The 72089-nt window shown below is 43.5% G+C and overlaps 1 protein-coding gene across 3 annotated transcripts; it reads right to left on the bottom strand.

The window, feature by feature from the left end:
* Nucleotides 1–51624: 51624 nt before the first annotated feature.
* LOC100275248 (uncharacterized) lies at nucleotides 51625–70123 on the bottom strand. 3 transcript variants are annotated; one of them, NM_001353870.1, is made up of 13 exons: nucleotides 69780–70123; nucleotides 69531–69620; nucleotides 57288–57496; nucleotides 56881–56944; nucleotides 55981–56679; nucleotides 55721–55825; nucleotides 55455–55586; nucleotides 55158–55334; nucleotides 54909–54962; nucleotides 54762–54824; nucleotides 53967–54668; nucleotides 53732–53859; nucleotides 51629–52396 (listed from the first exon to the last, which is right to left on the bottom strand). In NM_001353870.1, exons 1-13 carry the CDS (start codon nucleotides 70008–70010, stop codon nucleotides 52117–52119), a joined length of 2934 nt encoding a protein of 977 aa, NP_001340799.1. In that variant the 5' UTR covers nucleotides 70011–70123; the 3' UTR covers nucleotides 51629–52116. The 3 variants fall into 3 exon arrangements, with proteins under 3 accessions (XP_020399063.1, NP_001340799.1, XP_023156741.1); XM_023300973.2 differs by lacking the exon at nucleotides 51629–52396 and adding an exon at nucleotides 52414–53640 and having other exon boundaries at nucleotides 69780–70106; XM_020543474.3 differs by lacking the exon at nucleotides 69780–70123 and having other exon boundaries at nucleotides 51625–52396; nucleotides 69512–69620.
* Between the last annotated feature and the right edge of the window lie 1966 nt (nucleotides 70124–72089).

Genomic DNA, 72089 nt, shown 5'->3' with positions numbered 1-72089 from the left:
ATTTCAAATTAGGCAACTCAAGGACAACACGTTCCTAGGTCAAACCAAGTACACACAAGACATATTGAAGTTTGGGACGAAGGACACCAAACCCATCAAGATGCTCATGGGAAACAATAGGCACCTCAACCATGACATAGGAGGTAAATTTGTTGATCAAAAAGTATATTAGGCTATGATTGGTTCATTAATTCATTTATGTGCTTCTAGATCGGATATATGCATTAGAGCCATTAAGAGAATATTGAGGTATTTAGTACAGACCCTAGATTTGGGGCTTTGGTATTCTAAAGGTTCAAAGTTTGATCTCATTAGATATTCTTATGTCAACTATGCCCGATGTTAGGTAGATAGGAAGAGCACATCGAGGACTTGCAAATTTTTGTTAAGATTCCTTGTGTCTTGGGCTTCAAAGGAACAAAATTATGTTGCCCTATCCACTGCTGAGACCGAGTATATTGTTGTAGGGCATTGTTGTGCACAATTACTCTAGATGAGGCAAACCATCAAGGACTTTGGCTACAATATTAGCAAAGTCCCCCTCTAAAAGGGAAATGGCCTCAACCATTTCCTATAATCGATTTTGGTGTTTGACGACCATCACAAACCTTATGGACATAAAGTTCACATACACATATAAGGAAAATGACCCTTGGGCCAATTCTATAAGTATTGGGCAATTCAGGATTGCACCAGACAGAGGTGCACCGGACTATCCGATGTGCACCGAACAGTGTCCGGTGCCCAGGCTGGAGCGCCTAGCGAATTGGCCGCTCTCGGGAAAACTCAAAGCTCCGCGGCTAAAATTCACCGAACTGTCTGGTGAGCCCACGGCCAACGATCATCTTCATAACGGTTGACTGCTACTGGACTGCCACAGGGTCAGAAACCGCTAGAAGGTCAGAATCTGTCAGGGCACTGGACTGTCTGGTGTGCATCGGACAGTCTGGGTAGCATCAGATCCAACGGTCGACAGCTACAAACCGCAATGGACAGCTGACATGGCATGCAACGGACAACGAACAATGCAGTGTCTGGTGCGCACTAGACTGTCCGGTGTGTTCGTCGACAAAAAGCATAGCCAACGGCTAGAATTGTGGTTGGGGCTATAAATACCCCCAACCACCTCCATTGAATGCATCCAAGCCTTCCACTCTCTACATTCAATACAAGAGCAAAGGATCAATTCCAAGACACATTCAAAGCCTCCAAATCCTCTCCAAGTGCCACAATTAAGTCAAGTGATCAAAAGTGATTAGTGACTTGAGACAGGGTGATTTGTGTTTCATTTGTTGCTCTTGTTGCTTGGTGTGCTTTCTTCATCTCTCTCTAAACTTTCTAAGTGATTTGTAAAGCTAGCAAGAGACACCTAAGTGTGTGGTGATCCTTGCGGGGTCTTTGTGACCCTTGAGATTAAGAAGAAGCACTCAACCGGTCTAGGTGACCGATTGAGAGAGGGAAAGGGTTGAAATAGACTCGGCCTTTGTGGCCTCCTCAATGGGGAATAGGTTCATTGGAACCGAACCTTAGGAAACAAATCATCGTGTTCATTTGTGTTGATCATCACCATTCGATTTGTTTCTTCCCTCTCCCCTCTCTCTAAAAGTTCTCTTGCTCACAATCTTTTGAGTTAGCTCCCAAAGTTATCCGCATTGATTGAGCAACTCATAGCAAGAAGAACTATCTTCCGCACTCCGTATTCACTATTATTTGTTTCTAATCCTAACCCCGAGTGAAGTGCGTGTTCAAAGTTTATAATTTACAGGTTTCGCCTATTCACCCCCCTCTAGGCGACTTTCCATTGATATCGGAGCCTGGTACTTCATTAGAGTCTAACAACTCGAAGTGATGTTGGGAGAACACGCCAAAAGTGAGATGATCACCGAGGAAAAGCTTGGATCTTCGGGAAATAAGAATGAAGAAAAGACTGTCAAAGGAGGTCGGCCACAAGCACAAGGAGGAAAAAGATGAATCCGCTAGATCCATCAAGTCACACAAGAGGGGCGACAAGAAGAAAAAGAAGATGAAAAAGGCGGTCTACTATGATACCGATTCTTCGTCGCCCTCAACCTCTAGCGCCGAGTCAACATCTTCGAAGCACCAAGAGCGTAGGAAGTATAGTAAGATCCCTCTTCACTATCCTCGCATTTCTAAACGCGCTTCTTTACTTTCCATTCTCCTAGGCAAACCACATACTTTGATGGTGAATATTATTATATGTGGAGTGATAAAATGAGGCACCATATAACCTCACTCCATGAAATTATTTGGTATATTGTTGAATTTGGAGCACAGGCACCTCAAGAGGGCGATGAGGACTATGACTCCAATGAAGCCGCCCAAGTGAGGCACTTCAACTCCCAAGCCACTTCCAAACTCCTTGCTTCCTTGTGAAGAGAGGAGTACAACAAGGTGCAAGGGTGGAAGAATGCCAAAGAAATTTGGGATGTCCTCAAGACGGCGCATGAAGGGGATGAAGTGAAAAAGATCATCAAGCGGGAAACGATTGAGGGAGAACTCATTCGATTCATCCTCAACAAAGGAGAAGAGCCACAAGCAATGTACAATCGGCTCAAGACGATGGTGAACCAAGTACGCAACCTCGAGAGCACCAAGTGGGATGACCATGAAATGGTCAATGTTATCCTAAGATCTCTTGTTTTTCGTAACCCCACTCATGTACAATTAATTCGTGGAGATCCTAGGTATAAGAAAATGTCTCCTGAGGAGGTGATTGGCAAGTTTGTTAGCTTTAAACTTATGATCAAAGACTACAAACACATTGTTAACTTGGAGCAAGGCGCCACCTCTACAACCAAGGTGCAACTCGTTGCATTCAAGGCAACGGAAGAAAAGAAGGAAGAGCCTACACCAACAAATAGGCTCCCAATTGACGCCTCCAAGTTTGACAACGAGGAGATGGCTCTTATTATTAAGAGCTTTTGGCAAATCCTCAAGCAATGAAAGGGGAAGGACTACAAATCCCGCTCCAAGAGGGTTTGCTACCGGTGTGGTAAGTCCGGTCATTATATTGCTAAATGTCCATATACAAGTGATAGTGACAGGGATGATGACAAAAAAGGGAAGAAGAAGATGGAGAAGAAGAAATATTACAATAAGAAGAAAGGTGGTGAGGTGCACATAGGACAGGAATGGGACTCCGACGAGAGCTCCACCGACTCCTCCTCCGACGAGGACGCCGCCAACATCGCCATCAACAAAGGTCTTCTCTTCCCCAACGTCGGCCACAAATGTCTCATGGCCAAGGATAACAAAAAGAAGAAGGTACATTCTAGAGATACCCCCAAATATACTACTTCTGATGATGAGGGTGGCTCTAGTGAAAAAGATGATGATTTTTCCTCTCTTTTTGCCAACCTTACCATGGAAAAAAAGAAGAAAATTAATGAATTGATAAAACCATTAACGAGAAGGATGAAATCTTGGAATGCCAAGAAGACTTGTTCGTTAAGGAAACCAAAAAATTTGTTAAGCTAAAATATGTTTTTGCTCTTGAAGTTGAAAAATGCAAAAACTTGACCAAAGAGCTAAATGCATGCAATGATTCATTTTCTTGTCTTAGAACTGAAAATGTTAGTTTAATTGCTAAGATTAAGGAATTAAATGCTTGTAATTTTTCTACATCTACCATTGAGCATGTTACTATTTGCACTAGATGTAGAGATATTAATGTTGATGCTGTGAATGATCACCTGGCTATAATTAAAGAACAAAATGATCACATAGCTAAATTGAATGCTAAAATTGCCGAGCATGAGCTTGAAACTGAAAAATTAAATTTGCTCGTAATATGCTTTATAATGGGAGACGCCCTAAAATTAAGGATGGCATTGGCTACCAACCTTGGAGACAAAGCAACATCAAACTTAATGCCCTAGAAACAAGATTTCTAACTTTGTTAAGGGCAATGGAACGGAGTTCAAGAAGATTAGAAGCGACAATGGAACGGAGTTCAAGAACTCTCAAATTGAAGGATTTCTTGAGGAGGAGGGCATCAAGCATGAGTTCTCTTCTCCCTACACACCTCAACAAAATGGTGTTGTGGAGAGAAAGAATAGAACTCTTTTGGATATGGCAAGGACCATGCTTGATGAATACAAGACATCGGATCTGTTTTGGGGCGAGGCGGTTAACACCGCTTGCTACTCCATCAACCGACTCTACCTTCACTGAATTCTCAAGAAAACATCATATGAACTCCTCACTGATAAAAAGCCCAATGTTTCTTATTTTAGAGTTTTTGGGAGAAAGTGATTTATTCTTATTAAAAATAGGTAGAAATTCAAAATTTGCTTCTAAAGCAGTAGAAGGCTTTTTACTTGGTTATGACTCAAACACAAGGGCATATAGAGTCTTCAACAAGTCCACTGGATTAGTTGAAGTTTCTTGCGACATTGTGTTTGATGAAACTAATGTCTCTCAAGTAGAGCAAGTTGATCTTGATGAATTAGATGATGAAGAGGCTCAGCGCATCGCGCTAAGGAACATGCCCATTGGCGATGTGTGCCCACAAGAACCCAAAGAGCCTTCACAAGCACAAGATCAACCATCATCTTCCATACAAGCATCTCCACCTACTCAAGATGAGGAACTAGCCCAATAAGAAGAGGATCAAGATCAAGATGATGAGCCACCTCAAGAGGAAGACATTGATCAAGGGGGAGATGAAGTTGATCAAGAAAAGGAAGATGAACAAGAGATTCAAGATCAAAGACCACCACACCCAAGAGTCCACCAAGCAATTCAAAGAGATCACCCCGTCAATTCCATACTTTGTGACATTCAAAAGGGGGTAACCACTCGATCTCGAGTTGCTCATTTTTTTGAACATTACACTTTTGTGTCTTCTATTGAGCCATACAGGATAGAGGATGCACTAAGAGATCCAGACTGGGTGGTGGCAATGCAAGAGGAGCTCAACAACTTCACGAGGAATGAGGTATGACATTTAGTTCCACGACCTAACCAAAATGTTGTAGGTACCAAGTGGGTATTCCGCAACAAACAAGATGAGCATGGAGTGGTGACTAGGAACAAAGCTCGACTTGTTGCAAAAGGATATTCACAAGTCGAAGGTTTGGATTTTGATGAAACCAATGCACCCATAGCTAGGCTTGAGTCAATTCGAATATTACTTCCCTATGCTACTTACCATGGCTTTAAGTTATATCAAATGGACGTGAAAAGTGCCTTCCTCAATGGCCCTATCAAGGATGAGGTGTATGTTGAACAACCTCTCGGCTTTGAAGATAGTGAGTATCCTTCGCATGTTTATATGCTCTCAAAGACGCTTTATGGGCTCAAACAAGCTCCAAGAGCATGGTATGAATGCCTAAGAGACTTTCTTATCACTAATGGTTTTAAAGTTGAAAAAGCTAACCCTACTCTCTTCACTAAAACAATTGACAAAGACTTGTTTATATCCCAAATTTATGTTGATGATATTATCTTTGGGTCTACTAACAAGTCATCTTGTGAAGAGTTTAGTAGAATTATGATACAAAAATTTGAGATGTCCATGATGGGGGAGTTGAAGTATTTTCTTGGATTCCAAATCAAGCAACTCCAAGAGGGTACCTTCATTTTCCAAACAAAGTACATCCAAGATATTCTCAAGAAGTTTGGAATGAAGAATGCCAAACCCATAAAGACTCCCATGGGAACAAATGGGCATCTCGACCTTGACACAGGAGGTAAGTATGTAGATCAAAAGGTATATCGGTCGATGATAGGATCTGTACTCTATTTATGTGCTTCACGACCAGATATTATGCTTTCTGTATGCATTTGTGCAAGGTTCCAGGCCAATCCTAAGGAAATTCACCTTAGGGCTATGAAAAGAATCATGAGATATTTAGTTTACACTCGGCTATGGTACCCCAAGGGATCTACCTTTGATCTAATCGGGTATTCGGATGCCGATTATGCCGAATGTAAGATTGATAGAAAGAGTACACCAGGGACTTATTAGTTTCTAGGGAGATCCCTGGTGTCTTGGGCTTCAAAGAAACAAAATTCAGTAGCTCTATCTACTGTCGAAGCCGAGTATGTTGTTGTAGGACACTTTTGTGCACAATTACTCTGGATGAGGCAAACCCTTAGGGACTATGGCTACAAGTTGAGCAAAGTCCCTCTCCTATGTGACAATGAGAGTGCAATCCGCATGGTGGATAATCCTGTTGAACACGGCCACACAAAGCACATAGACATCCGGTATCACTTTCTGAGAGATCACCAACAAAAGGGGGATATCGAAATTGCTTATATTAGCACCCACAACCAGTTAGCCGATATCTTCACCAAACCCCTAGATGAAAAGACTTTTAACAAGCTTAGGAATAAACTAAACATCTTAGATTCTCGGAACTTTGATTGAAATCTTGCACATATTGCTCATTTTATACCTTTGATCATGTCATATCTCTTTCATTTTGTACAAATGCATATTTCGTATTCTTCTAGTGCCAAAGCTAAGACTAATGTGCTTCCAGGAGTACTTATGTACTTAGTCTTAGATTGAAAGGGAAATGGAGTAATCGGCAAAGGCAAGGCTTCTGCTCCATATCTGTCAGTATCCTTTGCCCTACTCATGTATTTACATTCATATCTTGTAAAAGGCCTCTTGATTTCTCTATTTTTGGCGCTTAAAGCCTAAGGGGGAATTAAAAGGCCAAAGCAAAAGGACAACACCATCACCCTGTTTTTTGAAAACTTTTTACATAAATTGCATTTGCAAAAACCCTCTTGACAGCTAAGGGGAGAACTTTTTCAGGGGGAGCTTTTATTTAGCCAAAGGAAAAGCATTCGAAAAAGGGGGAGAGTCTTTCAAAACTTGAAAATGCTTTTAGAAATCATATTCTTGTACCATTGGCTAATTGCAAAAGAATTTGAAAAGACTTTTTCAAAAAGATTTGCAAAAACAAGCTAAGTGGTGCAAATGTGGTCCAAAATGTTAACTATATCAAAACATTCATATGTACTTAGAACTGCTTTCATTTCAAAGTAACTTATGCACATCTGACAAAATGCAAACTAGCTACATTTCTATACTTTGTATTTGCTTTGGTTTGTGTTGGCATCAATCACCAAAATGCTCATGGGAACCAATAGGCACTTCGACCTTGACATAGGAGGTAAATTTGTTGATCAAAAGATATATCGGGCTATGATTGGTTCATTAATTCATTTATGTGCATCTAGATCGAATATATGCATTAGAGCCATTAAGAGAATATTGAGGTATTTAGGACAGACTCCTAATTTTGGGCTTTGGTATCCTAAGGGTCCAAAATTTGATCTCATTAGATATTCTGATGTCGATTATGCCCGATGTTAGGTAGATAGGAAGAGCACATCAGGGACTTGCAAATTTTTGTTAAGATTCCTTGTGTCTTGGGCTTCAAAGGAACAAAATTATGTTGCCCTATCCACTCCTGAGACCGAGTATATTGTTGTAGGGCATTGTTGTGCACAATTACTCTTGATGAGGCAAACCATCAAGGACTTTGGTTATAATCTGAGCAAAGTCCCCCTCTGAAAGGAAATGGCCACAACCATGTCCTATAATCAATTTTGGTCTTTGACGACCATCACAAACCTTATGGACTAACTATGTTTTCCTAGTTGATATTTTCTCAGGTGCATAAAGTTCACATACACATATAAGGAAAATGACCCTTGCCAATTCTATAAGTATGGGGCAATTTAGGATTGCACCAGCCTGAGGTGCACTGGACTCTCCGGTGTGCACCGGACAGTGTCCGGTGCCCAGGCTAGCGCCTAGCAAATTGGACGCTCTTGGGAAAACTCAGAGCTCCACGACTAAAATTCACCGGATTGTCCGGTGTGCACCGGACTGTACGGTGAGCCAATGGTCATCTTCGCAACGGTCGAATCCTACTGGACTGCCACATGGTCAGAAACCGCCAGAAGGTCAGAATCTGTCAGGGCACAAGACTGTCCAGTGTGTACCGGACTTTCTAGGTAGCGTCAGATCCAACGGTTGACTGCTACAAACACCAACGGACAGCTGACGTGGCATGCATCGAACAATGAACAGTGCAGTGTCTAGTGCGCACCGGACTGTCTGGTGTGCCCGTCGACAGAAAGCACAGCCAACAACTAGAATTGTGGTTGGGGCTATACATAGCCCCCAACCACCTCCATTGAATGCATCCAAGCCTTCCACTCTCTACATTCAATATAAGAGCAAAGGATCAATTCCAAGACACATTCAAAGCCTCCAAATCCTCTCCAAGTGCCACAATTAAGTCAAGTGATCAAAAGTGATTAGTGACTTGAGACAAGGTGATTTGTGTTTCATTTGTTGCTCTTGTTGCTTGGTGTGATTTCTTCATCTCTCTCTAAACTTTCTAAGTGATTTGTAAAGCTAGCAAGAGACATTTAAGTGTGTGGTGATCCTTGCGGGGTCTTTGTGACCCTTGAGATTAAGAAGAAGCACTCAACTGGTCTAGGTGACCGATTGAGAGAGGGAAAGGGTTGAAATAGACTCGGCCTTTGCGACCTCCTCAACGGGTAGTAGGTTCATTGGAACCAAACCTCGGGAAACAAATCATCGTGTTCATTTGTGTTGATCATCACCATTCGATTTGTTTCTTCCCTCTCCCCTCTCTCTAAAAGTTATGTTGCTCACAATCTTTTGAGTTAGCTCCCAAAGTTATCCGTATTGATTGAGCAACTCATAGCAAGAAGAACTATCTTCCGCACTCCGTATTCACTATTATTTGTTTCTAATCCTAACCTCGAGTGAAGTGCATGTTCAAAGTTTATAATTTCATGTTTCGCCTATTCCACCCCCCACTCTAGGCGACTTTCACCCTCCTATGTGACAATGAGACTGTTATTCGAATGGCTGATAATCCTATTGATCATGGATGCACTAAGTACATAGACATCTGGTATCACTTTTTGAGAGATCACTCACAAAGGGGAGATATATTTATAGATCATGTGAGCACCCGTAAACAAGTAGCTGATATCTTCACCAAGCCTTTAGATGAAAATCATTTTTTAGCTTAGAGTGAACTAGATATTCTTCATTCTTGCAACGTGGATTGAATTACTGCACACATTGCTTACTTTTTATACCTTTGACCAACAATTACTCTTTCAATTGGTACAATTCCATTTATTCATATCTTGCTTGTACCAAGGTTTAAATTGTAGAAAATCATTCTTGGACCTTACAAGTCCAAGTGCATAAGTTAGACAAGTATTCGACACTTGTATGCACACATTTAGGAGGAGTATAGTCTACAATTTGAACTTTTGAGACTAATCATGTTTTCAAGATTATTATGTGTGTAGTCTCTATTTGAAAGGGAAATGGAGATTTCAAGCAAGGGAAAGCGCTTCCACTGTATTTTTGGTATCAAAGACCCTTTGTCTCGATTCTTATTTCATTAATCATATTTAATCTTGAGCTACCTTATGAGTAATGACAAAGGCCATTTTTTCCATTTTTAGTGTTTCATGCCAAAGGGGGGAAATAAGAGGCCAAAGCAAATGGACCAATCCACCACTTATGTTTTAAAAAGTTTTTTAGTTTCTGTAATTCTATCAATTAGTATGTGAACTATCAATTGGTTTGTGAAAACTCTCTTGATAGCAAAGAGGAGACTTAATTTTCAAAATAAAAAAGACAAGTGATGGCTCATATGGTCCAAATATGCTAAAAATTGCTAAGACTTACACCTAATTTTATTCTACATTTTAATTTATATGCTATGAACCTATCTTAAGTAGCAATCAAGTCTTTAAGTTAGTCATATTATATTTGCTTTGGTTGTGTTGGCATCAATCACCAAAAAGGGGATATTGAAAAGCAAATGTGGCTTGAGCCATTTCTATAAACGTTTTGGTGATTAATGACCAACACAACACTACGGACTAACATGTTTATTAAGTGTGTGTATGCAAGAATCAAATAATTAAAGTTACATAACTTAGACTGGTTGGAAAGTCACTAGAAATATTTGTCTACGTAATTGGAACACTCTTGGAGAGAGTCAATTTTATTTGGAGAATAAAAGCAAGAAACAAGACCAAGAACAGTTGTCTGAGGTGCACTAGACCTAAATTCTAGAGAGGCCTGCAGAGGCATTGTTGGAGCAAAGGTCGTACACCCCTCGATCAGCTTTCTTTAACACCAATTGAATAGGTTTTATAGTAGATATAGGAAGCGGAGGGTACCTCGATCGGTATCGGAATCGAGGTCTTCATCTAGAACTAGCGAAGACATCGAAGCGAAGGGCTACACCGTTTAAAAGGGGGGCTCCTTGTAGCTTCGTGAAGGCGACCCCGCCGGCTCGGACAGTTCCGAACAATGACAGCCTTGGCAAGGTCGAAGACCTGGCATCATAGGGCGAAGGTTGCCATGCGTGGGCGAGGGCCACGCCGCCCAACGGCAGGGCCTAGGCCACGTTCTGCTGTCATTCGGGCCCATTTGTTAGCCCCTCCTTGGGGTAGAGTTTGTAGTGTATTTGATCAGGATGTACTTAACATCGCTGTAATGACCACGTAAGGGGGAATATTCTGGAGTTGTAGCAGGTAATCGAGGGCATAACTGTACTTAGGAGGGCACACCCACCTACCTGGTTACCTATAAATACTCCCGCACTGTACATTGATGAGACACACTTATCAAGACACTACAATTCCATGTTTACTATTTTGTTGAGCACCAGAGTTCTCTCTTTCCCGAGTGTTTGGGCCCACATGACCACGTGTTAGTTGGTGCCAATAGGCACTTCGGTGGCTTGGCACACCGGGTCAAAGTTCCAGAGAGCTCTACAGACGCGATTTCCGTTGCCTAGCACACTGGCCTAGTCTGATGATGCACCCGACTATCAAGTCCAATGGCTACATCGGCCTTAATGGACATCTCAATGGCTAGCTGACACATGGTAGGTCTGATGCTGCAACGGACAGGTCTGGTGCCCCATGGAAAGGCAAGTCAGAAGTTGTCACACCCGGATTTAGGGGTCCAAACCCGGGCGTGACTCACATCTGTGCTAGGATCAAGTCTCACACATATGATGACTCATGGTACAAAAACGAATCTCACATCTTTACTATATAATAGAAGTTCTATACAAAATAGATAAATAATTACATCATACGAAGACAAAAATCTAGCAACCATAGTTGACTGGGAGACGACGGCCTAGACCACTCACGAACTCATCATAGCATCCTCCATACGACTCATCCTGTGGTACCTGTTCTTGACCTAGGGAGATGTGAGTACAACAAGGGTGAGCTCACATACGTTCATCACTCAACAAGTTGTGGGGAATAATGTGCATGAGCTCACTTACAGTGGGGCTCATGTGAAGTGTAAGGCTTACCAAAGGAGATGGTTAAAGCTGAGCATTGCTTTTAGAGTTGGTCAAAAAATTATTAGCAGTTACTAAGTATAAGTAGATACCAAACCAAATAAATAAGAGATCAAAATTAATAATAACACCCGCGATGCAATGCATATGACATATTAAGTTTAGTTCCATAATTTAATCTTGCGAGAGCCCTATGTTGCTCTTAACCGTGAGCACGGCTGATATACCGGTTTTACACTCAACGGAGGATGCGCCCTTTACCCACAAGACGTGTATCCCGTCTAGCCAGGGTTTGCAAGGCCCTTAGACACTTCCGAGGTGAATGGATAGGGGTCCACTATGAGGCCTTTACAAAGTTCCACTAGCTTCAGAAAACCCGCTACGATTTATGAGAAGGGCAATATAGGAATCCCTTGTCCAAAAAGCCATCGCAGCATGATCGACCTGAGAACCTTCCTATACGCAGCTCCTCTACCGCCCATGCCCCTTTCGGGTAAGGTAGTCATCCACTAGCTTTCCTAATTAGTCAGCCAAGGGCGTCCCATTCAATCCTTGTGCTAGCACGGATATCTCAAGTTAAGCTCCATGTTCCAATTAACACAATGATCTTTTCATGAACAATAATTAAAACAATAGCATAACTGGAACATGATCAAAATGTAACATTAATTTCCCAAAACCAGGTAGAGCAATAGCAAAACTACCCAAAAGTTCAGTGGTAAACAAGGTGTAGGATAAACAAATCTAGGGAAATCTATTAAGTCCCATCAAATTAACCTGAGCATGTCACAGTGATTAACTGGAACATTATTGGGTAAAGGGAAAAGTGATCAAGGGCACAACTTGCCTTAGACTCGAGATTCTCAGGTACCAAGTTGGTCTTCAGATTCTCGTGACCTCACTGCTACTCGTAGAAAAACATACAAATAGACAAGGAGTACATAAAATAACAATACACCAAACAGGAGAAGAAACAACGTAAGAATATGTTATGCGCTGCTACGAGATTGTAGGTTCGAGGACCACTGAATTCGGAGTTACGGTTAAAGAGTTATGATTTTCTAAAGAATTAAGTGTTAGATATAAGACAAATTAAATGCATAATTTTAACCTATGTTTCATAACAAAATAAAGTTACCAGATGATAAAAGATAATATTATGTTTAATGCAATTGGAATGGACTAATTTGGAGTTAAAACGAGAGAGATATGGACTTGTTAGGGACTTGTTCTGAAATGCTTCGAATTAAGAACAAGGTAACATAAAATGTTAAGTATTAATGCCCTTCGTCCGCTGAAGCATTATCTCCCCAATGATTTAATGAGCTTCGGACGAAGGCCATGAGCAAAATATCATGAAGGTCACACCTTCGTGATCAGACTCGTAAAACAATATGAAATAAAATGTAAAACATGAAACATTATAGAAAGATATATTAAAAATAGATAACATTACTCACATATTTTGTTATATGAATTCAAATATTAAAACATAATATTTAGGTACATTTATACCTTCGTCCTGGCAGAAAGCAATAACTCCAGCGTAATGTGTCAGCAGCTACAAGATTGCGTGAACAGTACAGGGGTACTGTTCATCTATTTATAGGCACAGGGCACAGCCTGTGTAAAATTACATTTATGCCCCTTACAATCGACTACAATAATGACACAAAACATCGCGGGTCTTTTAAGTCATTTCATCTTTAAGTCGGTTCACCCCTTCGTCTTGAGATCTGTCACTGTGTCAAAGCTTTATAGGTGATAGCTTCGGCGTTGCTTCCGATAGGATCTGCCGAAGGTGTTCCCTTTCTTTAGGATCTTCGGCTACGAAGCATACCCCCAACAGTAGCCCCTTCGCGGTGCTAGATCGTTTTTCGTAACGAGCTTGATCCGTGAAAAAGTCTTCTAGGCTTCGGGATGTCGAAGATCCAAAAGACACCTTCCCTGAGCTCGTTGGCGAGAAACGATTAAAATAATCCGCGCTCGAGGTGGCTCCATCTTGCAGCAGTTACGCGCGCCCTGACGATTCACCCTCTCGGACCCTGTGGCCCACCGTTCAGCGAGTGCGGGTGACTGTTTGTTCGGTGCGGGAGACCTTGACGATTCACCTTCCCACCTACGGCACTATATAAACAGACAGGTAGGTGTGAAGTTACCACAGCATTCATTGCTATTGCACTGTTTTGCTGCCAAAAATTTAACCATGGCCGAAGCTTGATCATCGTGCTCAAACGAAGCACCACTTTTGATTCTGCTTCGTCACAAGAGGAAGAGCTTCGGAAAAATCAAAAAAGTCAACAATAAAAATTTCAAGAAATTCATAATCAAATGGCAAGAATTTGTTCCACTGCCAGAGTTGGTAGTGAGGGAGATGAAACTGAAGCTACTGAGACTGTTCTGATTTCAGAAGCGATGAAGCGGTCTGGGCTGGTAACATCGGAGGAAGCACCTGTCGCCGAAACAGAGCAAGCTGATGTTGAGGAGACTGAGTCTGAAGATGATTATAGCGCAGTGCCAAGTAAACCCAGCCATCTGGATTTCGGGAAATCCACTATCTCCGAAGATGATCTGCCTAAGATGATGAAATTGGGTTATTTCAGTGAAGCGAAAAAAGAGCTAGTTCGTTTCGGTGGGGAAGAGACTACTCCGAAGCAAAGAAAGGATGAAGTAGTGGTCTTCAAAAGTTTTTTCAAGGCTGGTTTGAGATTTCCTTTGAACAAGATGATCGCTGATGTACTGAATAAGTTTGGGATTTACCTTCATCAGCTAACTCCTAACGCTATCGTTAGGCTTAGCGTTTACATCTGGGCTCTCCGAAGCCAAGGAGTGGAGCCATTTGGTGTAGGCTTCTGCCGGATACACGAGCTGCATTATCAGACGAAGGCTAAAGGAGATGGGCTACATGAAAATTTTGGCTGCTACAACTTTGCCTATCGCAAGAATACAAAATTTCCAGTAATTAGCTACCGAAGCAAGTGGCCAGCTGGCTGGAAATCTGAGTGGTTCTATGTCAAAGTTGACGAAGAGAAAGAGAAGCTAGTCCAGAGTCCGTTAGAATTGACCTTCGAAGAGACCAGGCCCCAGTGCAATATGACAGCTGGGAGTCCGAGCCAAATTGTCTTGGCTGAATTTCGAGTTATTGCAGATCATATTGGCACTAGGGACCTAGTGCAAGAATTTTTGGCCTTCAGAGTGTTCCCAACTTTGAAGGAGTGGGAAATGCCGAAGCTGAAGGAGGAAAAGAAGAAGGGGGAGTTTGTTCGGTTGCCTTACTATTACAAATTCAAGAAACATTTCAAAGTGCCTTGCCAAGAGTGGCTGGATACAATTGAAGTAATGTGCAATGAAATACTGGGAAATTATTCTAAAAAAGAAGACCAATTGATGACTGCAGCCTTCGGCACTCATCCGAAGCGGAGGTTAAATCGAGTAATGGATGCTCTGGATTTTGAGTACCCTAACTACGAGCGGCTAGACAAGGATGCCTAAGGCCAAAAGAGGAAAAGAGTAGTTGGTGCTCTGAATAAAGACGATGAAGAACAACCAAAGAAGAAAAAGCTGGAGCCTGAGCCAAAAATAGGTGTTTCAAAGAAGAGAAAAGCTTTGACTCCGAAGCAAAAAGCAATTAACAAAGAAGAAGAGACTGCTGCATCACCCTCTACCATCGATGTGGAGGAAATTTTAAAGATAATGACTGAATCCTTGCCTGTCAAGTTGAGTCCATTAGGGCCACATCTGACGAAGCTTTTTCAGAAGGACAAGGAGCCCGCGAAAATGAAGAAGGCGGCTAGGCCAAAGAAGCAAAGAATCATTACAGTGACAGAAGCCATCGAAGGGACACCACCACAAGCTTCAGCTCCGAAGGCCCCAGCTGTTGAGAGCACAGCAACTACTGAAGCTACAAATGTCGAAGCTGCCGGAGCCAAAGATATTAATTTAGAAAGCATGGTTGCTGATATAGATAAAATACTATTAAACATGGCCGCGGAAGAAGCTGCCGCAGAAGAGGCTGTCGCAGCCACCGAAGAGATTACGGTCTCAGAGCCCGAGAGAGAGAAAGAAATAGCCGAAGACCCTTCGGAAGATGAAGCTTTTATCTTTCAAAACTTAGTTGGTCAAGAACTGACAAAGGCTGAAAAAGAAGAGCTAAAAGAATATGCAATATCTTGCGGATATCGGCATTGATGACGAAAGGTTGGGCTGCGTGCGGGATCAAACTGGTGCAAAGGTTATCGGTACTCTATCAAAGAGTATCGGTTTCCCAAAGCTCGAAACAGATATCAGCCGCTACCGACGACAGCACATCGTCAGTAGTTTATTTTATTCCAATTTCAAGATAAACAACTTTTCTCTGACTTTTATTGTTTTTAGTAACGAAGATGTGTTCTGACGAAGGTTGTTTGTGTGCAGAGTATGCTGCTGAGCAAAGCTTTGAAAATGCAGCAGGACTTGGAAGATAAAAACACGAGGTTATAATTGAAAATTTAGAGAGCAAAATAAAAGAGCAATCAGCTACTATTGAAAAGAAAGACTTCGAACTTCAGACAACGGAAGGCTTGCTGGCGACAGCCGAAGCTAAAATAACATAATTAAATACGAAGCTTCTCTCTCAATCAGAAAACTTCGAAGAAGAAAAGGAGAAGCTTAATGCAAAATTTGAGGTCGAAGTCCAAAAAAGTTCAGATTTGAAAAAAATCATTGACAAGCCTTCAGAATAAATGTCTGGAATTCAGCAATCGATGCGTTCAACGGTTGAAGCAGGTGTTCTATTTTGTTGGAGCCAGCAGCGAGAAATTTACTCCTTTGGCTGAAGACCTGCCAGGTGCCTTCGAGCATATCGAAGGTGAAATTGATGACCATGACGAAGTTATAGCTGGACATGGTGACTTATGTGCCCTGGTAGCTTCTCGGGGCACAGTTGTTGCCTTTCTGAAGTCTGGCTGCAAACACTGAAAGATTATCAATAGACCCAATTTCAACTTATCACCAGCAGATTTGGATAACATTCCCAACCTTGTCCGAAGCATAGCAAATAGATTTATAAAATTGGTATGGACAAAAGGTGGACGAAGCAAAGCTAGTGATGAAGCTCGAAGTCACCTTAAGCCAGTAACAAAATCATACCTTGTACTTACCTCTTCCTTCAAAATTGAATTTTGCTTACAGTACTTTAATATGTACAGGATGACGAAGCCGAGGCCGAAGCTGAGGAGTAAAAAGACGAAGCTCCATGGACACAGACGAAGCTTGAATAGTCTATAGAAAAAACTCTAAAAACTCTTGTAATAATTTGTGTAAAGAATGATGTAATTAGAATTTACTTCGTGGACCTTGTCCATACCTTGTAATATATTCTTACCTTTCCATCAATGTATAAAGTGCTTTGATATGAACGAAATTAGCATTTTTGAGTCGAAGGCGAAAAACACCTTCCCTTCTTTTCGTACACAGCGAAGCATAAAACTGCTTCTTTTTTTCCGAAGCCTTCTCTTTAGAACCGAAGTAACTGTTTATGTTATGATGATGATGATCTTATGTATGTCTAAATGAATGTTTATGAATGCAAATGTATGATGTAATGTATCGTGCAAATGAATGTCCAAACCCACACATACGAAGCCATAAACAAAGCCTTTGTTCCCTTAGGAACAACCAAAGTCTCTTTGCCGTTTATTTTTCGGCTTCACCGCTTATTTTTCGGTGTATCAGCGCTGACTTTTCGCTGTAAGTTCTGCATTCCCTTAGGAACGTCTTTTGAACTTCTTCGCCTTCTATTTCGGCGGTATCGCATTGACTTTTCGCGCTTCGCCTTATATTTCGGTGGAATCAACGTTGACTTTTCGCTGTAAGCTCTGCATCCCCGCAGGAACGACTTTTGAGCAGAAAACTTACGCTGCGCTCCCTTAGGAATGACTTTTTGTACCTTCGTCGTGCTCTGCATCCCCTTAGGGACATCTTTCGAGCTTCTCCCTGTTTTTTCTTTTCTCTTTGCACTCGATGGTGCATGCTCAGTTTTTACATTTACATCTTTGGGAGATATTGCTCTTGTAGAGCTGAAATAAGAAAAAGAGAAATTACATGCTATGGCCCCATTAAAAACCTTTCTCCCCCTTTGGAAAGGAAAAGGGTGCCATAGGAAAAATAGAAAATAAAAAATAAAAAAGATTACATCAAGCTACACATAATATCGTCGAAGCTCATCTGCATTCCAAGATCTAGGAATGTCGTTGTCGTCCATATCCTTCAATCTGTAAGAACCGGGTCTTGACGAAGATACTACCAGAAAAGGTCCTTCCCACTTTAACTGTAGCTTGCCTACTGTATCTGGGTTGACAACTCTCCGAAGTACCAAGTGTCCTGGCTTGATATTTTTTAACCGAACTTTTCTGTCACGCCATTTTATTATTTCGGCTTGATATTTATTGATATTCTCCACAGCCTGAAGTCTGATCCCTTCTATAGCATCTTTTGCCATAGAATAATCAACTTCGTCCTCTGCCGAAGCCACTGTTCTTATTGATCCCGCTTTAGCTTCTTCTGGGGTTATTACTTCGTCACCAAACAGCAATTTAAATGGTGTAAAGCCCGTTGACCTTGACATTGTTGTGTTGTGGCTCCACACCACTTTGATTAATTCATCTGGCCACTTTCCCCTGGGCTGATTGAAGATTAACTTCATTATTCCTGTCATTATAATGCCATTAGCTCTTTCGACAAGTACATTTGACTCCGGATGCCTAACCGATGCAAAATGAATCTTTGTGCCAATTTGTTCACAAAACTCTTTGAAAGCTTCGACATCAAACTGTGTTCCGTTGTCCACAGTAATAGCCTTCGGCACTCCGAAACGACAGACAATATTTTGCTAGAAAAAATTTTGAACAGTGACCGAAGTTATTGTGGCTAAAGATTTCGCCTCAATCCACTTAGAAAAATATTCCACTGCCACCACAACATATTTTAGATTTCCTTGTGCTGGTGGAAGTGGGCCTAGCAAATCGAGGCCCCACCTTTGCAACGGCCAAGTGGGCTGTATTAATTGAGTCAAAGACGAAGGCTGTTTTTGATCTCTTGCACATTTTTTACAGCCTTCGCATTTTTGGACTAATTCTGTTGCATCCGAAGCTGCCTTCGGCCAATAAAATCCTTGACGAAAAACTTTCCCTAGCAAAGGCCTAGATCCGATGTGAGAATCACACAGGCCTGCGTGTATTTCCTTCATCAATTCTATACCTTCAGCTCTAGATAAACATTTGAGCAATGGAGAACAAACTCCACGTTTGTATAACTCCCCTTCTATTATCACATATGGTCAAGCTCTTGCCTCTATTCTCTTATTATAAGCTTCGTCATCTGAAAGGAAATTGCCCTGGAGAAAAGACATGATTTCAGTTCTCCAATCTTCACTATAAACAGGAGATATATTGAGCACTGCTCTTTCAAGAAGTTCCACCGAAGGTGATTTTATTGTTTCAAAGAATACTTCCGAAGGTAAAGGCAGTCCCTGTGCCGCTGACTTGGCTAGCAGATCAGCGTGCTCATTTTCTCCTCGTGGGATATTCTTGACAGAAAATCCTTCGAAGGAAGCTTCAAGCCTTCGAACTGTATCCAAATATTTCTCAAGCTTCGGGTCTCTTGCTTTACAACTCTTGTCAACATGACCAGAAATAACTTGGGAATCGGTTTTGAGAACCGCCCTTCTTATCCCCATTGCCTTTAACTTCCGAAGCCCCAAAAGTAAAGCTTCGTATTCAGCAATATTATTTGTGCAGCTGAAATCAAGTTTCACTGCATAACATGTTCTAGCTTTGGAAGGTGCAACTAAAACAGCAGTTGCACCTGCCCCGAAGGTTCCCCAGGAACCGTCGCAGAACACTGTCCAGGCTTCGGCATCTTTACTTGCTTCTTCTTCCTGAGCCCCTGGCGTCCAGTCAGCGATGAAGTCTGCTAACGCCTGGGACTGAATCGAGGATCTGTGCACATAATCAATGCTGAATTCGTTGAGTTCTGCAGCCCATTTTCCAATTCTTCCAGTAGCTTCTCTGTTCCTCATAATATCCTTCAAAGGTTGTGATGAAGGAACAATTATATGGTATGCTTGAAAGTAGTGACGAAGCTTCCTAGAGGCCATTAAAACAGCATATAGCACCTTCTCCAATTCTGTATAGTTTTTCTTTTATAAACTGAGAACTTCGGAGACAAAGTACACTGGGGCTTGCTTTTTAGTTTGTCCTTCAAGCTTCTCCTGGACAAGCGCCGCACTCACTGCAGAGTGCGAAGCTGCCACATAAGCAGCAGAGGAGCCCCTGGCGCTGGTGGAGTTAGCATCGTTAGATCGATCAGATACTGCTTCAGCTCTTCGAAGGCTTTCTGCTGAACTGATCCCCATTGAAAGACTTCGGCCGACTTCAGCACTTCAAAGAATGGTAAATTTCTCTTTGTTGATCTGGATATAAATCGATTCAAAGATGACAATCTTCCTGTCAGCCACTGAGCCCCCTTCTTTGTGCTTGGCGGCTCCATCCGAAGAATGGCTTCAATTTTGTTTGGATTAGCTTCGATTCCTTTTGTTGAAACTAGACAACCAAGGAATTTGTCCTTCTTTACTCCGAAGACACATTTTTCTGGATTCAACTTCAGGCCAGCTTGCCTAAAGTTAGCAAATGCTTCCTATAAATCAGCAATGTGATTTTCTTGCTTCGTGCTTTTTACTATGATATCATCAACATATGTTAGCACGTTTCTGCCTATCTGAGAATGAAGGACTTTGGTTGTCATCCTGCTAAAGCTTCCTCCAGCATTCTTGAGCCTCTCAGGCATCCGAAGGTAACAATATGTACCACTGGGGGTGATGAAGCTTGTTTTTGGCTCGTCTTCCTTTTTCATCCAAATTTGATGATAGCCTGAATAACAATCTAGTAGACTCATAAGCTATGACGAAGTTGCTGCATCTACTAGAGAATCTATCCTCGGTAATGGAAACTCATCCTTCGGACAAGCCTTGTTGAGATCAGTAAAATCGATGCACATTCTCCATTTTTTATTGGCCTTCTTCACCATGACAGTGTTAGCTAGCCATTCTGGGTATTTTACTTCTCTGATGACTCCAGCGCTAAGAAGTCTTTTTACTTCGTTCCGAGCACCTTCGGCTTTGTCATCAGACATCTTCCGAAGCCTCTGCTTTCTGGGTCTGAAGGATGGATCAACATTGAGCGAGTGTTCAATAACATCCCTGTTGACACCACAGAGATCATTAGCTGACCATGCGAAGACATCTTTGTTGTTGAATAGGAACCTTATTAGGGTTTTCTCCTGCTCCTCAGACAATTGAGATCCTAGCAGCACCTTCTGCTCTGCTATATCTTCACATAAAAGCATGGGCTTCGGCTGATCAGCCGAAGCAGCCTTCTCCCTTCTGTACTTGTATTGCTCACAAGCTTCGGCCCCATCTATGTTATGGATTGCTTTTGAATCTGTCCAGTTTCCTTCAGCTTTTCTGGCAGCTTCCTGACTTCCATGAATAGCAATAGGCCCTTGGTCCGAAGGTATCTTCATGCAAAGATATGCTGGGTGAAGAATTGCTTCAAAAGCATTGAGTGTCCCACGACCAATGATAGCATTGTAGGGGTACTCCATGTCGACAATATCGAACACAACTTCCTCAGTCCTTGTATTGTTCATAAATCCGAAGGTTACTGGCATGGTGATCTTGCCGAGCGCTACAATCTACCTTCCTCCGAAGCCACAAAAAGGGTGTGTGGCATCATGAATCTTATCCTCTAGCTCTTGCATCTGTCTGAAGGCCTTAGCAAATATAATATCCGCTGCACTGCTTGTATCAACCAGAACATTGTGGACCAGAAATCCTTTGATGACACAAGAAATAACCATAGCATCATTGTGAGGGTAATCCTTGAGCTGAAGGTCCTCTTGGGAGAAGGTAATTGGGATGTGGGGCCATCTTGACTTGATGAAGGGTCCTTGCACCCCGACATGTTGTACCCTTCTCTGTGTCTCCTTCTTCTGCTTTTTGTTGGCTGGCTCTGAGCATGAACCGCCTGTTATTGGGAGTACCAGCTTCGGAGCCGAAGCAGCTCAGCTTGATTGTTGAACGAAGCCATCAGCTCAAAAAAGTGGAAGTGAGTTCACCGGAGGTGGGCACCAATGTTGGGGGCTTGTTCTCAAATGCTTCGAATTAAGAACAAAGCAACATAAAATGTTAAGTATTAATGCCCTTCGTCCGCTAAAGCATTATCTCCCCAAGGATTTAATGAGCTTTGGACAAAGGCCATGAGCAAAATATCATGAAGGTCACACCTTCGTGATCAGACTCGTAAAACAATATGAAATAAAATGTAAAACATGAAACATTATAGAAAGATATATTAAAAATAGATAACATTACTCACATATTTTGTTATATGAATTCAAATATTAAAACATAATATTTAGGTACATTTATACCTTCGTCCTGGCAGAAAGCAATAACTCCAGCGTAATGTGTCAGCAGCTACAAGATTGCGTGAACAGTACAGGGGTACTGTTCATCTATTTATAGGCACAGGGCGCAGCCTGTGTAAAATTACATTTATGCCCCTTACAATCGACTACAATAATGACACAAAACATCGCGGGTCTTTTAAGTCATTTCATCTTTAAGTCGGTTCACTCCTTCGTCTTGAGATCTATCACTGTGTCGAAGCTTTATAGGTGATAGCTTCGGCGTTGCTTCCGATAGGATCTGCCGAAGGTGTTCCCTTCCTTTAGGATCTTCGGCTACGAAGCATACCCCCAACAGGACTAAGGTTTCTAGAATTATTTTTACATCGAAAATCATTTTAGATTTTAATTTCTGAGATTTCCCAAACCCGTGGACGACAACTAGTATTTTTATTAACTACGGGGGCAAAAATGTAAGTTTATGGACCGGACTGTAATACTCTTTGAACCATTATGGACGGCGAGCTTATTTCATAGAAGTTCGAGGGTTCTTTTGCAAATGCACCGCAGCGAAGGGGTATCTGTTGCCTCCGGCCGTTGGATTCACTACCTGCAGCCGAGATTAGATTTCTTTTAACAATTGAATCGATAGGTTATATGGGCCGCTAGATCGGCGATCCATGGCCCGCACAATTCCATCGACCCGATGCAATCCAAGCCGCTCGTTTACCATCCAAGGGCTCAGATTGATCTGATTGAAGTGGTATGGTTCGTATAATCTCAACCGTTGGTTTTGAATCAACGGCGATCGGCTTATCTTCTCCAATCCACCGGCCGCCTGCGGTGGCGCAAACCCTCCCAACGACGGAGCTTTGCTGGAGATCGACGATCTAGTGACCCCATGCCCCAAACTTCGATACAACAGCATTATGAGAAAGGGAGGACATGAGGAACATAATGAAGAGCTTCCTACCATGATCTGAGTGGTGTCGAGCCCCGACCGCGACGCATGGCGGACCCACGGTGACTGTGAAGAATTCATCGGTGCAGACGCTAGGATCTCCCATGGTGACTCCGCTGACAAATCCCCCATGCACCCTACTTCCCCCGGACCCGCCACCAAGGCCGGACCAGTGATTCGGGCGAAGACCGACCGGGCAGATCACATCCCGCACCGCGACGGCACCATCTTGATGTACCAGTGGATCATCAGCATGGGGATAACTCATGGTGCTCCGTTGGGACGAGGGGCGGGTCTCGGTTTGGTATTTATACACCACAATTCTAGAGCCCCGACAGTGGTTGCGATACACGGAGCTCTTCTGTTCTGGGAAGAACGAAACAGCTGACGAGGTGCTCCCACATGGACGTGAGAGGAATGGTCTGCGTTGACGGGTTAGGGGAGGATCTAACCGGTGGGACCTGACCGTCATTCTCCACACTTGGCAGTGCGCGCACGCTGGGAACGTGGGTTGATGACGTGTGGGCCCAGGACGTCAGCGAGAGCGAGCGATTACACAGGCGCGGGAGAGCGGCTGGGCTTAGCTCGCGCGAGGTAGTGGGCCGAGGGAAGGAAATTCGGCCCACGTGCATTTTTCCTCTTTTTCTTTTCTCGTTTCTATTTTTCCTTTCTTATTTCCATTTCCAAATTTCAAATCAAGTTCAAATAAAGTTTGAATTCAGAATGCACAGCCAAAAAAATATCCAGCATGCTAATGCAAAGTTTTATTTTTATTGCTATTTATTTATTGTTTTTTGTACAAAGACTCCAAATATGCAACACACATACTTAAAGGAAAGGCCATATTTAAAAGTGTAGTCATTTAAATAATTATCCATAATTCCAATAATTTTTATTTGTTTAGTTTAGGAAAAAGTTAATTTTATAATCTTTATCTTGAATTATTTTGATCTATAAATATATATATATTAAAGAGTGTGTTAATTATATAGTTATAAAGGAAAACACAAATATATTAAAAGTACTTATATTTGTTGTGCCAAGTTTTAGTTTTAAGTTTTGGGTCTAAGTTTTGAATACCAATCTCCTATTGTAATTATTCATTTCGGGAGCAGTAACTTTGAAAGTATGAATATTCTTAAGGAAAGGTGTTTTGATTTAAAACATTTGGGGAATTTTCCTTATTTTCACAAGATTGAACTTTAGGGTATTACAGAAGTGGACCCTTTTGATGGCAAGCAACCATCAGAGGTTCGATGGTGCATGCGATCGGTCCGGTGCACCAACCGAGAGCAGATTTTTGGTAGTTCTCTCAACGGCTCTTTTGGGGTTTGGGGCTATAAATACTTCTTTAACCAGCCTACTCGAGGCATCAATCATCCTTGGAGCTAAGCATCAATCCCAAACACTTGTGAAACACCACCAAGTCATTCTAGAGAGATCCAAGCACCCATTTGAGTGGAGACAGTGATTTAGAGATGGTGTTGTCAGTACCCAAAACTGGGGTACCCTCTCCTACTGTGTCAAGACAGATACTCGCGTGGTTACCTATAACCGTTTATTAAGGAACTGAGCACCCGGGCCCATGAGTCCAGACCTGTTTGACTAGACCATTGGCCTCAGGACCCCTCCCCGCTTGGGAGTAGGTCTGATGCCGCCATGTGTCCCAGGGGTGAAAGTGCTCAGGGACTACCTCCATGAGTCCAGACCTCCATGGGCGAGTCCTGGACCTCCATGTCTGGCATCTGGACCCCCGACAGGTGGGGCCTAAGTCTTTAGGCCAGCATGCGCCCTTGGTACCCACTCTCCGCTTGAACAGGGGTCCGGTGCTGCTACGTGGCCCATGGCGCGTAGCACAAGCCTTCGGCTAGAAGTAAGCTCGCCGCTTGCATTCAATGTGAGCTATCGAGGCGTGCCCTGCTACGCACAAGGCATGGACAGGCTTTTGTTAGGCCATGTAGGCATGGATGACCGCTCCTCGTGTTATCGATGCAGGCAGTTGCGTGTCAGTGCAGAGCGCAGACCTTGTACAGTGTGTCGCGTGATACCAAGGAAGGTGGTTGTGTGTTTGCGCCGTGTGGTTGGGCGGCGCCATCATGAGCAGTTGTTCGCTTGGGCAGCACGTGCATGTCCATCGCGTTAACTCTCGCACACAAAGCATGCCCAGCCCCTACATACGTCAGCAAACCAGTTACACTCTGCGGCGGGCATGAGTCGGCAAATGGGGCAAAAGACACAACTAGTCAGAAGATCCACATGGTGGCCGAGGTGAAGATCCATGTCTGTCGTAGTACTTACTGCTCCATGTAGCATATGTTTAATACTATTTTGCTGGGGGCACCTATCGGGGCTACTCACCTTCCTTGTAACATGACATCCTTGGACTATAAAAGGGATGGCACATACAATACAAAGTGGAGGACAACTTCATCTTCACTCACACGCAAGTTCATCTACACCCTCAGCAAGTACAACACATAGTGGAGTAGGGTATTATTCTCCGGTGGCTCGAACTACTCTAACCCCTTGTGTTCTTGTGTTCATCCATCTCGTCAGGTGAACCCTATGCTGCCTCCTATTCCTAGGATTAGGCAGGCGTGTTTTGCCACCCGACTGGAGTTTAGTCTTCGAAAGGTGTGCTCTTGTGATCAGCTTTCTTGGTGTTGTGTTCTTGTGTTTCTTGCTCTTGTGTGGGTAATCTTTTGTTGTAAAGGCTAGCAAGAGGCTCCAGATCTTGTGGAGTGCCTTGCATCTAAAACGCAGGTAAGCTGAGGGCTCAAGTTGATCGGTGGGTCACTTGAGAAGGTCAAGAGAGACCAGGTCCTGTCGAACACCACAACGGGGAGTAGGTTCTTCAGAACTGAACCTCAGTAAAAACAAATTCCTTGCCTCGTGTGTTCTGTACTTTCAATTGTGATTTGTTCTCCTATGTCTCCCCTTCTAAGTTCTCTTACCACGATTTCATTCTAACTCACTTGTGTTGCTCTCTAATCTTATTTGACATTTATAAGAGTAAAAAGTGAAAGAGAACTCTTTTCCGTCACTTGGATTATATTCTCTCTCGTTCTAAAACTTAATTGGGATCAAGTTTTTGTTTAAGTATTAAATTTTCATGCATCGCCTATCCACCCCCCTCTAGGTGAGTATCACAATCTCCGTACAATTATTGGATGTCTTCTGAATTTTAGGTAAGCTCTATACTTTAATTATAAATCTCAAAATGATGTAACACATCTATATTTAATTCTATGTTTAGGATCGCTCAAAAAAAGCTAAAAGAAATCGACAAAATCTAAAGTTGCACCATATAGCTAGCATTATGAGCTATGCATGTTTAAAGTATGATCTGGTAATGCTATTTGTATTTTGCAAATTCTATGCATGATTACATTATTTATTATTAATAAAGAAATGGTGTAGGCTGTGAAACTAGGACGCCCTCCACGAATAGATGATAACTTTATTCAACCCTATTGGAGGAAAAATGGAGTTCCTACACAATAGGAAAAAACAATAATTGAAGGCTTTGTTATTAATTTATAGTACAATATGCATTTCATATATAAATAACCTTGTATGATGTGAACCCACCTTTTTATCTATAGGACCAACTTAATGAGGTTCTTGAAGTCTATCTAGAGTTAAAGGGTTGAACAATTCAAAAGGGTGATGCATTCTCTGTTGTTTGTGGAAAAAAGATTCAAAAGGATACATTAGTCACTATGCATTCTCTGTTAGTTGCTAAATATACCATATAGCAACCCATCGTTGGTCGCTAAATATACAACAACAGCAACCGACATTTGGTTCTAAAAAGTTGTCGGGCGCTAAAACATTTAGCGATAGAAATTATAGTGACTATCTTTATAGGTCGCTAAAGGTCTTTAGCGACTGTATATAGATTGTTGAAGGCTCCTTTAGCAACCAACGGTAAGCCGTTGTAACTCTATCGTCGTATAGTGATCCTATATGCTAGTTTTGAGTATATGTCGGGTATGCCATGTTCGGTGTCCTACCTTGATATGACAGTATAATATCAAGATAATATCTGTATACACCCTGAATAAAAAATACTTGTATTCTTGTCTTAAAATGACTCATTACTACTCGTACTAGTAACGTCTCGTTTTCACCTTTAAGACTATCTCCAACAACACCCTCTAGAACCTCTTCTACCATATATTTAGAGAAGATTCCCTCCTCTATAGCCTTCAACGTTGTTCTCTAAAATATCTTCTATATATAGAATACACTCATTCATCCTCTATATATAGACAGACTCTCCCTCTTCTCCTCTATTCATTTCTATACTTTAGACAATAGATTAAGTAAAACTAAAATTTAATAAGACATTTGAGAGCATAAAAATTTATATGAACAAAACTGAATTGTATATTATGTCTCTTCATAATACAAGTCGAACCTTAAAATTAAAATATTATGTTCATAGATTAAAATTGAGTGGATATAATTTTGTATAATAGGCAAACTACTTTTGCGTATATTGATGTTAATATATATACTAGATATGTGCTCGTGCTTTGCCACAGAAATTAAAAATGAGTACAAACTATAAATACGAAAATGAGAAACATCACTATAATATACAACTACCACCATCTTCCTCGTTGTTTTCCTACTTGTAGCAGCATCCACAGAAGATAAATCTACAGAAGAACAACAATCACAGGTAATAAATTCATTTTGTGTTTACTTATCAATTAGCCATGTTGGTGTACCTGTGGATGCCCCTCAACAATTGGTAGAGTGAGTAATAAAGATAAATTTACAGAAGAACAACCACACATGTCAGATAACATCGGAACCACAACTGTCATAATATGAAAGGTAAAATAGTCCTTGACAAATTGTAAACACATAATGAATTTATTGCCTATTTGTTGAGGGCATCAATTGATTCCTCATGTAGGTCATTGCTTACAGACTTGCAGTAATGAGCATCTAGATCCACTGTATAGGAATTCGGAATACCACTTTACATAACCTAAAAGGTGGTAAAGAGGGTGAGTATGGCTTATGGGCAGTAATTGTTACACAGCAGAAATGTACGCATGAATCAGATAGTAATTGACTATGCCTTTTGAATAAATGTCAGGTTAATGGTAATAGTGAAAATACATTTTGTTCGGCAATTGTGCAATCACCAATCAGTCTAACCCTCAGTCCAAAAAACGTCCATACAAGTATGTGTAAAGTAATAACAAGTTTGGCAGTAAAAGCAAAGATTATAATTTCTTAATATCAGCATAGAAAAAGAGGAGCATTCAGAAATATAAGTCAGCAATGACAAATAGAGGTTTTCAAACCTACTCACCACCTCAAGAAAAGAGAGTTCACCCTACTCATTCAGACATGCATTGAAGTATAAACAAGAGAAAAGGTTGAAGATCGAATAAACTAAATGGTTGATGAAGCAAGGCAATATAGGGACAGAAATAAATCCATAGTTGAACTGATGTGGTTCATTCATGTTCATGAATAAAGACAGCCATATACTCCTCCTTACAGTGCCAGAAGCCTAACAGTATCCACCAAAATGGTAAAATGACCAAGTTTTATTTTCTAAAATTACTATGTTGCAAACGAACTAAGAATCACAAGTAACAAACACTGGAAAAGTACTGAATTTCACACTGCAAACAATCCCAAAAACATTCAAACCAAAGGCCTGAACGAAATGTTCAAAAATCAATCGAATCCAAAATGGGGATTACAGTCAGTCCTACCACTGTTAGGCTGTCGCTAGCGACCTAGCGTGCAGCACAGTTGCACCAAAATACTGACTGAGCAATAGCAAATCACCACAAATCCCCAAGTAGAAGGGCAAAAGAAAGCACAGTTCCTGGTAACCCGACGCTATAGACAACTCCCTAGCGATACTAAAATCTATGCAGTATGTAAAGTGTTCAATTTGGTTGTCTAAAACATAAATATTATGAACACTACAGAAAATATCAAATAGTGGTGTGAATTACATTTGCCCATTTCGTATCCAAGCCATGGTTTCTTGTTAGCTTCAGGCAGCAAGTTCTTATATGTTCTATTCATAAGTTGTTAAGTGCAGAGTGAGAAAATATTGTTTTTCTATCCTTGTCTGCATGGTGTAAAAATATGTGTCGGTACCCTGAAACAGGGGTACCCCTTACTACAGTATGAAGACGCGGCTATCTCTAGTCGCATGGTGAACAGCACCCAATCCCACCACGTGGACGGCTCCGGGGCCGCCACGTGACCAGAGAAGACGATATACTCCAAGGTGTCAACAGTGGGTCCGGACCCCCACAGGAAAGTGTCGGACCCCTGTATGTACAGACCGGACCTCCAGGTAAGGTTCAGGACCTCCATGGGCGCGAACCGGACCCCTGGGACGGGTCTCGGACCCCTTTGTGTGGAGTCCGGGCCACTCACAGTAGGGTCCCAGGATTCCGGGACAAAGAATACCCAGGCCTTAATCAAGGCCAGGTGGGGGTCCGGAGCTGACACGTGTCCGGACCATACCGCGTACGCTTCTGCTCCCCGCTCAGGTGGAGCCCCGATGCTGCCACGTGGCACGGTGCACGTGACGTAAGCCAACGGGCGGAGCCTGACGTAAGGCTTCTGGGCCGCGTGCCTCTGCATTTATTGCGGATAAGGCGCGCCGCCTTTCCATTCCACTAGCAGGTGATGTGCCGCCTCAGCATTTAATGAGCCCTGTTCATTCCGCTGGCAGGAGATGTGCCGCCTCAGCATTTAATGAGCCATGTCCACTCCACTGATGGACGGCGATCAGACCATCCTGCAGGCGACGTGCCTGTCCATTCCGTTGGCAGGCAGTACGCCCGTGCTGTGGTGTACACTATGCTCATCATCACTCGCGCGTTATCGAGGAAGCAGCGCGACATATCAATACTATATGGACTACGGACGTTATGGCGCTCGGAGATGGCCCAGGCGTTACAGGCATTAGTTACTTCCTTCCATTTTGCCCCTGGGTCCACATGTCGGGACTCAGTATCCTTGTACGTGCCCCCCTTGAGCTATAAAAGGGAGGGCACACGACGTTACAAGGCAGGCTCACTTAGACTCTCAGACTCACAAGTTCATACAAGCTCTCAAGATCAATACACAGATAGTGGTGTAGGGTATTACGCTCCGGCGGCCTAAACCACTCTAAACCCTTGTGTGTTCTTGTGTTCATCGTCCATCTAGCAAACAGGCAAAACGCTTAGGCCCCCTCCTCATCTTAGGATTTAGGGTGGGTGCATTCCACCACTCGGCCGGAGAATTTCCTCTCCGACATTTGGCGCGCCAGGTAAGGGCTTGGCATTAGGTTTTTGCTTGTTTTTCTGCTCGACACCATGGTCCACATCGTCGAACACCATGATTTCATGCCCGAGGACTTCCCGGTGGAGGAAGAGGTTGTGTCTTCCACACCTTGGGCCACCAACCGCCCTGTGCCTGGTGCAGCTGCTGTTGTGCACTCTGCGCAGCAGCACACTCCTACGCAAACGTCCAGGGCGTCAAGGGCTGCGCCTGGGGCGTTGTCTATAGCCAGGGAATTGCTGTGCCACCCTCCTAGCTCCACGGCCTTGCCGGAGGCCATGAAGCAGTGGCGTGACGATGTCGACCGTTTGCTCGGCATGGCGCATTCTGGCTCAGCCAGGCCAGGCCTCGGTCGTCTCGGCGTCAACATGAGGCGTCGGCGTCAGTGCGCTCACCCTTGGTGAGGGCCGCACCGACTGAGGACCTACGGGCGGAGCTCAACCGCAGGCGTGCGGGAGAGGACGCCCCAGCCTCTCTGGAGAGGTCTAGTGACCTGCGGGCAGAACTCAATCGCAGGTGTGCGAGCGAGGATGCCCGCGTCTCTCTGGAGAGGGCGCGTGAGCGCTGACAGAACATCGAGGGTCGCAACCTCGACTACGACTTCACTGCGGTTGCACCGCAAACCCCAACGGGCGCCCGGATCCAGGCGGGTGTCCCATTGGCCGGCGTGGGTTGAGCTGCACTAGCGGATCATCTCCGCGCGGTGACTTGGCCATCCAAGTTCTGGTCGCACCTGCCGGAAAAGTACGATGGTACGTCAAACCCGTCAGAATTTGTGCAGGTATACGTCACCGCCATTACAGCAGCAGGTGGAGACACTGTCGTAATGGCGACATACTTCCATGTAGCCTTGTCTGGGCCAGCTCAGACCTGGCTCATGAACCTCACCCCAGGATCGATCTACTCCTGGGAAGAGCTCTGCGCGCGGTCATAGCGAACTTCGCCAGCGCTTATCAGCAGCATGGCGTGGAGGCCCACCTCCACGCAGTGAGGCAGGAGCCCGGGGAAACTCTCCGGGCGTTTATCTCCCGCTTCACCAAGGTACGAGGCACTATACCTCGTATTTCCTATGCTTCCATCATCACAGCTTTCCGCCAGGGGGTACGTGATGAAAATATGTTGGAGAAGTTAGCCACGCATGACGTGGAGACTGTCACCACACTCTTCGCTCTAGCTGACAAGTGTGCCAGAGCTGCCGAGGGCCATGCATGGCACTCGGCACCACAGACCAGGGTTGCCCAGATGGGTGGCTCAGGTGCTGTCATCTAGGACGGCAAAAAGAAGAAGAAGAAGAAGAAGAACCGCGGCCATGAGAAGCCACAGTCTGCCGCTCCGATCGTCGCAGCTACGACTGGGGGCCGGAGCGAGCGCAACAAGCGCCCCCGGCCACAGGGAGGCAACAGCGGCACATGCCCTGTGCACCCCAACAGTCGCCACAACGCTTCAGAGTGCCGCGAGATCATCGAGCTCGTGAAGCGCGTCAGTGAACGGCGCGAGCAGACCTCCAAGGATGGCTCCCCACCCCGTCGCAGGCCTGGCAAGGAGAGGGTCGACGACGGTGATGTGGCCGCGGGAGAACGGGACCTCGGGTATCAGTCACCTGAGGGGGACCTGAAGGATGTTTTCGCTGGGGACTTTGACTCCGGTGACGACAACGACCGTCGCAAGAAGTTGTACGTCATGTACGGCGGGAGCTGGGAGCTCACCTCCCGCAGGAACATCAAGTCCCTGCGCCGAGAGGTCCTTTCGGTGGTCCCAGGGGTCCCGAAGGCTGCTCCACATCAGCGGTGGAGGAACACCACCATCTCCTTCGGGGCATCCGACTGCCCCGACAACATGGCAGGGGCTGGTATACTACCGCTTATCACCGCCCCTGTCATCGCCAACATGCGGCTGCACCATGTTCTGATTGATGGAGGGGCCGACCTCAACGTCATCAGTCATGCCGCATTCAAGCAGCTGCAGATCCCAGGGTCCCGGCTGGGACCCTCTCACCCATTCTCCGGAGTGGGCCCACAACCGGTGTATCCCCTTGGGAGCATCGCACTCCCGGTAACATTCGGGACCGAGGAGAACTTCCGCACGGAGAACGTCCAGTTCGACGTCGTGGAGGTTAACCTCCCCTTCAACGCCATCATCGGCAGGCCGGCCCTGTACCGGTTCATGGCCATTGCCCATTACGGGTATTTGGTTCTCAAGATGTCGTCTCTGGCCAGGGTCCTCACCGTGTGGGGTGACCGCGCTGCTGCGCTTGAGGCTGTGGAAAAGTTGCATGCCCTGGCGGCAGAAGCTGCTCGCCCGGATGACAAATGAAGGAACCCCTCGACCTCCGGGACCAAGGCGCCTACCAAGGTGCCGAAGGTGCGGCCATCCAGAGCGGACGATGTCCCCGTCAAGGCTGTCCAGCTCAGTGCGGGTTCCTCCTAGACCACTCGCATTGCGGGTGATCTGGAGGGAAAATAGGAACTCGTGCTCATCGCCTTCCTCCAGGCAAATGCCGACGTGTTCGCATGGGAGCCGTCGCAGATGTCTGGGATCCCCAGGGAGGTGATCGAGCACCATCTGAAGATCAACCCTGACGCTAAGCCGGTGAGTCAGAAGCCTCGCAGACAGTCCGTCGAGTGGCAGGACTTCATCCGAAAGGAGGTCCGGAAGCTGCTAGACGTCGGCTTCATCGAAGAGGTTCATCACCCAGTGTGGCTAGCCAACCCAGTCATCGTCCCCAAGGCGAATGGGAAGCTTCGGATGTGCATCGACTACACCAGCCTTAATAAGGCTTGTCCCAAGGACCCATATCCACTTCCGCGAATAGATCAAATCATGGATTCTACCTCCGGGTGTGACCTTTTGTCTTTCTTAGATGCTTATTCCGGTTTCCATCAAATCCAGATGTCTAGGGAAGATAGGAAGCATACTGCTTTTATAACAGTGGATGGGCTTTACTGCTATGTTGTTATGCCTTACGGTCTGAAAAAAGCCTTGCCAACATTTGTGCGGGCGATGAGTAAGACTTTTGGGGACCTGATTAGGGAAAAGGTGGAAGTATACGTCGACGACATCGTAGTCAAGACCAAGAGAGGGTCGACCCTAGTGGAAGACTTAACCCTGGTCTTCGACAGGCTGCAGGCAACCTGCACGAAGATGAACCCTGACAAGTGCGTCTTTGGTGTCTCCGCAGGGAAGTTGCTGGGGTTCCTGGTTTCGTACCGGGGCATTGAAGCAAACCCGGAGAAAATCAAGGCGATTGAGGCAATGAGGCCTCTGGCCCGTATCAAGGACGTCCAAAAGCTTACAGGGTTATTAGCCGCCCTTAGCCGCTTCATTTCAAGGCTGGCTAAGAGGGTGCTACCCTTCTTCAAGATGTTGCGGAAGTCCGGCCCATTCACTTGGACCGAAGAGGCAGAACAAGCCTTTCAAGAGTTGAAGCAGCACCTGGTGTCCCTACCAATACTGGTAGCCCTAGAGCCTGGGGAGCCATTGTATTTATACATCGCAGCGGCTGTGGAAGCGGTGAGCATGGTGCTGGTCATCGAGAGGACGGCACAAGAAGGCCAGGAACCTGAGGACTCGGGACCGACTGCCGGGGTCCAGACCGTTCAGAGGCTGGTCTACTACGTCAGCGAGGTTCTCCACGAGGCGAAGACCAGGTACCTTGAGATGCACAAACTTCTCTATGCCGTGCTTATTGCGTCCAAGAAGTTGCGCCACTATTTCCAGGCACACAGGATTGTGGTGGTGACCTCCTTTCCGTTAAGGGCCATCCTCCACAACTCTAACGCCACAGGCAACATCGCCAAGTGGGCAGCGGAGCTCGCTGAGTTCCAGTTGGACTTCTAGCCTCGCCACGCTGTCAAGAGCCAGGTCATGGCTGACTTCATTGTGGAGTGGACGCCTCCCCCGAGCGCTCCTGGGGGTCCGGATCCTGATTCGGACCCCACACCTGTGGAGCCTAGGGGTCCGGTCTTCACCGAGCCCCACTGGACGCTCTTCTTAGACGGATCCGCCCGTCAGCAAGTTGGCAGAGCTGGAGTGGTCCTCATCGACCCAAGCAGAGATCAAGTGAAGTACATGGTGCACCTTGAGTTCAAGGCCAACAACAACATGGTGGAGTACGAAGCACTGATCTTCTGCTTGTCGGCGGCCCTATCCCTAGGGATCCGCCAGCTCCTAGTTAATTTATGTTAATTTAATTGTGGAATAGGTTGTATTTTTCAACTACTAAAAGATTTACTTTAAAAAAATTGTGTTTTAAACTAAATTGATTAGTTTAAATACATTAAAATTAGCTTTGTAACATTTGTTTATTTTTACAACATGCACGACATTTGTATGTTTAACTGACTGGAATGATATCTTGTGTCGATATTTTAGCTCATTTATTTGTAGGTCAATATGGCGATGTTGAGAAGGTAAATATTTTTATTAGGTGCATCTCCTAGGGATTACTCACTGTTTTTATACATTTTTCAAATTTTAATAAAATCTCACCTAATAATTTCAATAGAAAATAGTTTGTTCTCTATACTAACCATATTTTATTTTTGCTATTAAATTAACCATGTGTCACATCCGGTTCTAGAGGGCAGAACCGAGCGCATAGCATATATGTGCCAGGATCTATTTCCACACATATGTTGACGTCACAAGTATAATATATCAAAAGAACAATGCATAAAATCGTAAAGAAATATTATATTAATATATTACACTTCGAATATACATAATGTCTTAACCTTTATTCTTCAAAGTACAGCAAAACAAGGACATCCATCTACAGGAAGATGACCGGGGGTATCACTAGACTAGCATCCATGGAGTTCAGCATCATATCTTCATCTGCAAGCTTCTGATCAAAATTTAAGCAAGGGTGAGCTCACTTATGGTCGAGGCTCAGCAAGTGGGGGAAAAACTAATGCAAGTTTAACAATGTGAGACTAAGGTTGAGCAGTAAGCATTTTAGTTGGTCAATATTTTATTAACAACACATGTCTTACTAATATGTGTGAATCCCAAGTATTCCCATTAAACAAAGGTACAAGAGTATATCAAAAACACTTAAGTGAAACCACTTAAGCAAACCATTGGCAGATCATCGGATCTCGATTTATTTCCATCTTCAAGTTCAATTATCATGTGAGGAGTCCAGACTGCTCATAACCGTGAGCACGGCTGATATATCAGTTTTACACTCTACAGAGGTGGCGCATCTTTACCCATGAGTCGTGATTCCCTTCTAGCCCGGGTTAGCTAGACCCGTATTCACTTTCGAGGTGAATGGCCAGGGTCTCACTACGAGGCTTCTCCCTAGAGTCCTCATTACGCAAATGCTGGAAATGGTCAACTGCATAAGCTACACCTACCGTAACCAACTTATAGTCCAGACTACAGGGTAAAGCTTTGGGAACTATGCATGTATGCAATCTTCCTGAGCCGGAACTATAAGCGCTTGCCAGATGCCCCCGTTCTGGTCGACCACGACCAGCACTCAACATAAGACTTCCCTAGTTATTTAGCCAAGATCAGAGCCATGATAGTTCTCATGGTAGCACTGTTTTCCCGGGTGGTCACTCCATGTTCCAATTAATATGCAATAATCTTGTTTAACCATCGGGTTAAAAACAATAAAGTAAACTTACCATTTGGAACATTAATATCATAAACAGGAGTGACTGCATAAAGTTAAGTTGTAGCAATAACATAGCTACTTGATTAGATCATAATCCCAGGTTAAACAAGGAGTAAGGTTGGAAAGGTTAGGGGTATCTAAATAGGTAACCCGTCAAATTATGCATATATATCCAAGAATAAACTTTATTAAATGTATTGTTTGGGATCAAACAGAGTATGCAGAGCGAGAAGTCCACTTGCCTTGCTTATTGAAAACTTGAGGTTCTTCCACGGATAGGAACGGATCTTGATTCTTAACTACTAGATCAACCACTGAATATCACACAAACAAACAAGAATAACAAACACCACTCAATAACATACCACATTCACCATACGTAAAGCTAAAAAAGCCTAACGAAAAGAGCATTCGCTTTTCAAAAACGTTACTCGCATGGGTTAAAATAAAAAGGTATTATTTAAAAAATGTGTGATCTATACTTTATAAAACAAGACATGAGCTTAAAAATATCTTAATTAAAATATACAATTATTAGGTTCACCAAATTAATCTTTTATAAAACGTCATACGTTATATGTCTAAGATTAAGGGTTTATAAGACGATAAAACACGTTATAACGATATTAAACCTTTTTAACCTTTTAGAAAAGATATATGTTATATATCTAAGGTTAATGGGCTACTAATCACATTATTAATTTTAGAAGCATTATGGAGTATATTATAAATATTGTTAACCAATCACTTATGACAAATTAAGATATAAGTCTAAATAGGTTTTATGTGAAAAGAACATTATTATTAAACACCTATTTATGGAAAGTTATGATATATGTCTTAAATGAACTTTTATGTAGGAGAAAATGAACAAACAACTGTATTTTATTTTTATTAGAAAGTACATGTCCTATATTCTTTGTTAAGAAAGCTATATACAAAACAAATATGTAAACTAACATTTTAATTATAAAAAGGACATGAACACTAATTTTCTTTATTTTATCCTTTAGGGACCACTAAATGATATATATATAAATAATATGGATTCAATGTGATGAACGGATTAATCACGCTTACATTACTAGTTATTGACAAATTGAAATGTAAGTTTAGTTATTAAATTGTGAGAAAATATAAATAATCTATTAGTTGGACATATATTTATCTTCTATTTTTATTAGGAAACATATGGTCTACATATTCTTTTAAGTTTCTATTTAATACGGTTATACTTAAACATCCATAACGAACCTTATTAAATCAAAAACATGATATCTATTAAAAAGGTCAATTTAAAGTTAGAAACAAATTATCTAATTCTTTAGTAAGAAATCTATGTTTACCAACATAACTATCAATTTCTTTATTAGAAAAGTATGAGTGCCTAGTTAAGTCATTTTAACATTATTATAAATTCTACTATTTCGGTTTTCTCTTTTCTTTTCTACATAGAATTTATACGTATAGCTAAAAAATTTGTTTATTTAATTCTTCTAACATTAATATACTAAGAATTAATTGTAAATTACTAAATGGGACTTTTACTAAATGACATAAATAAGTATTTTACTATTCTAAGTAATTAAGTGCTATACTTACGAATACATTTATTATGAATAGTAAAATCTATATATTTTCATTGGGCCGGAAATACGTGGCTTAATTCCTATTTCAATTTCTTATATCACTAAAATTATACTTATCTCAATATTAACCAATATCGTTCCACACACTAAAGCGAAATAAACATTTCCAGTATGAAAATCACTGAGGTGGTGAATAGTGATCGTACTCATTTTTAAAATTATAAAATCATGCACATATTAAAGTGTTGTCGCGAGGTTCGATTTTGGTTACACGTATATATCGAATCTCTAAAATCATACACGTGAATTGCATCGTCTCAATATTACAACAATAATTCACAACAATCAAAACATGCTTTAGAAAATAAATTGATGTTTAGGGGTTGTCATCAACCTTGAGATGGACGGCGGATGGATTTGGGCGCGCGTCAAAGCGAATGCATGACACGGCGGGCAGGGAACGATGAGGTTTGGACAGGGTTTGAGCACGTCTCCGGCGAGGCACGACGGCGAGCTCCGGCTTCGGTCCACAACGGCGACGGAAGTGAGCTCCGGCGGCGAGGGAGAGAACGAGGAGGGAGTGAAAGTGGAAGCTCGGGCAGGGAGAGGGAGAGGGCTCGGCGTCCAATTTATAGAGGAGGGAGGAGATGAGGGAGAGGGAGAGAGAGGGGCGCCAGGGGGAGGAAATGGTGGCCGGGGTGATGGCATTCATCAAAGAGGAAGACGTGGGGAGGGGTAACAGTTCCATTGATGCTCCTTTACTTGAGTAACGGATGAGCGGCGCGTCGGGGCTTCACTCGATCTTCCACGGTCGGGGTCGGGGTCGCGGTGTAGGGCGTGGGTCCTAGGCAGGGCGCGTCGGGGAAGCAGGGCGTCGCGCGGTGGGCTGCACGGTCGCGGTCGGTCTTCGGCCTTGGGCACGGCGCGCTAGGCTCGGCGTGGGAGCTGCGCGCGGGTGGCCGGGTGGCTCTGTCACGGTGCGTCGGGGTGCTTGGCTCCATGGGCGCGGACGGGGCTCGCGTCGGATCCTCCTGGCGGTGCGGTGGGGGAAAGACAGGGAGAGGGCGCGGGTGGGAGGAAAGGCAGGGAGAGGGAGAAGAAAGGTGGGGCTGGGTGGGTCCCACACGCAAGAGAGAGAAGGGGGGAAGAAGCAAGCAGGGGCGGCGGCGGCTGGCTTGGGAGCTAGGGGGAGCGGCGGCTGGGGTTAGATGGGCCTAGTGGGCTTTAGGGTTTAGTTTAGGGTTTCGTTAGTTTTTTCCAAATTCAAAATCATATTTTAAATAATTCTAAAATTCATAATAATTAAATCAAAATTATTTATAAATAAAATAGTTATTTTTGGACTAGTAATTATTATATATTTTTTATTTAAGAAAAAATGATATTCAATATCCAAAAATCAATTATGAGTAATCAAAAATCATTTCAAATGCAAATAAATAACAAACACTTAAAAAATATTATTACCATAAATACCATTAATAACTAAATGTATTATTTTTATTTAATGATTTTTATGGTGTTACAAATCTACCCCTCTTAAAAAGAATCTCGTCCTCGAGATTAAGGAAAGGCTAGCACGAAAGCAAAGGAGATACATGGTTATTTGTAGGTTCTTAGTTCTCATTGAACTCTTCTAATATTAAGGAACTTCCTTACTTCTTTGCTCCGCAATGTATACTAATCAAGCGACCTTCATCATCATACTTATAAAATGGTGGGTCTTCTGAATTATCGCTTAGGTCATGCTTGGCAGCTTTCTTCTTTATTCGGTCTAGACGCTTCTTGGGGCATTCGCGAATAAGATGTCCTTCATTTTTGCAGTAGTAGCAAGCACCTCTTGCTTTGAGTTCTTTGCGAGTTAACTTTGCTTGACCAACAGGGGGTGAGGGTTGACTGGGTGTCTGTATCCCATATAGCTGAGCCTGACTTGATTCTTCTGTTTGGGTATCCATCTATTTTGTGGCTTTTGCTTGTGGTTGGGGTGGACTAATCATGTATCCAAACATTTTTCTATTCCTTTTGTTTTTCTTCATTCCATTCATCGAATATCTCTGTGACTCATTTTTCTTGTTCATAGTTGTTAAGGTAGGAATATTGCCATTGGCATCATTTACTTCATTTTCATTGGGGTTCATCATCTAGTCAGAGGGTAAAAGGGTTAGTGAGACAGACTGTATAAGAGGCTTGTATGACATTAAGATAAAGAGCTAACACAACATTTTGATTTCCAAGATAAGATTAGTCAAGGAACAAGGATGGTTTCAGATTTCTCCTAGCTTCATCGTACTACAAGAGTGTACAAGTGTTATAATCCTTAACATAGATCTTTTGAACTTTATAGATTTCAGAGCATGATATCCAAATCATCTTTCTGATCCAACAATATTTCTTTGAGCACAAATTGGGAGAAAGACTTGAGCGGGATTTTAGGGTAACTAGAGTATCACATTGTTTGCATATAGCAGATGACACCATACTTTATTTTCTTTATAAAGAGGCAAAACACAATAGGTGCGAAAGGTTTTTCCAAATTTATTCATATATCACTTAGCACAATTACAATTCTTGAAAGGGGCAACACCTTGACATTTTTTTGAGACATACTCCTTCTTCTAGCTAAATGATTTATTATTCTTCCTTGTCAGATGTACCAATCTTCTGGGCTGGAGGTCGGTTGTCTTCAACTACTATTCTTTCTCGAGATGGGGTTTCCAAACATATGGTTCTCTCAGTATGTTGGATTACTGCCTTAGTTCTTTGTAACCAATTCTTTCCAAGAATCACATCCTTTCCCATTGATTCTATTACTAGAAGATCAACTAGAAAATCTATCCCATTGATTTTAACACTTACATTTGGACATATGTAGTTTACTAACATTTTTCTTCCGAGTGCTCTGATGGTCTTCCTTGATCTCAAGGGACACTTAAAAATACCATACTTTGTTGCAAACTGGGCACTGATAAAAGAATGTGTTGTACGAGGATCATACAACACGGTGGCGATAGTTGTGTGAATGACTAGTGTTCCAAAAATTACTGCATTTTCATATGGAATGGTTCTTGTCACTAACTTATCCTTCCTATGGACTTTTCTATTGTTTATTATTTGTTGATGCATGAGTTTGAGGGTGTTGTCTTTTCTTTTGGACCTTATTGATCTCCACATCTTTCTTAGGACAACTATTAACAAGATGGTCGGTATCACCACAGCCAAAGCAAGCACGACTTGATGAGTTACTTGGTTGAGTTGTCTTCATGATGTTGATAGAAGTTTCTGTGCATTTTTGTCTGTATACCATGTCTGGAGACTGAGATAGCTTCATCTCGGAGGTGATCTGTAGTGAACTCTTCTCAGGACAGTTACAGAAGTAATGACCTTGACGTCCACATTGATAGCAAGCTTTTCTTGAACTTATTTCTTGACTTTTCCCATGTTTCCCTTTTTGTTTCTTGGACCTGATGCGACGACGAGGCTGAAACTGTGTGCAAGTAATAGTACATCCATCAATGTAACACTCATGTATTTCTTCTTGGGGCTGGGCATCCTTGTGATGTTTCCTTTCTGGAATACTTTGCAATTCATCAGCTGACAGTGCATTAGGTATGAGAGACTCTGTTATTAGTTGTTCAGGGGGAGACATTTGTCTTTTTATGCCAGAAAATAAAATCCAGTTCTTCTGTTTTGTCATTTCACTTTCGTTTGTACTGATTTGGCGACAAGGAATTCCATAGTACTCACAACAACAACATGTTCCAAGGTCACTTGTCTGTTGGTTTGGTTGTGCATCCTTTTGGGTCTTGAATGTCTGTTCATCAGTTGTTTTATTTATAGTGTTGTTTTGACTTGCCAACACACCACATTCTTTGCATTTAGTGACATCACTTGTAGTTGACATTCCAAGGTCTGACATCTGTATGGGTATGGAAGAATGGAAGGGACGAAAGGGTTTACCAAAGACAGATTATAGAGAGCAGAGAAAACCCATCTATCTAAGGTTTTACCTAGCCAACTGATGCCATTGTGGACAAAAGTCACACAATACACCAACAATCATTTCCAAGAAGCAAATCAAAGATGAACACAACGAACAATGAACTCAATCATACCAGCACAACACAATCCAATTCTACTCATTCAACCAAAACAAAAGGTGAGACAACGTTTGTAATAAGAAAGATATTATAAAGTCAAGGAGTCAGGTAAGAAATAGCGAGGAGTTAGAAAAGACATATTTGTTGGTGGCCAAGAGAGAAATAAGATAACCATGAACTATTAAAGTGAGGATAAATGATACAACCAAGGATATGAGAATTTTTTTTAAGGATACAAAATACAAGGTCATTATCAAGGAGAGAAGTAGAGAGACAAAGAGTTCAATATATCAAGGTAGATATTGTCCAAGGATGACAATACAATGGCAAGAAAACAAGAGTAGAAGAAATCAAGGGTTATATAGCAATATTATGTATTAGAAAACAACTACAATATAACATCGTCCTTACCGATCTAGTCGAAAATCTTAATACTAAAGAACTTCCTATCAACCTAACCAAGAAGAATGGTAATAGATCCAAGAGATCTATAACGAAAACTTCTTGCGAGGTGGGGATAAGACAGAGAATGGGGCATCTTCAATAGCTTCTAAAGGGTTTCTTCTGGCAATCTTCGCTTCAAGTTTTGATCATTTTGCAATGCTTCTCATTAGAACCTTCTGATAGACGAAGAATCAGACAAGAAGAGTTGAACATAAAAGAGACGAGTTTTGATATAAAGTAAGTTTTTAAGGAGACAATTAAGTCAATTTTTGAATGACTGGCTGGGCTTTCCTTTTCTAACTAATCTAGCGACCTACGGTCACATTGCTTTGATACCACTTCTGTCACACCCGGTTCTAGGGGGCAGAACCGAGCGCATAGCATATGTGTGCAAGGATCTATTTCCACACATATGTTGACGTCACAAGTGTAATATATCAAAAGAACAATGCATAAAATCGTAAAGAAATATTATATTAATATATTACACTTCGAACAGACATAATGTCTTAACCTTTATTCATCAAAGTACAGTGAAACATGGACATCCATCTATAGGAAGATGATCGGGGGTATCACTAGACTAGCATCCATGGAGTTCAGCATCATATCTTCATCTGCAAGCTTCTGATCAAAATTTAAGCAAGGGTGAGCTCACTTATGGTCGGGGCTCAGCAAGTGGGGGAAAAACTAATGCAAGTTTAACAAGGTGAGGCTAAGGTTGAGTAGTAAGCATTTTAGTTGGTCAAGATTTTATTAACAACACATGTCTTACTAATAAGTGTGAATCCCAAGTATTCCCATTAAACAAAGGTACAAGAGTATATCAAAAACACTTAAGTGAAACCACTTAAGCAAACCATTGGCAGATCATCGGATCTCGATTTATTTCCATCTTCAAGTTCAATTATCATGTGAGGAGTCCATACTGCTCATAACCGTGAGCACGGCTGATATATCAGTTTTACACTCTGCAGAGGTGGCGCATCTTTACCCATGAGTCGTGATTCCCTTCTAGCCCGGGTTAGCTAGACCCGTATTCACTTTCGAGGTGAATGGCCAGGGTCTCACTACGAGGCTTCTCCCTAGAGTCCTCATTACGCAAATGCTGGAAATGGTCAACTGCATAAGCTACACCTACCGTAACCAACTTATAGTCCAGACTACAGGGTAAAGCTTTGGGAACTATGCCCGTATCCAATCTTCCTGAGCCGGAACTATAAGCGCTTGCCAGATGCCCCTGTTTCGGTCGACCACGACCAGCACCCAACATAAGACTTCCCTAGTTATTTAGCCAAGATCAGAGCCATGATAGTTCTCATGGTAGCACTGTTTTCCCGGGTGGTCACTCCATGTTCCAATTAATATGCAATAATCTTGTTTAACCATCGGGTTAACAACAATAAAGTAAACTTACCATTTGGAACATTAATATCATAACCAGGAGTGACTGCATAAAGTTAAGTTGTAGCAATAGCATAGCTACTTGATTAGATCATAATCCCGGGTTAAACAAGGAGTAAGGTTGGAAAGGTTAGGGGTATCTAAATAGGTAACCCGCCAAATTATGCATATATATCCAAGAATAAACTTTATTAAATGTATTGTTTGGGATCAAACAGAGTATGCAGAGGAAGAAGTCCACTTGCCTTGCTTATTGAAAACTTGAGGTTCTTCGACGGATAGGAACGGATCTTGATTCTTAACTACTAGATCAACCACTGAATATCACACAAACAAACAAGAAGAACAAACACCACTCAATAACATACCACATTCACCATACGTAAAGCTAAAATAAAGCCTAACGAAAAGAGTGTCCGCTTTTCAAAAAACGTTACTCGCACGGGTTAAAATAAAAAGGTATTCTTTAAAAAAATGTGTGATCTATACTTTATAAAACAAGACATGAGCTTAAAAATATCTTAATTAAAATATACAATTATTAGGTTCACCAAATTAATCTTTTATAAAACGTCATACACGATATGTCTAAGATTAAGGGTTTATAAGACGATAAAACACGTTATAACGATATTAAACCTTTTTAACCTTTTAGAAAAGATATATGTTATATATCTAAGATTAATGGGCTACTAATCACGTTATTAATTTTAGAAGCATTATGGAGCATATTATAAATATTGTTAACCAACCACTTATGACAAATAAAGATATAAGTCTAAATAGGTTTTATGTGAAAATAACATTATTATTAAACACCTATTTATGGAAAGTTATGATATATGTCTTAAATGAACTTTTATGTAGGGAAAATGAACAAACAACTGTATTTTATTTTTATTAGAAAATACATGTCATATATTCTTTGTTAATAAAGCTATATACAAAAAAATATGTAAACTAATATTTTAATTATAAAAAGGACATGAACACTAATTTTCTTTATTTTATCCTTTAGGGACCACTAAATGATATATATAAATAATATGGATTCAATGTGATGAACGGATTAATCACGCTTACATTACTAGTTATGGACAAATTGAAATGTAAGTTTAGTTATTAAATTGTGAGAAAATATAAATAATCTATTAGTTGGACATATATTTATCTTCTATTTTTATTAGGAAACATATGGTCTACATATTCTTTTAAGTTTCTATTTAATACGGCTATACTTAAACATCCATAACGAACCTTATTAAATCAAAAACATGATATCTATTAAAAAGGTCATTTCAAAGTTACAACAAATTATCTAATTCTTTAGTAAGAAACCTATGTTTACCAACATAACTATCAATTTCTTTATTAGAAAAGTATGAGTGCCTAGTTAAGTCATTTTAACATTATTATAAATTCTACTATTTCGGTTTTCTCTTTTCTTTTCTAAATAGAATTTATACGTATAGCTAAAAAATTGTTTATTTAATTCTTCTAACATTAATATACTAAGAATTAATTGTAAATTACTAAATGGGACTTTTAATAACCTATTCATGGTTATTATGACATAAATAAGCATTTTACTATTCTAAGTAATTAAGTGCTATACTTATGAATACATTTATTATGAATAGTAAAATCAATATATTTTCATTGGAACAGAAATACGTGGCTTAATTCCTATTTCAATTTCTTATATCACTAAAATTATACTTATCTCAATACTAACCAATATCGTTCCACACACTAAAGTGAAATAAACATTTCCAGTATGAAAATCACTCAGGTGGTGAATAGTGACCGTACTCATTTTTAAAATTATAAAATCATGCACATATTAAAGCGTTGTCGCGAGGTTCGATTTTGGTTACACGTATATATCGAATCTCTAAAATCATACATGTGAATCGCATCGTCTCAATATTACAACAATAATTCACAACAATCAAAACATGATTTAGAAAATAAATTGATGTTTTGGGGTTGTCATCAACCTTGAGACAGACGGTAGATGGATTTGGGCGTGCGTCAAGGCGAATGCTTGACACGGCGGGCAGGGAACGACGAGGTTTGGACGGGGTTCGAGCACGTCTCCGGCGAGGCACGACGGCGAGCTCTGGCTTCGGTCCACAACGGCGACGGCAGTGAGCTCCGGCGGCGAGGGAGAGAACAAGGAGGGAGTGAGAGTGGAAGCTCGGGCAGGGAGAGGGAGAGGGCTCGGTGTCCAATTTATAGAGGAGGGAGGAGATGAGAGAGAGGGGCGCCAGGGGGACGAAATGGTAGCCGGCGTGATGGCATTCATCAAAGAGGAAGACATGGGGAGGGGTAACGGTTCCATTGATGCTCCTTTACTCGAGTAACGGATGAGCGGCGCGTCGGGGCTTCACTCGGTCTTCCGCGGTCGAGGTTGCGGCGCAGGGCGCGGGTCCTAGGTAGGGCGCGTCGGGGAAGCAGGGCGTCGCGCGCTAGGCTCGGCGTGGGAGCTGCGCGCGGGTGGCCGAGCGGCTCTGTCGCGGTGCGTCGGGGTGCTTGGCTCCATGGGCGCGGACGGGGCTCGCGTCGAATCCTCCTGGCGACGCGGTGGGGGAAAGACAGGGAGAGGGCGCGGGTGGGAGGAAAGGCAGGGATAGGGAGAGAAAGGTGGGGCCGGGTGGGTCCCACACGCAAGAGAGAGAAATGGGAAGAAGCAAGCAGGACCGGCGGCGGCTAGCTTGGGAGCTAGGGGAGCGGCGGCTGGGGTTAGATGGGCCTGGTGGGCTTTAGGGTTTGGTTTAGGGTTTCGTTAGTTTGTTTTCCAAATTCAAAATCATATTTTAAATAATCCTAAAATTCATAATAATTAAATCAAAATTATTTAGAAATAAAATAATTATTTTTGGACTAGTAATTATTATATATATATTTTATTTAAGAAGAAATGATATTCAATATCCAAAAATCAATTATGAATAATCAAAAATCATTTCAAATACAAATAAATAACAAACACTTAAAAAATATTATTACCACAAATACCATTAATAACTAAATGTATTATTTTTATTTAATGATTTTTATGGTGTTACACCATGCCACTTTTAAACCTGATAGAACCTATTTTGTTCTGGGTAGCTACAAGTGTATAATATGTAGTAGAGACTCATGTAGGCAGAAGCCTGAGACTGGGTCAATGGAAGTAGAAGAAGTCTAGATCTACTCGTGGTTAAAATTTTAGTGAGCTCTTAAATTCATTGATGTTCATGGACATCAATTCATTTGCTAGATGCTTAACCACATGGATCATGATGTACTTTGAGCCTCACATTTGATATTGATATATTCACAACATGTCTTCTTTCCTTTGGTAGTACTACCTCCATTCTCGAATATTTGTTGCCCGCTAGTTCACTTTTGAACTAAAACACGACAAATAAAAAAGAACAGAGGGAGTACCATTTAGTTCTGTAAGTGAATTGAGACATCATTGACTAGAGTAGAGATTTTGCATTGAGAATCAAAAAATACTGACCATCAGTTTCATGTTATTTTTCACAATTTTCTATCATGAATATGCTCAACCCGAGAAGGGGACTACTGGTAGCTAGGTATTAGTTATGGCTTTGAGTGAAACCCATTCACACAAAACTTGTAATTCAAGGCATAGTCCATTGTACAAGTTGTGGGTTGGTGTAGCTTGGAGTTCTAGGCGGAAGTTCAACTTAACAGTCTCTGCTGAAACACTAGTATATTAAATAGTAGTGAACAGTGGCAAAACTACATATAGGCATTTGAGATCTGGTGGGGGTTGTTGGATTCATGGGCTAGACCCAGTTGTGAAATTCAATTAAATCCTAGAAAAATCTCAAAAGCCTATGTACGGGTATGGCTAGGGAATGGTGGAACAAATAGTCCTATATTGCTAGTCCAAGTGGAGTGGAACTAGTTTAAATATGGAGGCTACACTCACTCACCAGGTCATGGATGAGGGGAGAGAATGTGGAAAACCACACGCGCTCGCTCATCTCGCTTGGCCTGGGCAGGGCACGGGCGCATAACATGCGTGTGAATGGTCCGCCAAAATCCAGCCCCTCGCTTTGTGGGGGCGTGACTTCCTTTTGTCGTTTTATTTTTTTGGTTGCTTGGTTGTTAAGTCTAGAGCCCTATCCGATCGCGATAAGGATCTGAGCCGTTATCGGAGCACGAGTCTATCGGTTCGTGGATAATGTGCAATCGGAAAAGCAGGTTTTTTTGGATAATGTGCAATCGGAAAACCAGTGTCAAACCCATCCCAACACAAGTTAGGTTTTTGCCTCTGCTCACAACTGTGTCGTCATCATGGTTCTCTTCATCCCGACCGCCGACGTGCATTTGCGATCGGAAAAGCAGGTCTTTGAAACCTGTCGCCTTCGAGATCCTACACCGGGAGAGGGCGAATAAGGTTTTTAGGAAGCGTCCTCACGCGACTGCTCGCGATCTTGTCGTCGACCATGCTGCTTCGATGTCGTCGACCCTGCTATTTCGACATCGACGACCCTACTACTTCCGCCAGTGTCGTCTACCAGTATGTCTGATTAGTATACATCATCTGATTTGACCTCATACTTCAGTTTATCTGTTATGGTAGAGGTGTGCTACATTTATATATATATATATATAATTATATTGTTGGACCACGACCTGGACAAAGCTCGAAACATGAAGCTATTGTTATGTGCATTTGAGCAAGCCTCAGGGTTAAAGATAAACTTTCATAAAAGTGAGTTATTTTGTTTTGGTCAAGCTCAACAAGCTGTGGACCATTACACAGACCTATTTGGGTGCCAAGAAGGGGAGTTTCCATTAAAGTATCTAGGTATCCCAATTCATTATAGAAAGCTAAGAAATGCGGACTGGAAAAGGGTGGAAGAACAATTCGAAAAAAGACTTAGCAGTTGGAAAGGAAAGCATCTCACATTGATTAATTCAGTGTTGAATGGCCTACCAATGTATATGATGTCTTTTTTTTGTTGTTCCGAGAGGAGTCCTAAAAAGCTTGATTATTTTCGATCTAGATTTTTTGGGCAACAAGAGGAGAAGAAGAAATACCGTCTAGCGAAATGGAACATTCTGTGACAACCCAAAGACCAAGGAAGCTTAGGAATTAGGGATCTAGATATTTAAAACAAGGCTTTGTTAAGCAAATGGCTTTATAGACTTTTGACAACTGATGGAACTTGGCAATAGTTGATCCACAACAAATACTTGAATGTGAAAACCCTCTCCCAAACCTTTTGGAAATCAAGGGATTCCCATTTTTGGGCTGGGCTTATGAAAGTGAAACAACACTTTTTGAGGTTTGGGACTTTCACAATAAGAAATGGTTCTCGGGTTAGGTTCTAGGAGGACATCTGGCTGGGTTACATCGACCCTACGTGACCAATACCCTTGTTTGTACCATATTGCTAGATATAAACATGTAAGTGTGGCAGATGTATTCAACACTTTGCCTTTAGTTCTATCAAATGATCAGGATGGATTTCGATGGAATCTATCACCATATGGGCAATTCTCAGTGAAGTCACTTACCCTGGCTTAATTCACCTAGACGTACCCAACCTTAACAAAAAAATTATGGAAACTAAAGGCCCCTATAAAAAATTATTCCTTTGTTTTTACAAAAAAGGTAATATTAACCAAGGATAATCTAGCGACGCGAAATTGGAATGGCAGCGTGAAGTGTAGCTTTTGTCTCAACAATGAGACAATTAAGCATCTCTTTCTTCGAGTGCCAGGTAGCGCGGGTAATCTGACATATAGTCCAAATAGCCACAAATCTTTACCCTCTCTCGTGTCGCGAATATGTTTGGTTCATGGCTAGGGGGATTAGTAAAGATTTAAAATTGTTAGCGGTATTACGGGCAGCAGCAGTTTGTTGGGCCATTTGGCGATATAGAAATAACATTGTGTTTGAATGTAAAAATGCGACAAATTCTTTGTAGGTTCTTCATTCGGCTATCCACTGGCTTCGTTCCCAGATTGTGCTACAAAAGTCTATCTTCTAGGAGTTGGTTTTGGCTACCTGTTAACGTTTGGAGCAATGGTCAGGGAGTTTTTTACCCACGCTCATAGGTGGTGATCTAGTCTTACGATTAATTACTATTAGAGTGTTTGGTTTGTTGGTTTTGTTTAGACCATGTGCATCTTGTGCGATGCAGAAGTCACTTTTTTTTCAAGAGAGTTGTGACTTATGATTATTTTGAAGCAATAAAATTTTCTTTATCCAAAAAAAGTAACATGTTAAGTTACTTATTGTGGAACAGACAACTAAACTATTTATTGTTGTCATAATTTATATTCGGAATTTAATCCGAAAAATGTCTAATTTCTCAACAGTGTGTAGTACTATACTGCAGTGCATGACACCGTTACTGTGCATCCTTTTGGAATGATCGCTGCACCTTCCCCATGCTGTGCAGCCGTGCCTGGCGCGGTGGCGCCGATGCAGCAGGACGCTGGTCCTTTTGCTCTTTCCTGGCAGTAGACAAATGCAACATGACTAGTAGGACAGCACGAGCGTTTGCCCACTTGCCGTAGGATGGACGATGGATCCCTAGTTGCAGGACAGATGCCGGTGAAAAATGCAACTATCAGATGAGAACCAGAGGATGGATAGCCCACAGATCAACAGAATCAATGATTATAGAACTCATTGTTGGATCATAAATTTTTGTTAGGCCTTAAAACCATTCAACTTAGGTCTTATTTTAAATTTTAGGACTCAATTATAGGACTCTCTTGGATATGCTCTTAAAAAGTTAAACATATCCAGTTACTTGAGTCAAGATAACATTTCAACTCACACGCAAGTTATTCCCTTAAGAAATTAAACATATTCAGTTAGTTTCATATTCATCCTGTGTAGCTTCTTCAGTTCTGGTGCTCTCTGCTACTTAGGCTGCTATTTTTTAATTATTTAATTATTTCCATTCTGCTTATAGCAACTGAATGTAGAAGCATCTTTGTTTTTTAGCCGATGTATTGTGTTTTCGCATTACAGTTCATTTGTTTTTGCATTAAAGTTCACTCGGCAAAAAACTAATCAAAGCATCTTTGTGTTTTAGCCGTTGTAGTGTGTTTTTGCATTACAGTTGATTTGTTTTTGCATTATAGTTCATTCGGTAAAAAAACTAATCAAATGCTTCTGAAGGGAGACTTGGGCAGATCATTCAGAAGTTGAAAAACGAAGGTATTGATCCCAAGCAGTGGAGACTTGGAAATTTTCAGCGCCTGTTGTGCCCTGCCCACAGATAGCCTGAATTGTATAATCACGAAAACAGTTGCTAAGTGTGCATTATGGATGCTGACAGGTTTATCGTTGTTACCTAATAAATTTTAGACTCCTTTTCCTCCTCCTCCCTCCTAACATAATTAGTCTGACTGAAAATTGTGGCATTTAAATTCTCTATATAATTACATCCTTCCTCATAAGTGGTCTTCTCTTGCAGATTTGCGAGGTTTCTCCTGAAGAACCGTACTGGACAACAACCAACCACCGGAAGAACATCACCTCTGCGATGAACTTGAGTAAGTTTGCAGTCCTTTTTTAAGTTTGTGTAAGGAAATCAAACCACTGTTGTGTTGACAAACTAAAGTAAACGACTTGTATATAGTCCGTAGATACTATCAACTTTTCAATGCTAGAGTTATAAGTGAAATTTCAGACAAAATTGAACAATGCATTTAAACGTTAGAGATTTTTAAAACATTCGACCGGCCAAACCTCATTTAGCTATTTCAGCACCGGATGTCTAATTGCTAGGTGAGACTCTACAACCCACACCTCGTGGTAAAAAGAGTAGAGTTTTACTGGTATTATATTTGCAATTCTTTCTTACCGAGACTCAAAGTGGATTTTAGTAACGACCGCAAATTGAATGAAAAATAAGCACTAATAGCTACTCTCAACATTCTGGATCACACTCAAGGTAAAAACATGCAGTAGCAAGAGATAATTTGCTGCTTTGGTAGCTTCAAATAATTCCTGCACATGATGTATGGTGCTAAATTGTGTGACACGGTATTTACACAATATAAGACACTCCTCCTAGAAAGAAAAAAAAAGAGTTTAGGACTTGTTCGGTTAAAGCTATGTTTGAAACTCTAGTATTCACCGTAATACACATGATTTGAGAAGGATTAGAGTATAAATTAGTTCTCTATCCCCTTAAACACATGTGTATTGGGATCAATACTAAAACATCTAAACAAGCGCTAAAAGGGGATTGGAGAGGATTACATCCTCTCCTATATAAATTTGTATCGAAAGGTATTTAATTCTCTCCAAACTCCCTCAATCAACCCCTAACCGAATAGGCCTTATATGGACACTCTCGTATTCACCTTAATCCACATATATTGGGATGAATTGGTGTGTAAATTAGTTTAAGTTACATCTCAATCTATCTCAACACATATAATCTATCTCAACACATATGAATTGAGGTAAATACAAACAAGCCCTTAGACGATTGCACTGTAATCAGATGCTCCACATTGAAGCGATGGAAAGTGTGAACTTTGTATATTGGAAGCTTGTTTGCTGAAAATACTTCCACAAAATGTTTTCACTATCAACATTTGAACAAATTTGTTCCGTCTGTACAGCTGGATGTATCCATTAACAAGCTCTTCAATCCAAAAAATCTCCAGTGCGGGATCCAAGGGAACGTCATTCATAACCCGTGCAGGGACCACCACACACATACATTAAATGACTGGCAGGCAAAATCGGACATTTCCAATAGAATGGAAACTAAGTATTTGTATCGTATATTTCTGTTATCTGTTTCTTTCTTTCTATTAATAACAAAATAGATTGCAGTTGGTGTCATTGTGTGGGTATACCAAGCTGTTGTTGCATAGCAGACCTGATGTCACCAGTGCTGAATCCCTCAATTCCAATGATATTTGAGCTATCAAGAGCAACAACATCCTGTAAAGGGTACCTTCTGACCGTATGGATCCTATTCGCAGGAGTGTTGAATCCACCCTTAAGGATGACTGTCTTGTGGAGACCTCCAAACAGTTCCTCGTAATCAGAATCACCAGTTTCACCAACAATGACCACAGCATTTGGCAACTCTATGCCCCAGCGAATAGACAAATACCTACAATAGAAAATTGAGTTAGTAGGTTTGCACGTGTTTGCTGCAAGATGGATATGGAAATAAATACATAAAAATGTTTCCAAAAGACCATAATCTACAGATCCCAGACCAGTGTAAAATTTTAGAGACGGTGGCAGTATATCTATTGCAAAACTTATTGCACTGTTAGGGTTTTAGGGCTGCACAAAACATTTGAAAAGTAAGAAATGAATACAGGGGAAAAAAGTCAATTTTATGGCTAGCTTGGCAACTCTATTTTCCCAAGGATTCCCATTTTCCTAAGGAAAAATGAACTAATTTCCTTTGGAAAAACAAAAATCCCTTGAAAAAATAGGGTTGCCAAACTAGCACTTAAAGAAAAAACACCCAGTGAATTAGCAACTTAAAACACTCACTGTAGCCAGAAGCAGAGTTCTGTAGTTCAAAAAAATATTATTATAGGATTTCTTACACATTTTGGGTTTCATATCCAACCTGATCATGTAGCTTATAGTCAAACTAGTTTAGGCAACGATGTAAATCCTCCACCTGAAATTAAAACTGGTTCGCAGCCTGTGTTAACACCTATTTAAACCTGATCCTAACCCGTTTTGACCAAAGTTATAGACATAGTTTCCCTGTTATATTCTGGTAACCACCTAATTCCCGATCAATTCAAGAGCAGTTTAGGAAACCAATAAGGCGATAGCTACCTCCAGGTTCACTAATTTTAAGTTTTTAATCCTGGTGACAGGTAATCAGCTGGTACCAAATAAAGCAATAGTGTACAGTTTCTCACTCCCACTGCTTTTTCTGGAACCGGAAGGAGAACTGCCGGTCATTATATAAGAATTAAGAAGTAATAAAGAGCAAACAAAAGAATAACATTGAACACCCAACACAAATGCCAACTGTACAAATAGGAGGAAAAGAAACAGAGACAAGAGGCAAACAAAAAAGGGGTTGTAACCAGTGCAAGTATCAAGTTTCTCACTCCCACTAGTCTTGTCTTCTGTTGAACTGTTCATGATTGGAATAAATCATCCAACAGCAAACACGAAGGGAAATATTGCTCAGTGCCATCACCATGGACACAAGATTGATAATAGAATCCAATATGTACTCGAAAACTGGAGCCACAGTAGATGTAATATTCAATTGATACCTTTTTATAATGGTATTGAGCTATTTTTCTCATAAATTTAAGGAAAAGGAAAATGCACATCTTGAAAACAGTTTTTTTTTAAATGCTCCACGCCCTGATACTGCAACCAATTTGCAACAGAAAAGATAAATGATTTTCCTTTAAAAGGAAGATTTAACTAATATACGAGTGAAGAAAATCAAGCACAATACCTTAGAGCCTGAGATCGCGATGCATGCATTGGAATTACAGATAGCCTGGTGGCGCCATGGTTATACAGAGCATGACAACGCAGTGACTGGATTCTCATCAACTTTTGCAGCTCCTTCAAAGGAGGCAACTACAAGATATAAACAAAGTCAAAAATAAAAAGTTGCACACTTAACTTCCAAATAATGAGTGGGCAAAATTTCAACCAAATGTTAGAAGATCTGGAAAGAAACTTACATGATTTGGATTAACCACTCTAAATGCAAGACAATATGTTGAAGAGTGTTCCGAATCTTCAAAGATGACTTGCTTTTCAGTTCTCCCCCTTCTTTCTACTACTGAAGAAGCCCACTTAACTAAGTACTTCCTTAAACCTTCTCCTCCCCAACGATACTCGATATGTGATCGGTAGTTATGGTCCAACGCAAATGTAACACGGGAATTGCTTGGCACATCACTAGACTGTAATGGATAATATATATCGCTCCCACTATTGCATATAAAGGCATCAAAGTCAGTCGGGAGCATGCCTGTGCGTACTATTACAGACTGTAGCTCTGCTATTGTCAGTGAAGTTGACAGCACAAAACCTGTAGAACCTGACATAGTTCCAGTGCGTGTAGCCTCAACAGAGTTTCTGATAATTTGAATTAAATCTTCCTTGTTAACAGAGTCTACAGCAATGATAGATATATGCTTCCTGCACTTCACAGGCACCTTGTGGTCTTCTTTGCATGCAAAAGCAGGATGTCTTGGACCAAGACTTGATATCCTTGACAAGTAATTCTTGCAATGTTCAGGCCAAGAAAATTGGTGTATATTTTTCAATCCATTTTCTCGACATCTTGACCAAAACTGCTTTTCAGAAAGCATCTTATAGAGGGCATCTGCAATTGCATGCTGATCATGGGGATCAACAAGGAGACCATTTTCCAGAACCTGCATCAACATCCACCAGAAAGGATCCAATCTATTACATATGTAAGTCAATACTCTATTAATTCATAAAATGGTACAATGTGATTCATGAACCTGATAAATTTCAACAGGAGCCCCATTTTTTGTTGCAATAACAGGCAACCCGTGCATGGCAGCCTGCTCACAAAAAGAACAGATAGGTAGTAAGGGCATGAAAATGGTGAGATACATAAATGAATTCCTGATCTCAATAGTTCTGACCTCTATCAAGGTGACACCAAATTGTTCAAAATAAGCAACATTTACAAAAGCGCCCTGGCATACATATGACAAGAAAAGTTGTACCGGTGAATGCTTAAAATAAGAAAATGGCTACTGTATTTCACTTGGATACACCATGAATGCTTGTTGGAAGAAAATCAAAGTAGAAAGATATTAGAGATAAGTGCTTCAGTTCTTGGCATTCAGGGGGGATACGGCACCACCATTTTTTGGCTAAAAACATTATACCTTTGTTCTTGCTGCTAAACGATAAATATCAGGAACTTCAGAGTGCTTGTGAAGCTTTGGGTATGCCACTTGACCATATAAATCATATTCATCAATCAATGTAAGCACCGATGTCAAAACAGCTGCACTGATTTTGTTCATTTTGGAAATAGCCTCACGGTTGCCCATTATCAGTGTCTGGAATGCAAAATCAAAAGGTACCAAAATTCCATATTACTAACAGCTTTAATACAATTATGATATTGGAACGCAATATACCCAAAACACTAAAATGTTAGGTTCTTGGTGTTATCTTACAAGGTTAGCAAGTTCCCTCAACGGATGGCATTCACCAAATGCCTTCACAAGTGTTGCAATATTCTTTTCAGAATATGGACGAGCAATAGCCAAAATCATAGGTTTCCTAGGATTTGTGAAGAACCGCATTATCTGTCATCACATACATACCATCAGCACATGAACTTTAAAACCACACACAGGATTAACAGAATAAACAAGCTGCTGTATCAAGTCAAATAAAAAGTAAAATCTTGCATGTAAGCATCTTAAAATAATTTCACAACCTCAAACCAAATAGATGGATCCAAGGCTGGAGATTGGTTATCTTCATCTCCATACATATCAAAATCATGAATCAATTGGCCGAATTCAACTCCTGGAGGAATTATCTGCAGAGCAAGTAATAAAGAACTAGAGCATTTAAAACCTCTCTATTATAGATAATGACAACAAGAATGCATAATGATAATTGCCCACCTATAAATATGACAAAAATGCAACTATTGACTGATTATTTACAGAATCAGAGGAATAGTTTACTTACAACCATACGAGGCATATAACGACCATAACAGTTAGCACCACGCTTGACTAACGCACGGAGCTTCCTCGCAAGCATGACTTCAAAACCATCATACAAGTTCCATTGTTCTTCTATTTCTTGCCGTGTGCTTGCGATAATTATTTCAGATGCATCAAGAGACAACTCCTCTGCCTCAATTCGGCGCATTATTTTGTATGTCACATTTATTTGTTCTCTTGTCTGCCTACCTTGCTTGAGAAGCTCTTCCAGCTTATCTTTACCAAGAAAATGCCCGGTAAACAACATGGGAACATTAAGTGCTCCAGATAATAGAGCAGCAGCAACTCCTGCACTGGCATAATGGCCATGAATCACAGTAGGCCACACTGGACACACACTGCCAGTTTCTTCGCCTATAGTTTTTGACATGCGCACAATATGACCTAGTGCACCATCAACAAATTCCTGAATGAAAGGCCAGATATTTTCTTTAGCTAGATGCTTGTCTTTGGGGCCAAATGGTATTCTGATGATATGTGCACCACTGTTCTCTCCTCGTTCGCATCTAAAGTTCTTGAAACTTGTCGAAGCCAGCAGCTCATCTAGTTCACCATAGCCACGATCAAAATTTGGGGCTAAGATTTGTCTTGTCAATAGATCAACCCGGTAAACTCCAGGACATGAACTTAATGCTTTAGCAAGCTCCACGACATATTTGACCTATGAAACAGCATACAGTAGATGAAAGTGAAATCATGTCCTTGTATGATACTAGTATCTTTTTAGTGAATATCTTCGAAACATCAAATGGAATATATAGCTGCTCCAGAAACTACAGGATAAAGTTTGAGTTATTCATTGTGAAGAAAGAATTGCAGCTATACTTGATTCTATAAATAAATGCACTGACGATACCAGTACCTGGCCACCAGTATCTGAATCACGGCCAAGCTCCATGTTCTCTCCACGTATCAGGCCATGCAGACTACAATATAATACAGCATAACACAAATTCAATTGTAAATATATTTCAACACAAATACCATCAAGACAAAGGATAACATCGCTTTTTAATTGGATTATATGGACAACTTGTGAAACTGCCAATTCTAAGAATAGTATGAACAGTATGCAGTGTTCAGGCTAAATTTGTGGAAGTCAATTTCCTTATGACCTTCTTTCAATTTAATGTAAATCATTTTGCAACAGATATAAATAGCATATTGTTATATGATGAATTAGTTACATGCAGCTTAATCAATCTGTAGCATGTACATAGAAGTATCAAAAAATATTAAGTAGAAGTTATTAAATAAACTATTATGTACCTGATCAACACTATGTATAGCTTGTCAAATAAACTGGTCCTAGGTGTGTTCCCAGTTGTGCTGTCACCGTAGGCAACAGATGGATCACCAGCGTCTTCTCCCTTCACTCCTTCAAAAAGATCTTCAGACATTTCTGCAGTAGCATCATTCCGTGGCTTCTTAGTCTCTAAACGGTGTTTGGACAAGCGAATGGCTTCCTCTTTCTCAAACTGAATATCGAAATTAACATAGCACAGAAAAACTATATTAAAGGAAAGAGATAGAAGTTCATGTAAGAACAAGATAAAGCGGAAATGTGAAAATAAACTGAACAAAATCTACCTTTTGATAACAGCACTATCAGTTTGGAAATCAAAACATTGAATGCACAAAGAAATCTCTAGTACTTATTAAGGCTGGAAGGGTAGCATGTCATTCCTTATTCTGTCATTCTCATTCCCCCTCCCCACATAGCCCACACCCATTCCCATTCTCATTCCCCCGCACAGCCCACGCTTAGCTAAAATTAAAAAACACATGGCCGCAAGGGGATTCGAACCCGCACCCCCTCAGGCCAATGCAAGCAGTAGCTACCGCTAAACCACATGTGTGTTTGTGTCTACACCTATGACAGGAAAAACATCTACTACATCTCTCCTCAAACCCAACTGCTACCCTTGCACAATGGTAGATAATTATCACTGAGATTCTTGAATTATATTTTGGATGGAGAGAGTAGTATTTAAATAAGAGTCTTGCATGCAATTTCTTTTGTTTGAATAATGTTTTCAACTTAAATTCATTTTTTTGCATGCGTGGCATTTATTCTCCGTAATATTTTTTCCATGGATCTAACTTGTGAGTCATTTTTATAAACCAACGCCAAGGATGAATCCATGTTTCTTACATGGAAACCCAGAACAAACACCACTAGCAGGAGGCGCTCGCGTTGGCGTCGCTCATCGATGATGAGAAGAAGCTTGGCGAGTGCCAGTTCGACCTCTGGAAGCAGTCCTACGTGGCCGCATGCGCCGCTGTGGACGACAAGCTCTGGCGCAGCCGCCGCTTGGACGCGGTCCAGAGCGGCTGCACCGCTGTCGCTGTCCATCGTGAAGCAGGGGGACCTCATGGTTGTCGCCAACGTCGGCGACTCTCGGGTTGTTCTGGGCACCGCATCCGACGACGGCGTCATCACGCCGTCCAGCTCATCGTCCACCTGAAGCCCAATCTGCCATGTAAGTCGCTACTGACCGGCCATGAATTCTTGTGCGCTGGGACGACGGGCGTTGCTGTCATGGGCATCATAGGGAGCGAGAGGCAACAACCAGGCTGGGATAAGGCTAGAGAATAAGATTTAGATGAGCTGGTGTCAAGAGCGTCGAACCCTTGACTCGCCGGGCCTCGGCTACGTAACTCGTAGCCTTCGGCCGTCTTCTCCGGTAGGAGTATTCCTCCTAACCGCAGGCTTGAGAGAGAGAGGTGGGAGATGACTTGATATTTTATTGCCCTCAACAGTGCTGCGCACTTGGGGATATATAGGGCCGGCGGCCACACAAATGGAGCAAGCTCCCTAATTATCTTCCCTGCCAAAATACTACTTTCCTACTTATTCCTTGCCATAAGTGCTAAATTGCTACTTTCCTACTTATTCCTTGCCATAAGAGCCAAATTGATACTTTCCTATTTATCCCTTGCCATAGGTGGCTGCTGCTTTCCTAAACTTGAGTGTCTGCCATCTGCGGCGCTGCTGCACTGTTGGCGCGCTCCGCTGCCCGCCGGATGTCGCGAGCGCGCCTGCGCCTTGTGTACGGCTTACCGTACATGACATCTCTCCCGGCCTCGAAAGTCAGCTCGTCCTCGAGCTGGAAAGCGGGGAAGCTTGCCCTGAAATCCTCAAAATCCTCCCAGGTCGCAGACGACACTGGTTCACCGTGCCACTGTACCAGAACTTGCCGAATGCCGCGAGCCAGGCGACCCGCCAGGACACGGGAAGGTGTGGACACCACTGCGCCGTTGAGTGTGGCCGGTAGCGCAGGTGGTTCCGTTGGTGGCGCCCCAACGAACTTCTTGAGGATGCCCACATGGAAGACGTCGTGGATTTTGGCGTCGGATGGAAGCTGTAGGCGTACGGCCGCCTCGTTGATGATCTCCTTGACACGGTAGGGGCCGACGTAGCGGGGCTTCAACTTGCCCGTGGTGGAACGTGGCAGGGATGCCGATGGTCGTTGACGGAGACGAAGAAGGGCCCAGTCACCGACATTGTAGACGACCTGCCTGTGATGCTGATCGTAGGCGCGTTTCTGGGATTCTTGCGCCTGATGGAGACGGTAGCGAACGTCGTCGAGGAAGGCAGCCCGTTCCTCCATCTCCTGTGCCACCGCGGGCACGCGTGCGTCACCCGGCTCGTAGGACCGGATGGTCGGTGGGTCGCGGCCGTAGACCACCCGGAAAGGTGTCTCGCGGAGTGAGGACTGGTAGGCGGTGTTGTAGGTGTACTCCGCCCATGGAAGCCACCGGAGCCACTGTCGGGGTCGATCGCCGGTGAAGCAGCGAAGGTACATCATGATGACGCGGTTGGCTGCCTCCGACTGGCCGTCGGTTTGCGGATGGAAAGCGGAGGACATGAACAACTTGGTTCCAGTCAGGGCCATTAGCTCCCTCCAGAAGGCCGACGTGAAGACGGGGTCTCGGTCCGATACGATGGACTGCGGGATGCCGTGCAGCCTCACCACCTCGGCGCAGAATGCTTGCGCCACCGACTCCGCCGTGTATGGGTGCGCCAGTGGGATGAAGTGGCAGTACTTGCTGAAACGGTCGACGACAGTGAGAATGACCGTCTTGCCTTGCACGCGGGGCAGAGCTTCGATGAAGTCGATGCCGATGTCCGACCACACCCCATTTGGGATCGGCAGGGGCTGTAGGAGACCAGCTGGACGTAGGTGATCTGACTTGTATGTTTGGCATGTGCCGCACGCCCTGACGAATTCCTGCACAATACGACGCATGTTGGGAAAATGAAAGTCGCGCCGTAGTCGATGCAGGGTGCGGTGGACGCCCTCGTGGCCGTCATCATGTACAGCGGCCACGATCTCCCGTAATAGGGGTGAAGTGGCTGGGATATAGAGGCGCCCCTCCATGGCGACCATCCCACCGATGATGGACCATGGTGCAGCGCGCGTGCCGGCGCGGATCTCTTCGTAGAGGGCGACGAGAGCCGGATCCGTAGCCTGTGCCTGGCGCAGGCGCTCGACGAAGTCGAAACGGGGTGCTGAAATGGCCATCAGCGTGCCCTCGTCGGGGTCCCTCCTGGATAGTGCGTCGGCGACGGTGTTCGTGGCGCCCGAGCGGTATTCGACCGTAAAGTCGAATCCCAGAAGTTTGCCCACCCAATGGTGTTGGGGAATCGTGGCCAACCTCTGGTCGAGGAGATACTTGAGACTGAAGTGGTCCGTCTTGACGATGAAGTGTCGTCCCCATAGGTACGGCCGCCAGTGCCGGACAGCCTGGACCAGGCCGATAAGTTCGCGCTCGTAGGCGGCGAGGTCGCGGTGGCGGGGTGCAATAGGTCGGCTGAAGAACGCGACCGGGTGTCCCTCCTGGACGAGCACCCCACCGAAGCCTGTGGAGGATGCATCGCACTCCACCACGAACCGCTTGCCAAAATCTGGCATGGCGAGGACAGGAGCGGACGACACGGCTGCCTTGAGCGCCGTAAAGGCAGCCATGGCCGCGTCATCCCAGACGAAGCCATCCTTTTTGAGGAGGGCCGTTAAGGGGGCAGCCACCGTGCCGTAGTTGTGGACGAAGCGGCGGTAGTACCCGGTGAGGCCGAGGAACCCTCGAACAGCCCGGACCGAGCGCGGCGGCGGCCAGTCGTGAATGGCAGCCACCTTGGCCGGGTCCATGGCCACCCCTGCGGCCGAGATGATGTGGCCGAGGTAGGCGACAGATGTTGCTCCGAAAGAACACTTCGAACGTTTGATGAACAGCTGATGGCGTTGTAGCTCGTCGAGGACGGCCCGTAGATGGCGGAGGTGATCGGCCCACGTGCTGCTGTAAATGAGGATGTCATCAAAGAATACCAGGACGAACCGTCGGAGGAAGGGCCGGAGCACGTCATTCATCAGTGCCTGGAACGTGGCTGGGGCGTTGCAGAGCCCGAACGCCATCACGAGGAACTCGTATAAGCCATCGTGTGTGCGGAACGCGGTCTTATGCACGTCTTCTGGCCGCATCCGGACCTGGTGATAGCCCGACCGTAGATCCAGTTTGGTGAAGAATTTGGCGCCGTGGAGCTCGTCGAGAAGCTCCTCCACGACCGGGATGGGGAACGCGTCTTTGATGGTGAGGGCGTTGAGGGCCCTGTAGTCGACGCAGAAGCGCCACGAGCCATCGGGCTTCTTGACCAGGAGCACGGGCGATGAGAATGGGGAGTCGCTGCGACGCACGATCCCCTGGTCAATCATGGCGTTGCACTGCCGCTCCAGCTCGTCCTTGTGTGTAGCCGGGTAGCGGTACGGCCGGACAGCCACCGGTGACGCATCGGGCTTGAGGAGAATGCGATGGTCGTGGGCGCGCTTGGGGGGCAAACCCATCGGAGCTGCGAAGAGCCCCCCGAACGAGGCGAGAAGGGCCTCCAGTAGGGCGTCCGTCCCGTTGGTGGCGCGCAGCGCCGGCTCCTTGGGGCTGGGCGTGCCCGTCCAGGAGATGGAGCGCCCCTGGCGCTGGAACGTCATGCGGCGATTGGCGAGGTTCCACACGATTGGCCCCAACGCACCAAGCCATCGTGTGCCGAGGACGACGTCGTACCCGGCCAATGGCATGACGAAGAGGTCAGCCGGGTAGAGTTCGCCCTTGACGTGGAGCGGCGCATTGCGAAGGACGCCCGCGCAGGTGATCCGCTCGCCATTGGCCACCATGGCCGTGAGGCGGGGTCGGCGCTGGATGGGGATGCCCGACTGGTGCGCCGCCGCTGCGGATATAAAATTGTGGGTGCTTCCCGAGTCGATCAGTGCCACCAGGGAGACTGAACCGAGGGTGACGGCGATCTGCATGGTGTCCCCTGGCGCGACCCCGGCCACGGCCTGGAGGGAGAAACAGGGAGCGTCGGTCTCCGCGGCACCCGTTTCCGCCTCGGCCTCCTCAATTTCGACGCCATCCAAGAAGAAAATGCGCCTGCAAAAACGGTTGTGGCCACGAGAATATTTCTCGTTACAATTAAAACACAGTCCTTGGCGACGCCGATCCGCCATCTCCTCTGGAGATAATCGCCTGGAGCCGTCGCCACGGCCCGTTGCTGCGCCCAGTGGCGGCGCTGGCAGCGCCAAGGGGGCCTGTGGCGCCGGGAGCGCCTGAGTCGCTGGCCGCGGAGGTGGCGGCGGCAGGATGCCGCGCGGCCCTGTCTTGGCTGGTGCCGGGATCTTGGCAAGCTCCATCTGCTCCACCTGCCGCGCTAGGCTCATAGCAGTGTTGAGGTTGCCGGGGTTGAGTATCCGCACTGCGTGGCTGAGCGGTGGCAGCAGGCCGCCGGTGTAGAGTTGGACGCGTTGCTCCTCCGTCATCCTGCCAGCACGGGGTAGGAGCTCCTGGAATCGGTTGGAGTACTCCTCGACCGTGCCGGTGCGTCGACACTCGGTGAGCTCGAAGAACGGCGCTGAACGGAGGGCTGGCCCGAAGCGCAGGTTGAGCAGTTCCCTGAATCTGCTCCAGGACGGGGTGCCCTCGTCTTCCTGTAGTTGTATGTACCAGTGTTGTGCGATGCCCTCGAGGTTATACGAGGCCATCCACACTTGCTCCTCCACCATTGTACGCTGCTGGCGAAAATACGACTCACATTTGTTGATGAAGAGGAGGGGATCGGTCTTGCCATCAAACCGCGGAAAGTCCCATTTCTGGAACCTTGGCGGGCGATCGATGTCGCGATGACGCTCGGGCTGGGCGCCGCTTGCGGAGGAGGAGTCGGACTTCTCCTTCAGCCTGGTGATGTCGGCCTGCATGGCCTTCATCATCTCGATGACGTCGGCTAAAGTGGGCTCGGCCATGTGGATGGAGGATGGCGAACCGCTGGTGGGCGTGGTCGGGGATGGTGGTGTGGTTAGTGGATCGGTGGGCGGGACTGGGTGAGGCAAGGATCTCCGGACTCGGGATACCAAGCTGTCAAGAGCGTCGAACCCTTGACTCGCCGGGCCTCGGCTACGTAACTCGTAGCCTTCGGCCGTCTTCTCCGGTAGGAGTATTCCTCCTAACCGCAGGCTTGAGAGAGAGAGGTGGGAGATGACTTGATATTTTATTGCCCTCAACAGTGCTGCGCACTTGGGGATATATAGGGCCGGCGGCCACACAAATGGAGCAAGCTCCCTAATTATCTTCCCTGCCAAAATACTACTTTCCTACTTATTCCTTGCCATAAGTGCTAAATTGCTACTTTCCTACTTATTCCTTGCCATAAGAGCCAAATTGATACTTTCCTATTTATCCCTTGCCATAGGTGGCTGCTGCTTTCCTAAACTTGAGTGCCTGCCATCTGCGGCGCTGCTGCACTGTTGGCGCGCTCCGCTGCCCGCCGGATGTCGCGAGCGCGCCTGCGCCTTGTGTACGGCTTACCGTACATGACATCTGGGATAAGGCTAGAGAATAAGATTGTGATGAGAGAATTGTGGAGAGTTGGTTAGCAGTAGATAAGTCCAAGAAAGTAGGAGTTAGTTGAGAGTTTGTAGAAGTTGGTTAGCCATAGGGTTATTTATAAGTCGCATGGCAGCAGGGAATAAATCAAGCAAGATCATTATCAAACCAATCTCTCTCCCTTGCAATGACCCTCTCAAGCGACTAGGGCTGCTACCCTAGAACCAAGCCTGCGGCAGAGGGGTATAACCTCGCCGGAGAAGACAGCTATCCTCATGGACCGAAGGTCCATGACACCTGGTATCATCTCCAGGTTATCCTCACCACCACCAGCCGCCCATCCCTCACCACCACCAGCCGCCGCGCCATCTGCCGCCGCAACGCCCTCCCACCCGCCCTCTCCAACTCCAGATGCATTCACTCGTCTCGAAGAGAAGTGGGATCAATTCGTTGTGATGTTCCACCGCTACAAGGAGAAGACAGAGAAGGAACTCCAAGCAACGGTGCGGCTTCAGGCGGCAGCGCGAGGGTTCCTGGCACGCCGCCAGGTACAGTCCCTTCGTGGGGAGAAGCACCTTGCTGTGGCCTCCAGGGCCACCCCATGGCCGTCATCACATGAGCAGGCCGTGGTGCGCCTGCAAGCCGCAGTGCGCGGCTTCCTTGTTAGGCGGGCGGTGCGGAAGCTGCACTTGCTGATCAGCTCATCGCTGCACCAACTCGCAGCCTGCGCGCCCAACCATCAGGTCTCGTCTATACTTTTTGAACCCCCTGCAGAAGTCGAGATCTGGGTATGCAGCCCCCCTGCACGGCCCAAGAGGGTCGTCTCCTTCATTCGGGCAACTACCTTGGTGCTGGACAGACCCAACATAAGAACGAGCTGGTTCCTCCTTCACCTTTCATCCAACGTGAAGTCCGCAGTTCAGCTCTTCCCTTGGGATCCAGGAGGACAGGAGGACATAGATGCAGTTCAAATTTATATTTTAGTTCCACAATTATTTTGTATTTTCGTCTTAAATAATAAAGGTAAGCCGAGATGTAAAAGGCTTAACCTTAAGTCGTGTCAGGTAAGTCTATGGCAGCTCGAGGACGAGCTGGTCCTCAAGGGAGGGGGAGATGTCATGGGCATCATAGGGAGCGAGAGGCAGCAACCAGGCTGGGATAAGGCTAGAGAATAAGATTTAGATGAGCTGGGATAAGGCTAGAGAATAAGATTGTGATGAGAGAATTGTGGAGAGTTGGTTAGCAGCAGATAAGTCCAAGAAAGTAGGAGTTAGTTGAGAGTTTGTAGAAGTTGGTTAGCCATAGGGTTATTTATAAGTCGCATGGCAGCAGGGAATAAATCAAGCAAGATCATTATCAAACCAATCTCTCTCTCTTGCAATGACCCTCTCAAGCGCCTAGGGCTGCTACCCTAGAACCAAGCCTGCGGCAGAGGGGTATAACCTCGCCGGAGAAGACAGCTATCCCCATGGACCGAAGGTCCATGACAGTTGCTGACGTTGTAAGTGTCCTCGAACATGATGTATGCAGAGGAGTAGCGCATCTAGTGGTACAACGGCTAGGTGTACTACCTCGCTGATGAGACTGGGGTGCACTTCGTCTGGTAGCCCAGCCAAGAGTCGTTGGGACTCGCCATGTCGAGTGCGTTCGACGACTACTATATCAAGGACTGTGACGTCATCTCGGCGCCGGAGGTGACGCTGAGGAGGACCGATAGCAATGACCAGTTCGTCATCCTCACCACCGTCGGGGTAGCTTTTGTGCCGGCCTGCCTTTAATTCTCTTCGCAAACACACACACACTTGTCTTTTTGTTTAAGCATGCGCGTATGGTGGTGCGTGTCTGATGACTGACGATGTACGAGGGAACTTCTTCCGGCAGGTGTGGGACGTGCTCTCCAACGATGAGACCATGCAAATCGTGGCATATATTGAAGTTTGCATGGTACTGATGGTTGCAATGTAGTGGTAAAACAGTTAGATTAAAATAACAAAATTTATGTATGGCCAGGATCAGAAATGGATTATGAAACATTTCTCATAACAGTATAACACACATTTTGTATATATGTTATCGTGGTATTATGTGTTCTCGTTGCAACGCACGGGCACTCACCTAGTACATTATAATGTCAATATATATTGTGAGTTGTGAACTAGTGAGAGTTGTTGAACATTTGATTCCTTTTTTATGACTACTTAGAGAAAACGACCTAGGCATATGAACATGCCACACACTAACAAGTAACAACACATCATACTTCAAAAAAAGTAACAACATATCAAACAAACAAACAGATAATGTCATTGGGCCCACTCATAAGTAACTTTTCATAGCATGGTTTATGTGCATACAACCCTTTCACAAAGAAAATAACTTCTACTGAAGTGAAGAGAACAAAGCAGTATGTTATAAAACCAAACGAACTTTAAAAAGTCAAACAAATAGCCAATGGCAGTGTACTTGTAGAAAAAGATAGTGTGCTTGTATGAAACTAATTTTGTGTCTTAGAGGATCTACATGCCAGTATGCCACCTCTTTTCTCTATCGAACACGCAGGAGATCTGTGCATCATTATATTAAGAAGAATGGGCACAAGAAGCCCTAGTTAAAAACACACCTATAAAACACACCCACCAACGCACGCCGTCCAAAACACATGAAACATGAAGCAATAACCAAAAGACCCAAAAGAAACTAATGAACATCCAGAGGAGTTGTTAGGAAAGATATCCCTTTTGCTCCTGCTGCCTCCCAGAGATGTCTTTCCTCACCAACTTGGATCATCGTAGTCGCGATACTATGTGAGATACCATCAAACACACATTTGTTTCTATGATTCCAGATGGTCCATGCCCCCAAAATAATCAAGATGTTTAATCCCCCTGTCAATTGTTCACCCACCAAATCATTGACTCTGCGCCACCAATCCAAGAAACTAAACATGGTTGGTTGGGGCTAGAGAATGAAGACCAACTTGCTTGAACCAAAGGAACCAAAATTGCCTTGAGAAGACACAGTACACTAGAAGATGATCAAGAGTCTCATCCTCTTGGTTGAACAACAAGCAACTTTCTAGGTGCTCCATCCCCCTACGGGCTACGCGATCCGCTGTCTAGCATTTGTTGTGTGCCACTAACCACATAAAGAACCGACATTTAGGGGGTGCCTGACTTTTCCAAATTCTCACATAAGGTTCAAACTCAACTGGCCGTCTGGCCCAATGAAAAAGCTCTCATATGCCAACTTTGCAGAATAGATTCCATTGGTAGAGAGATGAAAGAAATGGGTATCGCTGCTATCAAGCTGCAACTCAATTGTCGACAAGAGGTCCCATAGCTGGAGGAATTCCACCATGATTCCGGGGCCCCCTGTATGTCATACACCCAAGCTCTAGCAGTTAAAGCTTCCCCAACAGTACACTTATTAGCTATCCTTTTAGGTTCTTGGTTGGCCGAGGTTACGATGCGACCCTATAGGGTGAAGCCAGAGTTCAGGGATTTTCATTGTCGATTTGTCTAAGACTCTGAGAAGTTATGCTTAGTGCAGTGCAGTACTGGGCAATCTTTCCCCACCGGCCAAAGTCTTTTTCTTCTTTTTTGTGATGAGGGGGTGGCTATGTAGCATCTACAGCGGGACACTTTAGACAAATACCACATAACCACAATATGGGCTTGTTACATTCTAATACAATCACAACAACTAAAAGAACATTCATTGTTTGGGATCACCATTTTACCCCTGCAACCATCTTGAATATTTTTTGTAACAGGTAAGTATGATGGCAAACAGAATAAGGTAAGAGCAAGCATCAGGTGGGAGGAGCTCCAATGACATGGTACCTCAGTTGACACTGGGGCAGGTCTCAGGAAAGACCTTAATTGTAATAATGAAGTCAAGTACATTGCTAAAGGAGTAAAGGTTGATTGATGCTATCCTCTTAGATGTGTACAATGAAATAACTGCACAGCACTGATTGCTGCTCAATAGAACAAATTTGTATTACATTGTTTCCACCTTCTACCAGGTAAAACCCCCGCAGTTTGGAGGTTCAGGTTAGGTGAAGACTGAAGAGTAGAAGGGCAATCTTGGAAGTTTAGGTCCTTGGGGCCTCTTGATCGTCAGAGTGTGCAAAACAGAAGAAAGTCTAGTAGATGTTAACCTTTGGTAAAAATACTGACATATGGATCATTGAGAGGAACTAAAATGTACCAAAATGTTTCAGTTTACATAGCCATTTTTTACTAAATTATTGCAATGAAGATCTTGAAACAAGGTGTACAGAAAGTTGTTTTGTATAAATGTCCTTACTGATTAAAAATTCTACTTCAGCTTGTTTTCATCCGAACTAACCTCGAATTATACCCATATAGTTTTAGAGTGTAAGCAGAACTCTGAGATATACTTTCTGGGTAGTGGGTACTAATTGGCAACTAGGAATAGACAATAAGAATGAGAACATTCCGTGTGTGGTTGAAACGTGTGAGAAATTGTTAGTCTACTATACAGATTAAAATCTTCAGTCTTTTTCGACCACGAGGCACGCCTCAGTCGCTTAGTCTGCATTAAATGGTGAATAGACTGAAGGGGCAGAATTAAATGCAGAAGTAAAAATTGTTGGAATTGACCATAGAAAATGGAATGTCATAATTTGTCTGTAAAACAGAGAAATATTGTCTTGGTAGATAAGATTTCTTGGTTTTTGAGGTTGCAAAGCACAGAAACGACCTGAGTGAACCTGACACTCCTACCAAACATGATGTCCAGCATGCTTCATAGTTATCTATAAGAAAAAAATGCCCTTTGCCAGAATACAATGGAGAACAACATATGCCCGGACTCCATTAACTGACATGAGTATGCAGCTATTACAGATTTTCCAAATAATAGCATGCTTAATGCAGATTTTGGTTGCACTGATAACAGTGAAACACGCATTGGTCCATCAACCTTGGTAGATAATCTAACGCCTCTGGCTAATTTTCAATATTCTTGTTTTATGTGCTCACTTTGTTCCTGTTGAAAACAATCACAGACTAATATGAATGGATGCTTTGTGCTTTGCAGTGTAGCGTGTCCTATTCTGGGGTCAGTGTGACCCATCAACACATATTGATCATTGCTGTATCTCAATACATCTGTAGTGGAAGAGCTAAGTTTTCTTTCACATTATAGCACTTCATCAAGCAATTTTTTATGAATTGACAAAGTAACCACAGGGAGAAGGCGACAAAGTGGAGGCCAGGTGATAATAATAGCTAACTTACATACCCAATCCCACATATGGAGCTTGAAAATCTTGGCATTTGATCAGATAACGCAGAAACATCCTAGGCATGCTATCTGTTCCAAATCAGTGTGGAACTTCTGTTCAATACCTTCGCAAGCTTATCTAGCTCGATGAACACTCCACTGAAACACATTTTAATTTTATGGAGCAGATCCTAACGCTCTCTAAAATGCACATATGCCAAGATCAATCCTAGTTCCAGATAAACGCTAATCTAATCCACGTCTCCTCTTTCCGGAGCCCAACCCAACTTGCGGATTGAGTCATCAAAACCGAGATGAGCACGAGCTCTGAGGAACATAAGAAGCAGCGCGAAGGGAGAGAAGAAACGAACCAAGAGCAAAAAGGCGCACCTCCTTCTTCTTCCTGGCGAGGTTCCAGATCCTCCAGGTCATGTTCTCCAGCCGCGTGTTCTTCTCCTGCGGGCTCCGCATCGCGTTCGCCTGCGCGCACCACACACAGGTCGATCAACCCATCCCGTGGATCACCAGCGATGAAGGACGTAAGCGAGCTGCGAGCAGCAGCACCAGGGACTGGGACTGGGAGCGCGAGCTCGCCCACCCGCACGCAGCGCACGCGCGAAGGAGCACGTACGTACGTACCCGGAGCCAGGTCTTGTAGAGGTCGGTCTCGTCGTAGCCGGTGATGACCTCCTCGACAAAGTAGCGCGCGGGGGAGAAGTGGCCGCGCTCGCGGAGGAGCAGCGAGGGCCGGTCCCCGCCCCAGCCTCCGCCCCGGCCCCTGACGGCGCCCGCGGCCGCGGCCGCGACGCCCTTGCCGGCATCGAGGATGGCGTCGAGATAGCTGTTGATCCAGTTGTCGTTGCCGTACATCGCCGCCGGCGAAATCGAGGCGAATGGGGGCCGCGCGGCGGGTGCGGGTGGTGGCGAGGGCGAGGGCGGCGACGGGTAAAGAGAGGAGAGCAACAGAAATGGAAAGGAAATGCGGCATGGAACTGGAAATGGGCTGTGGTTATTGCCCTCTGCTGCCTGCGCCTGTGTCAGCGGGTGCTTGGATTCGTGTGGTATCAACCGTTCGATCTGGATCTGACGGCGAAGTTCTGATCGTATATCTCAGTGGGAGCGCTGAGCGCGGCAGCGCTTTTTTGTCACTGTGCTGCTGTGTGTTCGCGCAGCTTCTTGCAACTTGGAAATATGATATTTACAGCTATAACGTCGAAATCAAGAAGATGATGTATGGTATACTTCTCATGTCATATTTTGGGTCGGAGTTCATGATGTAACCCCCTGATGCTAACGCTGAAACAAACGAGAAATACGTCTGGCTCGCAATTCGATCGGTTTCTCCACGGAAAACCAGCTCTTCGTTCACTCAAATTCACAAGGAAATTAGCGCGCCAAAAAAATAGAATTGGCAAGAGATTCGTATGGTGGTAGCTTCTGTTCCGGCTGTTGGCGACTTGGCGTCCACTCCCACACACACACACACACACACAATAATGCATCCATGTGATAATCAATCTGGTATAGTACGTACGCGCTACGCATACCAGATAACCATTCGCTCATTTATTGTTTTTTTATCTGGAAAGTCTATGTCCTGCTCCGTATGGGAAAAAAGGCATTTTCGGCTGGTATATATTCCGAAAAGGATAATACAATTTGAATCCGAGTCATGTGACGCTGCAACTGCAATCTGCTTGCCACTGTCACTGTGTGCTGCCGCCGAGGCGCTGAGCTGATTCGGGGGGCTTTTCGGGTCCTGCCAGCGCCAGGTGTGAGCGCGGCCGCAGGCAGCAGCATCTTTTACCTTTCCCGCTTGCCAAGGCAATTGAACTTGACCCGTGCAGGGCTCCGGCTCTTATGGATGAAAATGGTCTAAAACGATAGAAAAAAACATATAAATTTAACTTGTTTTCATATATTTTTTTACGGTACGAAAATGGAAACATAAAACCAACTGTCAAAATATACAATAGTTATCGTTGCCGTAAATTCTATTATTCGAAAGAAATAAACTTTAGCCGGAAAGACAAATATTTTATAATTTCCACAAATACATAATAAAGTGATTATACTTTTTATTAAAATACACAAATAACTCTTCTTCATCGTTCATATTATTCAGAGTAATTATATCTTTTATTTTTCTCTTCATCATTCACTTGAATCCAACAAAAATATATTACTTGCATAAATTATACTCTAGATGTACATCATATTATATAAAAGACAGTAAAAACGGTATTATCATGACTCGAAAACGAAAATACGAAAATGATTGAAAAACTAGTTAAATTGTTTTCGTACCTTTTCTAATTGGTTTTCGATCAATTCAAAAACGAACAAATAAAAACTATATTCCGAACGAGATAGTACGAGATTTTCCCAATCATGTTTTCATCTCTACCGGCTCTCCCTCGCCGTCGTCATGGCGCGTCACAGACCATGCCATTGCTAGCGACACGAGAATGGAACCGGATGACGAGACTGACTGCTCGTTCTGTACCAATGAATAATCCTTTATTCTTGTTTAGCGATTGGTCAACCAAAACCGACTATACAATATGCAAGACGTCTTTTTTTTGCTTTTTGACCTTTTTTTGGAAAAAAACACAATTATGTCATTTCTAGTTTGAATTCAGAAAATAGCCTCTTAACTCGGCGTCATTATTATTAATATCGAGAATACACGTTTCGGCGTCAATATAAGGCCCCGTTTGGTTTGGGGTGACTAAAGTTTAGTGACTAAAGTTTAGTCACTTTTAGTCTCTAAAGAAGCAAACATAGTGACTAAAGTGGGGTGACTAAACTTTAGTTCTTTAGTCACTAAGGGGTGACTAAAAGGGACTAAAGTAGTATTTTTACCTTATTTGTCCTCTCCACTTTCTTCTTATAGCAAACATCCATTAATTAATAGGGGTAAAATAGTCATTATTCACAGCAATTAAT

Source organism: Zea mays, chromosome 9 (assembly GCF_902167145.1).
Source record: "Zea mays cultivar B73 chromosome 9, Zm-B73-REFERENCE-NAM-5.0, whole genome shotgun sequence".
NCBI classification, from domain to species: Eukaryota; Viridiplantae; Streptophyta; class Magnoliopsida; order Poales; family Poaceae; genus Zea; species Zea mays.
This window is presented reverse-complemented; position numbering and strand designations above follow the sequence as displayed.

Coding starts and splice junctions, on each gene's coding strand:
- LOC100275248 (NM_001353870.1), bottom strand. CDS start 70,010: ATGTACGGCAACGACAACTGGATCAACAGCTATCTCGACGCCATCCTC. Junction 69,621..69,779: donor TCTACAAGACCTGGCTCCGG/GTACGTACGTAC, acceptor TGGTGCGCGCAG/GCGAACGCGATGCGGAGCCC. Junction 56,945..57,287: donor CTATACATAGTGTTGATCAG/GTACATAATAGT, acceptor ATTATATTGTAG/TCTGCATGGCCTGATACGTG.